This window comes from Archocentrus centrarchus, unplaced genomic scaffold (assembly GCF_007364275.1).
Source record: "Archocentrus centrarchus isolate MPI-CPG fArcCen1 unplaced genomic scaffold, fArcCen1 scaffold_33_ctg1, whole genome shotgun sequence".
NCBI classification, from domain to species: Eukaryota; Metazoa; Chordata; class Actinopteri; order Cichliformes; family Cichlidae; genus Archocentrus; species Archocentrus centrarchus.
In genome coordinates this window covers 3,314,545-3,386,633 of record NW_022060261.1, presented here as the reverse complement: position 1 = coordinate 3,386,633, position 72,089 = coordinate 3,314,545, and the positions used below count along the sequence as shown (strand labels likewise).

Genomic DNA, 72,089 nt, shown 5'->3' with positions numbered 1-72,089 from the left:
TGTTAGGTTTTACAGTGTACATGGCGTGCTTACATTAGTGGAGTAGAACGTGGCGACGGTTTGAAGTGTTCCTATGAGAGTAAACTGAGCCCATTTCCTAAAAAGGAAGTGAAACTGAACAGAAGGTGATGTAAAAGTTGTATGTTTTCTTATTTATAGTTATATGTAAATAGATGATTGTTTGCTCACATGCAAGGTTTTAATAACAGGACATAAAGTGTAGAGGTGTGTGTTGTCTGCTGTGTGTGTGGGGGTGGGGGGTGGCAGGTGATCACGAGGCTGGAATATGAACAGAAATGGAGATAACCCCTGACAGTCTTACAACAGAAGCAAATACACTCTCACCCTTTTTATGACTTTGTGTAACAGTAATAAAAGCTGGACCCAGGGGCAGAGAGGCCACCAGCCTTCATGAACTGATGTGGAGATTGTATTAGCGGTCAGGGACACGTAGTCTGGTCTGGAGCTCTGTATTTGACTTCTTCTTTACATGAATAATAAACAGAACTTGAGATTAACTGAGCACCTCCTGCATTCTTCATCAAACAAACGCACAAATTTTATTATTGGTAATTCAACACATGCTGACCCTGATGTGATGAAAAGGCTGGATTTTCTTTTTTTTTTTTTTTTTACATTTACATTTTTCTCATGAAGGTTTTGCTGATATCTCTTATGTACATCCATGTATAGCAAAATAAAACTTTATATGTTTTCGTATTCCATCTGCCTTGGTAGTCTTTAATGTCATTAATGCATGTGAACATTCACTGAACGTTTATAGCAGCTTTCATGGGATGTTGTCTGAATGTTCAATGCTAGCTGGGAAGCCACTGCACAGAAGAGGATGATGGTGTGACAGACTTTTAGTTACAGTGAATTAGACTCAAAACTGAGTTTGCTTTTCAATGAAAATAATGCTTGTAGTGTCACCAACATCAAGTTATAGCCTTTGTTTATCTCCCTCAGTCCACTAAAGTTCAGGGTTCACAAAAAACTCCATGACAAAGGCTCACAGACAGAAGCTCACAGACAGAAGCTCACAGACAGAAGCTCACAGCCTTATTGAAAAAAGGGACAAAAGCTGAAAACATCCAAAAGTATATTTCCAACTAGATAATTCAAATTTATAAAATAGAATGACTTCTTCTGAGTTTAGTCTTGTTTGAATGTTTCGCTGTATAATTTATGTGTAGTCACATTGTAATGGAAAAAGGCTTAAAAGATGATAATGTAAATTTGATTATATATATCTCAAAATATAAATATGTTGGTTACAACTGTTGGGAGGGGTAGACCTCTGGCGAGTACTTGATTTGCATTTGTATGACTCACAGAAACCTCCTTTACATATGAGAGCCTGCCCTAGACCTGAGGAGAGGGGGGAGCTGAGGGAGCACTGACACAAGCCTCTTTCCCACCAACAGGGTTCGGGAGCCGGAGCCGTGAATTGAACCGTTAGGCACGTTTTCCACCGCCGAAACACTCGGTGTTCAATTCCGGCCCCGCAAACTAGCTGGTCTGGAACCAGGAACACGTGCCAAAAGCGGCAGAAGGGCGTGACTCTGCCGTCTCAACATCAAGTTTTCTACCATATTACATGTGTGTTACATGAGAAAAGTGAAGCGATTTTCACGGCTGTGAATTAGGTTGGGCTCTAAGGCTGAACTTGCTGCTTTGTATCAGTTCATATCACAGATAAAAGGACACAAAGTGCGTACTTGTCGTCTTGCTCTAATGTCTGTGTTTCCCTCTGTGCTGCACACAGATGCTGCAGTAGTTTGGTTTGGACCCTAAAACGTATTTGCAGCACAGAAAGGGGAGCGTGTTCTCCCACGTTTGTGCGCTTCGGCTTCGTGTCCAGACGAGGACCCGCCCACGCTCATACGTAAAGGAGCAGTTCACAGAAACGCGGTGGGAACGCGGGCCCGTTCTTAAGCGTTTCGCCGGTTCATTGGGATCGGCACAGGAACTTGCTCCGGAACCTCGGCGGTGGGAAAGTAGCAACAGAGAGTCCACGGCATTTTCCCTACAGTTTATTGTTCTGGCCAAAGCCTCCTGCTGAGAGCCCTAAAGCTCAAGGCACGCAGCAATATTACATACAAGAAACTGTCGAAAAACCCACTTTTCATGCAGTGTGGGGTGACCATGCAAGATTGATGTAAGGGCAAGTCAAGTTTCACAGGTTGACTTGAAAGTGAACACTCAGATATTATAGGCATGTGATCAGAAAGATTTGGTTCACAGATTTCTATGTTATAAAGAGACAGGCCACTAGACAACACAAGGTCCAGAGTATGTCCATGTTTGTGAGTCGAGCCTTTAACTGATTGAGTGAGATTAAATGAGGGTATTAAATGAGTATTCCAAATTAAATAAAGAAAAATTAAAAAAATAATAATAACAAATTGGACTCCTGTCTATATCGTCCCCTTAGAATTATAAGGTTCTATCTGACATTTTTGACGAAATTGAGTTATTGTCATATTCTTATTCTCTGACCACTTCTCAACAATATGTAAGAGATTTTTTTCAATTATATATAATTTTGGGCATTTTATTCACAAAATAATAAGGTTATATCTGCAAAATCAAGCTTTAACGTGGTGCTATAAGGTTCTATCTGTGAACCAGTAGGAATTTGAAATGTTCACAAGAGAGCCAATCAGGTTGCTTCTTGTTTGTCATGTTGGTGCCCGGCACAATGAGAAGCAAAGGAGCAGAGGAGATGCAAGAGAAAATGTTTCATGGTAAGCTGGGGCTGTTTACAAGACATCTAAAGGTTGAGGATTTCAAAAATGAGTTGACAGCAGACAGAAATACTAATGACAGGAAAACTCTGAACTTTTTTTTTTTTTTTTTTAGATCGTACTGAGCTGTTTCTTTGCACTGTTAGCTACCAAGCTAGCGAGCTAATGCTAGTTTTGTATTGTTTGTCTGTGGTCAGTGCTAACATAAAGAAACAAACAATGTAGTTGGTAATATTGAGAATAGTCAGAGGTCATAATATAAGTTACTATATACTATATAGTTATAAAATATTATTGACTGAAGAATGACTTTAGATTTTAATATATTCTATGACTTAGCAGTGCTACCATGTGAGTGAGCTCTGTCTATTTTTATTTCTGTCATCAAACTCCAGAAGAGCAAATAAAAGCAAAAAACACCAGAAAAGGTACAGCAAAGAAATTATTTGATTTTTCCTGAATAAATACAACCGAAACAAAACGGTTCATTGTCAGTGACATTTTTTATAGCAGAATGATTTTAATTAAAGATCCAAGTTTAAAAAATCTACCTTTGAAGTGGAGTGAGTTTTTATTTGGATTTTTGTACTCAGTGGACATGGACTCAGAATCTAAATGTTTATTCAGTATTTTAAAGAATGCTTTTTCAGGTAGATTGCAGCTTGTAAAATTTAAAAATCTCTGGGCTAAATGGGGGAAAAAAACATTCTGGCAAATTATCCAGAATTTATTTGACTCTCTGTACAAATTTTTTATTGAAATTTGAATTTATTTATATGTCAAAATATAGCCCTCCTAAATTTATGTGTAATGTTTATTTTATTCTATTTATTTATTATAAATTTTATTTTTACTTGTTGGTTTTCATATTGGTTTTCACTTTGGAAAAATAAAGGATGGGAAAAAAAGAGTTATCAGTCTGCCAACATGAATTTAATGAAAAGTTTGGTTGTTTTTTTTTTAATTGTACAATTTTAAAATTGTGTACTAGATGTTGTGCAGCAAGGTAGCGTGGTGGTTAGCACTACAGCCTCACAGCTAGATTGACATCTAGGTCTGGGTTCGATTCCATCTTGGCCCCGGTCTCTCTCTTTCTCCCTCTCTGTGGAGTTTGCGTGTTTTCCCCGTGTCTGCGTGGGTTTCCTCCCACAGTCCAAAGACATGCACTTACTGGGGTTAGGTTAATTGGTCACTCACTTGCCTGTGAGTGTGAATGGTTGTCTTTCTGTGTTAGCCCTGCAATAGGCTGGCGTCCTATAGAGGGTGTACCGCGTTTCTCACCCTATGTCAGCTGTGATAGGTTCAGAAATGGTGAAGTTTTAAACGAAACGAAACTCCTTCAATAAAAATAAATAAATTGCAGGAACCAACCATGACATTATCATTTTCATTTCTCTTGGTTCTCAGTGTGTTTAATCTATGTTGAATTTTCAGAGCTGCTGTGAAAACATGTACACTTGCTAAGATATAATTTTACACGTTGAGTAAATATATATATATATATGTAATGTATATGTAATTATATATACATTTACAGCGTGTCTGCCCCATTTCTCCTCCCACTTTCCGGTCTGTTTCCAAAACTATGGAATAAAGCTGCATATATATGTATATTACATTACTGAAGCACAGAGACAGAGAAAAGGGAAATCTAAAGCCATTTAAGACATAACTTTTAACAGTGTGAGTTTCTCTAAACAGAACCATAAATGCATCAAGTGCTTGGAGATTTCATGGTGGTCATGGTGCAGTTTGTTAATGTTTAATGATCACTTTTAAAGCAGAACCTTGAACAGAGTGGAAAGTGATAACAGTGTGCACTAAGCTTATTACACTAAACTACTTCAGTATTTATTTAATATTTGGGGAAAATAACAAAGCTGTGCTTATTACTACTTTGTATCTAGCACAACATCAGGGCTTTTTAAAGCTTCAGGTACGAGCAGCCTGGCCTTGTTGTAGAGACAAAACACATTTGAATGAGTATTGTACAGTATTGTACAGTATTGTACAGTATACTTGAAGAATGTGGGCAGTTATTTTTACTGAAAGTGTCTAAACGTTAAGAAAAAATGAAATGCTGCTGAATAATTATTAGAAGTTTGGACACACGGTTGTTTTTCAGTGTGTGTGAAAAGTTTGATTTTATGACTCACTGCTGTAAACTGAACTACCCAACAGTACACTTCTTCAAAAACATCATAACAGAAATAATGAACAAATGTTTAACTTGTGATGCTTGAGCTTCACATTCATAAATCTGTACTTCATTTCACAGGGTGGTCCTGCTACTCATACATGCTGATCATCATATTTCTTGGAGCCTTAGTTTTTGCTCCATAGGAACAAAGTTAGTTATGCACTCACTTGTAGTCCGACGTGTCCCAGATGAACATGGTCATCAGACTCCCCAGACAGAGGAGAATGATCATGAACGAGAAGAAAAACTTCAGGAGCTGCCCCCTCATACCTCTCCCCTCCTGGTAGTCTCACCCTTTTCTCTCTCTCCCCCTCCTTGTCCTGCTTTTACTTTTCACAGCACTTTTTATTATCTGTCCTGTCCTGCTGCCTGTATTCTCAGGTTTCTCCACTCAGATTGCTCTGCCTCACTGCACCTCACACTACACTCAGTGATGACTGTTTCTTTTTGCTTCATGTCTGTTTGCTGTTCTGCATACCCATCACTCCCACCTCCCTCACTGTCTCTTGTAGTGATCATAAAATTGAAATCACGTGTTTGTTTAATGAAAGTGCAGGAGGCACTCAATTAACCTCCATTGCGTTTATTTTCCCTTCAAGAGAATCGTTTTGATGTGTTTCGACCTTGCGTTTACTGTCAGGGTGTTATCTGCTTTTTACAACCTCAGGTTTCAATCCAGCCTTTTGATCCTCCAACACCCTTTGCTTGTTTGCTGAGTTCCTGCTTCACATTTTAAGCCAACAAAGAAACAGACACCAAGCAGTTATGTCCCCTTATTAAAGTCTTGCATGTGAACAAACATTAATTTTTTACCTATATGTTATCCATCCATCCATTCTCTTCCGGTTATCCGGGGCCGGGTCGCGGGGGCAGGAGCCTAAGCAGAGAAGCCCAGGCTTCCCTCTCCCCAGCCACCTCCTCCAGCTCATCGGGAGGGACCCCGTGGCATTCCCAGGCCAGCCGAGAGATATAATCATCCCAGCATGTCCTGGGTCTACCACGGGGCCTCCTACACGTTACCCTAACCCTTTATTTCCCACAAGTTCTTTATTTGAGGGTAAGATGACAGCTTTAATTTAATAAGTTTTTCTTTCCCTCAGGCCTGGGCAGAGCCTCTGCTGCACTCACACAGCACCAAATTTATGCAGAATAACTGCTTAATTCATTTTGGCCGCGGCTTTGGTGCTCTCTGAAACGCAGGCAGTGTCCCTGAGGCCTTTGGTACTGACATCTCTTACCTCAAATCCTGTTCGTCTCATGCCAAAAATGTCGGTGACATTTTCTTAGGGTCTTCATGATTCTTTTGGCCGAAGATTCAAACCCAATTAAACCCAAAATATCCAAAAACTCAGTGGGACGAGCAGGTACCTGTGCAGGCTGTTTATTAGACATATTAGTTACACAGAACACAGACAAAAACCAAAACACAGACAGTAACATAGTTAAGCCTAAGATACAGACACAGAGGAGAGAAGAAGAAGAGAAGAAGGAAACAGAAAGAGAGACAGAGAAAGATGCAGAAACAGGAAAGAGAAGAGCACACAGAGAGAGGTGAGCTGAGACAAAGAGTGGAAAACATTTTATATCCGAAACATGATAACTGCCCACTTGCCTTTGACCCCTCCTAATTTACATAAAGTCTCAGCCCATGAAACTTGAGCCCCAATAATTGTCTTTTGGTTAAACCTTTGGTACCTTTTGGATTATGACAGTTCAGACAGGTGTCACAAATGATGAACATTTCTACTCAAACATCTGCTGGGATAACATCGTTAGTACCACTCCACTCAGCCAAGTCTTATCTCACCCCTCCTGGCCAGGAGAGGGTGGGGGCCTATGGAATGTACCTGTCATAAAACACTGCTGAAGTATAACATAGTGTTACAGGTGTCATGAGGAGCAGCGCTCACTCTGGCAACTCTCCAAAAGCCTCAAACACACACACCCAAGATCTAACAGGTCTCACCCTCACCCCAGTGACCCCGAGAACATAAAACACTCCATACATTGGTGTGTGTGTGTGTGTGTGTGTGTGTGTGTGTGTGTGTGTGTGTGTGTGTGTGTGTGTGTGTGTGTGTGTGTGTGTGTGTGTGTGTGTGCTTTCTCTTACTTTGCGCAAGCCACGCATGGTATCTAACACATGAGAATAATGACTCCATGCACCAGTATGAAGGCCATACAGAATATAAAATAGTCTCAGTATAAGTAATTAACATAAAAATAGTGACAATACAAATAACATAGGTGAACAATAAGAGTAGATATGTTCCCATATATGTAATGATAATAGATGAAAGTAACACTGACTCATCAGAGGCCCCTAGGAACAGGGCCAGTAATTAGCCATGGGGAAAGTAGAGTAAAATATTGAGATAATAAATGAGTCCCCTGGCAGTGGAAGAGTGGTCCTCACAGTACCTGGTATGGAATGATGGATGTCCTCCTGCTGTTGGCGGGGAAAGTCTCGTCCAGTATATGACGCAATGTATAAGGCTGCTACCAGTGGGAAAGACCCACCCAGCATACAGTACAAAATATTTAAAGGGCCTCTGATGGCAGTATGGGAAGCAGAGATGATAAATGGAAGTAGTAAAAATATCCCCACAACCTCCCCTTCTGCTCATCTGATAGCTCTAACCTGTGAAAGTTAATTGGCTAGAAGCCCGTCTGTATTTCCATGAAACTTTGATTAAATCCATAAACAGCACAGCTAGTACTACCCAGTCATATGTAAAGTACTAATGTTAATGTATGATGCATTAATTTATGTCAGAGTAATGAGTAATATCACAAACCAACCACCTCCTGTTACCAGTGTTAATTCACTTTTTATATAAATTAATACATTCATATAAAAATGTAACTATGCAAACTTCTGAGTAATTTCAAACTGAATTTCTGTTATTACTGCAGCCCTCCTGCAGTACCTTCACAGCCCACCACGGGGCCGCGGCCCACACTTTGGGAACCACTGTCTTCCAGTGTAAAGTGGCTGGAGGTGTCTGCTGTGGTGATTCAGGCCTTTCTAAGTCAAACTGAGCTGATGTGGATGAAATCATTTGGATGTAAAGGATCCATGTTTACCCACGAGCTTCCTCTGCATCCTGTTTCCTCAAAGGAGACTCAGGAAATACCTGAGAGCAGACTGAGCATGAACACCTCACAGCCTCTCACACTGGAGTCATAGCTGCACTCCTCAAACACTCCTCCATCCTGTCTGCAGGTCAAAGTGAAACTGCTGAGTTTAGCCGCCATCTTGTGTCTCCAGAACATGCAGATTCTTCTGTAAGGCACTCCAGCTGCCACAGCCACAGCCTTCAGATTATCCATAACAGCTGGGCTGGTGGGAAGTTCCTGAGAGTTTAATGGGAGTGTGTCTCTGAGTGGGTTTAAAACAAAAGAGTCTCTCATTTAAAAAATTAAAGTGCAATATAAGCATATGTTCTTTATGTCTCCACTTCATTACATATTCCATATGCATGGGTAACTCTTTGAGACACTCTGAGAGGAGAGGCTGCAGCCCAGTACCCACCCATCACAGCTTAAGTACACGAGCTGTGCACAAATGTACATGTTTACCTGCCAACCAGGTCCAAGACCAAGACCGTACCAGATGTGAAAGCCAAGCCTGAGATGCAGAGGGGCTGTTAGTCTGCAAAATGAGAGACTGGCACCAAGAAGAACCTGCAAAGATGCAGAGGGACAGCATAACTGTGCTGTAATTGGACCACAAGATGCTACATCGACTATAGAGACAATGCCCAGTTGGCTACCACTGAGATGCACCCAGCACCTGCTCTCCAAAAAAGGGAGTAGCTGCCACATCAAGATGGCAGAATCTGGAAAATATGGACTCACATGACCATGCTGCAGCAGGACAAACGGGCCTCCACACCTCCAAGAAGTGGCCACGCCTCAGGCTGAGTGGCACCGTACTCTGTTCTCTGTGTCGCATCCCAACTTCCTGGATCATATCACTCTAACAGTACTAACAGTGCCAACTAGATGTTCCACAGCATGTTTCAGTGTTCCTGCTCACCTGCTCAGGAATGCTGCTGTCAGTTCTGCAGCCCCTCAGCAAGGACAGCTGTGAACCAGTGAAGCTCCTCCTGCAGGTCTGCAGACACCGAGCAGACATCAGTGAGCTCTGCTGTCATCCTGGATCAGTCCTTCCTGCAGGGGGTCACAGGTGGACTGTGCCATCCAGCCCCCACTCTGTCTTTTCCTCAGCTGGCTTTGTGGAACAAAGAACAGCAAAGGTCCCTAGGAGGAGGGGAGGTGAAGGAGCACAGGGGCGCCTAATCAGCGCTGTGCCTCTGTTATTGATATCATATGCACAGCTGTTAAGTACAGAAAATGCTGACTAGAGAAATAATTTCAACGCATTGTTTTGGCGCCCCCCCTCTTGTGAGGCACTCCTATGCACTGCATATAGTGCACATCCACTTTTAGCGGCACTAAATACCACTGACAGTGTTGATATGTGGTAGCGATGTTCGATACCACAGATTTCCTTTCCGATCCAGTACTGAGTACAATTCTAGCTGGTATCGGCGATACGATCCAATACCGATACTTTGTGCGAAAACACCTAATGTGTCTGGTAAATCTAAAACAGTGGTGTAAATCAAATCTTGGCTTCATAACGAACAGAAGACATAAATCTGATTTATTTATTGTAAACTCAGACGCACACTGAGCTATCAGCTTCATTTATTACTCATTTCCTACAAACGTCACAAATCACCTCTTGGCTTTTGGTGGAGCTGAAATAGCTCCACGTGTGACTTCCTTTACATTTTGCTGTTGTGTCTGTGTTTGAGTGAGTGCTTAGGCATTACATCCTCACACATTCCACACTTTACAGGTGGAAGAAAACGTAGTTCCCATCATTTAGGCAAGATCTCAATTTAGTTACTTTCTAACATGTTCTTGTTAAGATACATTATCACAAATGACTGAAGTATTGGAAGTATTGATACTTGGATTTGAGAATCAATTTTAAAGCATAAAGGTATCAGAAGTATTGATATTTCAGTATCAATCTGCACATCATTAAAAAATGTGGCCACATCATGAGAGAGGAGCCTGAGGTGGGCTGTAGAGCACAGCAGTGTACATGATTATTAAGTACTGACATCTGTCTAGCCATTATATGAAGCGTATGACCACTATAGATGATGTAACTGCTAACAGGAAGACTTTAAGTGGATTATTGCTGTTGTGGAGTGCTGTAACAATCATATAATAGCCTGTGCACTGGTTAGGCTAGCTACCAAACTGCTGCTATAATGTACTGTTCTTTGTAGCGTGCTGTGGTTGAGCTGCCTGACCAGTAAATATCCTGTTCTTATCCAGATAATAAAGGAGCACATCTGAAAGAGCCTTCGTCTAACATTAACACAAAACGCAGAGTCAAAGAGGTTTATTTGGACCAGCCAGTTACAGTGTAACAGTTACAGTATAACAGTTAAAGTATAACAGTTACAGTGTAACAGTTACACTGTAACTGTTACACTGTAACTGTTACACTGTAACTGTTACACTGTAACAGTTACAGTGTAACTGAGCCTGTTACATTTCATTAAATTTCATTAAATGTGATGCAAATGATCAGAGGGAGAGAAATATATACATGAATCTTTGCCCTCATCACTCCCAGAATGCTCTGTAAGCTGTAGGATTTGATAGGCTGCTTTGATTTATTTGATAATAATGGTTACATAAAGTGAAAGTTGATAAGCTGCATTTATTTAAAACTTTGTGCCTGCCTGCTGACAAAAACAGTAACATTAACCAAAGAGAGGGCTGTATATAAACATTTTTCCACATCCAGCTCACAGCTCTGCTCTGAACACTGATGATGTTCATTCTCTTTACCAGCAGGATGATTGTTTGACAGCAGGAACATTTATTTTTTTCTGTTGACCAAGAAACCAGCAGCAGCACCAAAAAGCACAGCAACAACTACCAGAACTCCATCCTCTGTGGTTCCTCCTGATGGACCTGCAGGTAGAAACAGGTGTGAGGTGTCAGCTGTCAGGTAGGTGATGAGTGAAGAACAGAACAGAATCCATTTCCTCTTCAAAGTGCAGTAGATTAAACAAATAAATGAAAGAAAAACGTTCAAAATATGAATCAAGTGTGAAATTTTGCATACATACAGGTTTTTCTGTACTCTCATTTAAAAACAGGACTCACACAATCACCACCTGGTTTTTCAAAATATCTGGAGTTACTGATGATGAGATCATATTTATGCACAGTGAGAAGTGATATTGACAATCTGTCACCAAACAGCTGCGTTGACTGCAGTGTTGCACTTCTCCAGGAGAGGGCGCTGTAATCGAATCTCGGAGTAACGAACGTACTTTGGAACATTTGGCTCACAGTGGTTCACAAAAACATCCTTTGCCCTTAACTGCTGCGCTTTGAGCGAGAGCTTAGAGGAGAAAGGTGATATAAGAGAGCTGCTCCATTTACCATTTACTGAGAGGGCTTCCGGTTTGCAGCTTTTAGCTTTCAGACTTGGAGAAAGAAAGAACGGAAAGACCGGAACCCTCACGTCTTGCCTGCCGAGAAGCAGCGGGTAGACCACCTGTGGAAACGGCGCTGAGATGCACCAAAAACTCGGGGTCATGGGTGACGTGGGTGTTTTTGAACCACACCTGCGCTTCAGAAGCTCCACACAGCATCGAAAGGACAGCGCCGAGCATCCCTACAGCGGAGACGAGCTTTGATCGCAGTCAGAGACTCAAAGTCTGAACTTTAACCTCATCACTTTTTAGGCTCGGGATCTGTTATTCACTGACAATACAGCGGACTCACACATTTATAGAAACTCAGGGCTGGATCAGAAACAGATTCAAACTCATCTCTGCTGCACTGATGTAACCTGTAACTCTGACCATGAACACAGCCTCTGTGCACCAACACAGAGCTTTACTGTAAATACAGTACAGCACACTGACCTGTTTATTACGTACTAAACTGCAGTATTTTCATACAATCTTTGAATTACTCAAAGTCAGCATACTTCAGTTTGTTTTCCAGTCCTTACCTTTAATTCTAACCTCTCTTCTTCCTCTCCTGTCCTCTTTCTCCATCTCTGAGTGAACTTCTCTCTCTTTGCTCTCCCTGAAATACAGCAGCTCTTCTTTTAGCTCGCAGACACACTGTGAGACAAACTGCACACACTTTGTGTGTTTGCTGATATTTGTTGAGCATTTAGAAACGTTGCATTTACCTGCCACACGTTACTCCCTTTATGCTCGGTCCTCTTCAGTAGCGCTAGCTAAGCTGTTTATGTCCCACGAGCACAGCTTACAGACTCGGTCCGGCCCGCTGTAACCCCTGATTATAGCGCTATAAATGAGACATTATTTATATGGGTTTGCATATTTAATCCCTTTGTACCCGATAAGCCCCCGTGATGGAGGATACACCAGTATGATTGTCTCTTACATGTTATTATTCCTCCGTTTAGGCTCAGAGCACTTGATGTTCGACGGAAATACAAACTTTACTCAGACGTGTTAAACCTAAAGTAACGAGTCTGTTTGAAAATGTAAGAAGTAGAAAGTTCAGATACTTGTGTAAAAATGTAGGGTGTAAAAGTAAAAAGTACTCAGAAAAATAAATACTCAAGGAAAGTACAGATACCTGAAAAATCTACTTAAGTACAGTAACAAAATATTTGTACTTCGTTACTGATATTTGTATTCGTGTGATAAAAACGTTCACAGAACTGTGAAACGTAGTCCAAAACATTGGTTTTAACAGATTGCTCTGGTGACAGGAATTGTTCTTTTAGCAGCTTTAGAGGACCCCGCACTGAATGAGCAAAAACAAGTTCCGCCGGGCTAAAACCCAGAGATTCTTGTTTAGCTTCTCGTATTGCAAATACCATTAAGGGCACTCCCTCCTCCCATCCACAGTATTTCTGCAACATAGACTTTAGAGTCTGGTGCCACCTTTCCAGAGCTCCCTGTGATTCGGGGTGATAAGCACTAGAAACAATGTGCTGAACACCTAGCGTTTGCATGACCTGTTTAAAGAGTTTTGAGAGAAAATTGGAGCCTTGGTCTGTCTGGACTATTTTTGGAAGGCCAAAGGTGGTAAAAAACTTTGTCAAGGCCTTGACAACTAGAGGAGCTGTAATTTGTCTGAAAGGGATTGCTTCAGGCAAGCGGGTTGCAGTGCACATTACTGTTAGCAGGAATTGATTACCAGCTTTTGATTTTGGCAATGGGCCAACACAGTCCACGATCACATGCTCAAAGGGCTCACCAAGTGCTGGAATAGGATGGAGGGGCGCAGGAGGGACTACCTGGTTTGGCTTTCCTGAAATCTGGCAGATATCACAGGACCGGCAAAACTGCACCACATCCGCTTTCAACCTGGGCCAAAAAAAATGGCTGAGAACCTTGTTGTAAGTCTTTGTGACCCCAAGGTGACCAGACAATGGTTGATCGTGTGCAAGGGACAAAACATGCTGGCGATAGTCAATAGGAACCACAATCTGATACACTGCACACCAATCACACGCTGTATCTTCCAGACCCACGTTACCCTCAGACCTTATTTTTGCTGCGCGGGAGGTCCACTTGCGCATGAGGACCCCATCCTGCAAGAAATATGTGCATGAACGATTTTGGCCTCCTGTTTGAGACAGTGAAGTAAAACATTTAGTCAAAGAGGGGTCGGCTCTCTGGGCAGCAGTGAGGGCATCATGTGTTGCAGGCAATTTTAGCGAAGGTGCGCTGGGGGGTTTCAATTCTAAAACCTATCTCGACTCCACACACTCTCTAGTGTCAGACATGTTGCCATTTGAACCTGATAGGGTCTCTTCAGTCAATGTTGATGACAGAAATGAATCTGCTAAATCTTCCTCTGCCATGCGTCTAGTCTGAGCCCTGGTCAGAGCACTAGCAGAGAAGATAGAGGGATAGCATGTTGACAAATCATCCGAAGTGATTTCTGGTGTGTCTGAATATTCAGGTGCAGGATATACTTTCCCACCAGCAATGTCATTACCCATGATCAGCTCAATACCTTTGATAGAAAAAAAAAGGGCCTTACAGCAACATCAAAAAACCCACTAACCAACTTAGACCTTACATGCACCCGATGTTGAGCCACTGGCGCATAACCCATTTCCACGCCCTGTACCAGTGTAGAAGCATGACAAGAGGATGATTCACTCAAGGGCAACACATTAGCTAGAATCAATGACTGAGACCCACCAGTATCTCTCAAAATTCTTATAGGTCGCTCATCCTCGGGCTTACCCGTTAGTGACACAAATCCCTCACATATGAATGGATCAAAGCATGGATCAGGCATTTCATTCTGTCTCTCCTTACTGTCCTGGGTTTGAACAGTTTTGATTAACCCAACCCCTTTTGTTTGTTTGACCTCAGCTGATTGATGCTTCCGCTTTAAAGCTAAATAGTCAGCAACAACATGGCCCCACTTGTGACAATAATAACATTCCCTTTCAGTTTTTGAAGCAGGGGAAAACAGTTTACGCTTGAGGAACGGGGAATCTTTATTCTGAGGACCTTGTGTGGGAGTGTCACACTTGTTAGCAAACACACTTTTATGGGTTAAAACAAATTCATCAGCAGTTATTGCAGCAGCCTTCAAAGTTGATACCTTCTGTTCATTTAAGTGAACCACAACTCTTTCAGGAATACAGTTTTTAAAATCTTCCAGCAGTACCAACAGTGCATCCCAGTCAGAAACCTTACTCGCTGCACACCATCTATCAAAGAGAGTTGTCTTCTCTCTAGCAAACTCCACAAAAGTTTGATTTGTAGCCTTCTTATGGTTACGAAAACGCTGTCTATATGCTTCTGGCACCAGTTCGTAGGCAGCAAGGATAGTGGATTTGACAACATCATACTGCAAACTATCCTCAAGTGACAAAGCTGAGCACACGTCTTGGGCTTTTCCTACCAATTTACACTGAAGTAACAGAGGCCAAAACTCCTTGGGCCAGTACAATGAGGTAGCAACACGTTCAAACACAGTAAAATAGGTGTCAACCTCGGACTCATGAAATATTGGTACCAGCACAATCTGTTTACTTACATTGAATGAGCCTGGGCCAGCTGAAGAAGTCCTAGATCCTACGAAAGACCCCATGGTAGGTTCTGTGGAAGGGCCTGGATCATGCCTAATGGAGCCAGATATAACAGACGGAGGCTGAGCAGCAGGGTTGGAACTCTGTGCCTGTAGTTCTAGCTGACGCAACCTGATTTCCTTATCAACATGCAACTCCCCATCTGTTACGAGTACTGCAGGTTTCAATTGAGACACACTAGACCTATCAGGAGACCCCAAACAGGGTGAGCCAAGCGCAACAAGAAACCCCTCCTCCACCAATTTACTTGAAACCACACTTTTCAGGTCTTTCTTTAACATTTGCTTGCCTACATCTAATTTAAGATGCACTGCTAAAGACAACAGGTCATCTTTCCTACACTGATTCAACTCCTCCCAAGAAGTTTCTTCCAAGAACATACATCAAACGCACCAGCCGCCATGCTGACCAAACAATCACCAAAACCCAAAAACCTCAAGATGTTCAACATCCAGCAGTGGGATAAAGGATCCCGGATGAGCCCCCATTTATGTTACATCCCCATCAGAGGCCTAGGGGTGTGGGAAGTAACATAAGGCTGGATGGAAGAACATGGAGGCTTTTTTAAGGTGGATTAAAGCTTTATTGCCCAGATAACATAAGAGGAGCAAGATTATAACTTCAGGGAGAGCCAAAGCCAACATAACAAACAAGACAGCCCTGAACTAGGAAAAGAAAACCCCATCAACTACTTAACTAAATCAAACCAAACATACAAACCTACACCTCAGCTCCCTAACAAGTGACAAAAATAACAGGAGAAAAAGGTGGGTCGTCAAAAGAAATGGCAGCTCTCCCCTACCAGCTTCCACAGGGCACTAAAGCAGACAAGAATCAAAAAAAGATTAACAAACAAAACAAACAATTATCCACAAACATAAGCAAACAGATACATCTCCAAAGTGCCTGGTGCACTAATTACCACCCCATGGCCAAAGGCCCTGAGGCACACCTGCAGCCAGCTTATGTAGACCCTGCAGAGCAGCAATTGGCTGCAGGTCCCAGACTCCAGCCAATGGCAGCTGGACAGCAGGGGGAAGGGCTGGGGAAGGGCGGATCCCATGCAGCAGGTCCTGGAAGCAGCATAGCACTTATAGAAACGTCAACAAGGGAATGCAACAGTTACTTCCCACCTCTGGTGTCTGTGATCAGAGGTGAAGCTGCTTCCTGGTTGCTGATGTTTCTTTGTGTGTTGTGTGGATGTTGGAGGCAGACAGATGTTTAGCAGCTGTTGGCTTTTTGGCTGCTAGTCTAGAGTTCAGAGGTCATTGTTAGGGTTAGAGCAGAAAGAAAGACATTTCTGAATCAGTCTCTTTGTCTCTGCTCTCTAACTCATCTGCAAACATGTGGGCAAACTCAATGATAAAGCCTGTAGCTTGGGGGGGGGCTGAGGTTGGTGGTTGTGAGTCTGTCAAACTGAATCCTGCAGTAGCTCGTGGAAACACACTTAGTGCGCACACAAACCTCCATCAGTTTCAGAGTGTGTAACAGATGATGATGATGACATGATGATTTTTATTTATGGATTCAAGTTTAAATAATGTGTTTTCCAAAGTGTCAAAAATCTACCAGTGACCTCCAGCAGCTCTGTGACAACAGCTTTAGGGTCAGAGGTCAGTGTTTGGCTCAGCCAGCAGGAACAAAGACAGAAGGTCTCTGAGATCCAATCAAATCCAAGACTCAAGTTTCTTCACCATGAAACTCACCTGTACCTGTGAGCCGGTCACTGTGGTAACAGCACTCTGTGCCACCTAACCACACTACACTGTATACACACACAATACACATATACACACACGAGCTTCACACAAAGCACTTGAAACAACAGAAGCTGACAGACTTGATTTCAAACAGCTAAAAGATGCTGATCAGTCGACTGTAACGTGTGCTCAGCTGATCAATAATTTAGATAATTGTTGCATTAATTTCTGTAAATTTACAGTATTTAATCCAGTTGTTGCTCAGAAAAGCTGTTAATTATGGCTTTTATGAATTAAGAGAAGTCAAAAGGCTCACTGATGATTTTAGAATAAGAGTGTCACCGTGATCAGGACCCTCCAGAGTTCGGAGAACCCGGCACAGTCCAGGCAGCAGGTCTGGAATTTGGGAACTCCTTCACAGAACAGCATTCCTGCTCAGCTCAGGGATTAAAGGCTGAAGCAGGAGGACAGCCACCTCTGTAACACAGCAGCAAAGCTGCAGTATCATCATCATCATCAGACAGACCTGCTGAACTGGCAGTTATTTCTGTGGTTTTTCTTCTTCTTCTTGCTCTTCTTGGTTTTGTGATCTATAAAATCCCCCAAAACCTAAAAAACATAGTTTTCTGCTGTGAAGACTGAAGAGCTTCTTGAGTCTGCACAGATGATCTGAAAACAGAAACTGTCATGGCCGGGGAGGAAATGGACGTGGAATGGCTGACACGAAGGACTCCAGAAGTCAGCGTAACTTAAAAGGGATTTTTTTCAACGGGGAAAAAACAAATACAAAAACCTTGGAAGGGAGACGACGGGCAGACACAGGGAACACAACATCACATGCAGGCACAATAACGTCAACGACGCGACAACGAACACATAGAAACTGAGGGCTTAAATACACACTGGGTAATCAGGGGAAGAGGAAACAGCAGGGAACAACAGGTGAGGCAAATGAAACTAATTACACAGGGGAAGCAAAGCTAAACACAAAGCACAGGAAAACCAGACTGTCAAAATAAAGAGGAAGTGACTAACCAAGGAACATGCTGACTAAACACGGGGAACAGGCACAGACTCAGGACAGAGACGCAGACTAGTCACAACACTAGGAAACACAAGACAACATACCGGGAGGACACACTCAGGAAATGAACTATAACACAAAACGCTGGGCAAACGGCCCAGGACATGACAGAAACGAGCTCTCCTGAACATCCAGCAGACTCAAACTTCCAGAATTAGATTTTAATTTCTCATTTGAAACATAAATGAATTCATATCCTGTAATATCAGAATCAATGAGTGTTTTTGTTCTTTATCTTCAGCTCTTTGCTTGGTCTCATTGTAGATAAAGTTTTGTAGATTATAGATAATCAATAATCTGCTGTTCAGGATCCATTGATCAGCTACACCTGGATAACATCTGGCTCAATTTGGGATGTTTAAGGATTGTGTAAAATGCATTTAACCTAAAGTTTAGTAGATCTCTGTGATGTTGGTATAAAATATTTACTTTATAATGTTTCTGAGTTTTTTCCTTGTTAAGTCCAACACACTGGATAAAGTTTGTGTGACCTCCCTGTTTAGTTGATGTTAGTTAATCTTTGTGAGTCAACATATTTGCATAATCTTTTATTTAATCAGTTTATCAAAGCTTAAAAACTGTAACAAGATTCTAAAGGATCCTGTAGCTGCAGACTCTCCTGATCCTGAAGCTTCCAAACTGCCTTTAATGTAAATGATATAAAGTTCTTCTTCATGTGATCTTCTCTTGTCTTCAGCTTTTCTTTAATAAAGATTTACATGTAAACCTGCTGAATGGTTTTATTTTGTTTATTTCAGTGATTTTGCAACATACAGATGTTAAAGGTTTATTTATTTTTATTATTATTTTTATCAGAAACTGTGAATGTAAACCTTTCTGTATCTGTTCCTGTAATAACACACACTGAAATGCATCTACAGGGGTTGGACAATGAAACTGAAACACCTGGTTTTAGACCACAACATCCCTTTCAGACAGCTTCCTCTTGCATCCACAGTTAATCCTGTTGGATGTGGTTCATCATTCTTGGTGGTATGCTGACATTACCCTGGATACCGTGGCTCTTGATACATCACAAAGACTTGCTGTCTTGGTCACAGATGTGCCAGCAAGACGTGCACCAACAATCTGTCCTCTTTTGAACTCTGGTATGTCACCCATAATGTTGTGTGCATTGCAATATTTTGAGCAGAACTGTGCTCTTACCCTGCTAATTGGACCTTCACACTCTGCTCTTACTGGTGAAATGTGCAATTGATGAAGATTGGCCACCAGGCTGGTCCAATTTAGCCATGTATATCCATGAGGCCAGATGACACAGCATCTTAAAGAGTCAGTCATGCTGCTATAGGCCTAAACTGCTGGGGCAGAAAAACCAGAAAGATACACTGGGATAGGTAGGTTCAAAAAAATCATCTGGTACTGTGTTCATTATGAACACCTTATGAGGTTCCAAAAAACACCTCAGCAGAGCAGCAGCACATTTAAAGCCTGGAGAGCACTAGGGTGGGTAGGGGAGGGGCTGCCAGCAGGATACTGTGATGGTCACACAGCTTCCAGACCAGCAGTTCATGATAATGTTCATGATAAGATGGTACAGTCAGCCTTAGTTGCCAGGATACCAGTTCATACAGGTCACAGGGCGGGGGTGCAGAGCATCTGTTTACAAACATCTCCATGGAGATGATTTAGACAGACAGCATCCAAGGCCGTCTGGGAGCCAAACTCCAAATACTGCAATTGTTTTGGTTCAGGCCGTCATAACTATTTGCTGACAGACTTACAGTTTTCTGTTACCTCTCAGAAGTCCAATAATCCAAATTTGGTTCTACTCCTCCACACAGAACAGAGACTCCAACACTCCTCCAGATGTAATCCACTTTGATTCAGCTCTACTGAGTCTGATTGAGTTCGTACTGTTTCTGCATCCCTCATAGGCAGCCTTACTAGGGCCTGAACAGCTGCCCAGAAACCAGGTATCCCCAGGTCCAATTCGGGAAAAGAAATCCTGGTATCAATGTAAATGCCACGTCCACACAGTGCAGCCAGGAACGTTATCTTCCATCCCCACAGGAATCCATAACATAACCAGCCGGGTGTGTAGCCCGGCCAGAGGAAAGAGGGTTCCCCTTCTCCCAATCTCCTCAGTAGTGTTGAGAGACCAGCTCAAAAAAAAAAAACAGAGTTTTTCCTTCCCACTGTCACCAAGTGCTGCTCATAGGGGGTCGTTTTGGGTTTTCTCTGTATTATTGTAGGGTCTTTACCCACAATGCAAAGCACCTTGAGGCGACTGCTGTGATTTGGTGCTATATAAATAAAACTGAATTGAATTGAATTGAGATATATGACAGATGTGTCTGAAGAGCAGATGAAGGTTTGTGGATAGTCAGTCTGTCAGTGCTGCTGAATGACCTCTGACCCAGGTTTAGTAAAGCTGTTAGTGTGTACCTCTGTGCTCTGATACTGCATCACTGCTGCACAGAAACACAAAGCTGTGAGTCAGTCCTGGTTACATTAAAGAAACATAAAACACTCAGAAAATTCTGCAACGACATTCAGATTCATTTAATTTCATCCTGAATTTAAACAAAATAAAATCAGTTTAAAAATATTTTTTCCTATTATAATTTTTAAAATGAGGACATTTAAATGTTGGTTCTTATGGGCAAATGTGGCTCTCTGGGCTTTCTGTGGAAGTTGCCGGTTTATGATTCAAATTCACCCTGTGAATACACCAGACAGGTCTGTGTCACATCCCAGCTGCCTGGATCATATCACTCTAACAGGACTAACAGCACCAACTAGATGTGCCACAGCATGTTTCAGCGTTCCTGCTCACCTACTCAGGAATGCTGCTGTCAGGTTTCCAAATTTCTACAATTTCTACAGCACAGAATCACAACAAGCAGGTTTTAATACTGAGAGGTCACTGAAGGTCATCAGGGTCACTGTGAGGTCAAAGCTTTTATCAGGGATGATTTTCATGTTATTAAATCTGAACCAATAAACAGATGATGAAGCATCATCACAGGCTGAGATCATCAAACTTCATTTTCTTCTTTCAGAGGACAAACTTTAACTGTTTACTCGAGACCTTCACTCACTTTACATTCTGATTGATCATCAGATCAAACATGAAGATGATGTATTGATGCAGGAGGAGACCAGTTATCAGACATTATTGATCCTCAGATAGAAATTCACAAAACTCATCATTAAAATGTTTTCTCCTCCTTCCAGCTGTGTGTGTGTGTGTGTGTGTGTGTGTGTGCATCCGTGTGTGTTCAAAAAGATCCAGCAGGTGGCAGCAGAGGAGCTTCATTCTGCCCAGCAACCCACGACTGTTTTCATCTGACCTTTGACCTTCAACATAACAGGAGAGGAAACAGAAATTAAATATGAAAAATATGAAGTTTACAGGAGAAACAAACCTCTGAGAGGCAGAAGAAGAAATCTGTAAATGAATGACTTTAATTATTGATGTTAAAGTTCATCAGTGAACTAAAGTGTCTCAAATCTTCCAGAATAACCGAGTGCATTCAAACATTAATGTGACCTTTAGAGTCAGCTGCTCTCAGGCTGTTTGTACTGATGTGTGACAGCAGGACGCTCTGACCCCTCACAGGAACGGGGTCAGAGGTCACATTTGTCCTCCATCTTGTCTACAAGTGAAAGTGAAACTGCTGAGCTCATCCTCCATCTTGTGTCTCCGTGAAGGGAGAGACTGATCCCAGGTCAGTTACACATATACTTTTATAGGACAGCTGTAAAAATGAAAGAATCTGGAAGAACAAGTATGACCGCATGCTGCAGAGCAGAATTATCTGCTGACACCGGTCAGGGCTGCTGCTGCTCTCCTCTTATTCAAATGTTGGTGTCTTGGAGCCTCAAGGTACAAGGTACACAAATACAAGTTTTAATGTTTTATGAATCAAAAATACATGATTAAAATGTCACAAAGGGGAGAGAATCACACATATGCCACATACAATGATCAGTTTTTATAAAAATTACATATTTCACAGCATAAGAAAAAAAATGACAAATGCAAAAACTGAAGCATAAGACAAAAATCTTATTTTTGAAAATCATGTTTTCTTTTTACAAACAAGCAAAAAAGTTTTCACAAATTTTAAAAGCATAAAACGGTAAATAAAGTCTTTACAAAATCAGCCAGGCTTAGAGCAGGTACACACCTTTAATTTTCCCACAGTGCCTCTGTGTCTCCTCCTTTATGCTGTTCAGTCTCAGACACACTATCTCACGATCTTCTGTCCTCAGCTTCAGCTGCTTCTTGTCATTCAGAGATGTTTGCCTCCACTGCTCTGCTCCGCTGTGTTGGATCAGATCCAAATGGAGAGGTTTCTGTGCTCGGGTACAAAGGCCTCTGTGCCAGTTTATCAAAAAATATCTTAAAGAATTACATTTTTTCAAGCGGGAAATCATGTGAATGTAGTGACAGGGGGCCCAACAACATCGATCACTGCTGGTACAAAGTGCCTGTAAGGCAGTTATGGAGCATCTTCAGGATCTGCCGACTCTCGGTCGTCCATCTGTACAGCTGCTCAGCAGTCCTGTTGCTTTGCTGAGTCTACATAGCTGCTTTGCATACAGACATTGAAAGAGTACTGGATTATTTCAAAAGCTCTGTGCTGTTCACTCTGAAGGTAATAAAAATCCAGGTGTGTTTTTGATTGGCTCTCGATTCATTCCATGTGACTGACTTATGATTCGCTCTTTTCGCCCCCGGCGGAATACGCACACCTTACTGGTCCGTGTGCCCAGGTCTCGCAAGGCGGGGCTTCGCTCACTGAGGTCCGAGGTCTCCAGTGCGGTCAGTCATCTCCCGACCGTCTCCAGTGAAACTTCCGGCTCTCAGCGCAAATTCTGATTGGATTCAGAGTGCCAACAGTGGTACTTCTGCAAAAAATGCTTCTCAACTACAACGGCTTCGGTGCACCGACCCGCCGGCGTCAGCCTTTCAGACGGATTTTTATTTCTGTTATTTTGTTTAGACGGAATAAAACATAAACACATAAAATTAAATAGCGATTTCCACCACGGTAGGCCAGAGATCCCAGCCAAGAACAGTTCGTTCTGGGTATGTCTTTATCACTAACAGGATATTAATAACAGATGCCAGGACTCTGTCGGGTGGCGATGGCCAGCCTGAGGGAGACCAAACAAACGATAAAGAGAAACTCCGAGGTCACGTCAAGACGCAGCTGTGGAATCCTTTTTCTCTGTCTTGCACATTTCTTGTTTTGAATAATGATGCAACAAGACTGATGAACTGTGACTATATGAAACTGTAGGCTGAATTAGAATGTGCCAGTACTTCATGCCATCTCACACAGGCATGGCATGCAGTCTGGTCCAGATATCTGTAAACTGTTTGAAATGGCTTAGTTACATTTAATAATTGGACTCCTTATTCCGTTGAATTGTCTCATTCCTGTTTAATAAATGAACATGCAGGAACCTGGGGGGGATAAGCTGGTTTTTTAGGTTCCTTCACTGCATGTCTTTGGACTGTGGGAGGAAACCCATGCAGTCATGGGGAGAACATGCAAACTCCACACAGAAAGGCTCGAGCCAAGGTGGAATCAAACCTAGGACCTTCTAGCTGTGAGACAGCAGTGCTAATCACCACACCGCTGTGCTACCATAATAATATTTTTCTCTCTTTTGGTAAACATCAAAACTGGAAAAAGAAAAGAGTCCACACACCGGCAAAGCTCCTTAAAAATATTTATTCCAAACAAACCTTAATAGTGAGTGATGTTTCAGGCCACAGATTGCCCTTCTTCAGGCTTAACAGACAATGCAGGACTAATTGTATACATACCAATATCCATTATACCAATTCTTACAAAAAAAGATTAGAACCCAATAAATTGCCATTCCTATAAACAGTAATATCAAGAAAATTCATTTTGTTAGCATCATAATGCATGGTAAATCTCAAATAATAGTCATTATTATTGACAAAGTTATAAAAAATCTTTAATTAATGTCTCAGATCCAGACCAGATGAAAAAAATGTCATCTATGTACCTTTTCCAGTAGGAAATGTGAGGTAAAAATTGATTAAGAGACTGATTGAAAATTAAAATTTTCCCAAAGAAACCTATGTATAAAGATGGAAAGCTCGGAGCCATTTATGCACCCATGCTTGTACCTCGAATTTGTAGATAAAATTCTGACGCGAACATGAAAAAATTGGAAGTAAGGACAATTTCAATGAGATCTTTAATACAATCAGTACTGGGTATCAGTTCAGGGCAAGTACCAAGGAAAAATTTAAATGCCATTAAACCCCATTCAAAAGGTACATTAGTGTACAGAGATTTGATATCCATTGTGACCAAGAAATTCTGAGTTTCTGACCAGCTAATGGTCTGTATCATTTTGAGAAAATCCATGGAATCTTTTAAATAAGAAGGTAAACAAGTGACCAAAGGTTGTAGAAAATTTTTCCTTTTATAAATATTTTTCAGGAGCTTTGCCGCGTGCGGACCCTTTTCTCTTTTTCTTGCATATATATTTTTTGGCCCAGCACCCAGCCTTCATTTCCATTTGGATGTGTGTGTCCTTTCTTCTCTTTTTACTTCCAGTCATCAAAATTGGGCCACACAGTCCTGAACACAACACAAGGGTTAAGCTAATTAGCATAATGGATAACTTTTTGCTCTTTTTCCTGTCCTACTCTACAAACTTAGTTCAAACCTATAAACCAGACTAGCTGACTGTACTAGGCCTAACACAGGTGAGGTTACTACTTTCAGGAAAGATGTAAATATCAGGAACCCAGACCAAAAAAAAGCGAGGTGTTGAAGGGGACCCATCAGTAACTGCCACGGTGGATGCTAACACTGCTGATCATATTAACACTCCTCAAGAACGGCGGTCCCCAAGCTTTTTTGTATCACGGACCGGTTTCACGGACCACTTTTTAAGGTGTGGTGGATAAATACAACAAAATAAACCCTCTCTGGCCCCATCACCATGTGTAGCACGGCGGCAATTTCTTACGCTCGGAAGAGCTCTAAAATTTCCAAGACCACTGGGGGAAGAGATCCCTCCGAAATAATAACAAATTACTATAAATATTAAAAGGTTCACAAGTTCGAAATGCACCAGGCCAAAGAAAAGGGATCCCTCTTAATAATCCAATAAAATACTTAATTTAAAACAAAAGAAAAACACACAATGAGCAATAAAACCAACCAACTTAATAACACCAGAATACTCAGCTGAACAGAAACACTTTAAAACCCTCCCAGATTCGGCCACAACAACTCTACCAGGCCAAGGAAAAGAATTATAGAATACAGTAATAACAATTATATTGAGAGGTATAAATATATGGACTCACCAGTGGCTGGCCTGGATCCGGACCGAAACACACACGCACACACACACTACACACAACGTCACCCTGTGCACAACACTGCTACATGTCACACAAGACTTCCCTCCACCAGGGCGTGGACCCCTCCACCACTGGCTCGCCCACACTAAATCAAAAGAAAAGAACACAATTAAAAGAAACACACCAGATCAGCTGAGTTCAATTTAAAAAAAAGAACACACAGAGCTCACAGGCTCAGGCTATAAAGGCATCTCGGAGCTTTAAGCACCTGAAATAAAAACGTCCAATGAGTGAGACACTGCTGCAACTTCACACTTCTAGGTTAAATGTGCTGGTCCCTGAAGTAACCAGCTCAAACTCGTAGCAACATGCCATTCTCAGCAACAGCTTAGCAGTGGTCCTCATGCACTTTATTCTTGTAAGGCAAAACAATCCTTATTAGGCAAAACAGCAGACTGGTGGGGAAGAAATCCTACAATAGTGGTAGCCACCAATTGACTTGGCTTGAGAGCAGAGAAGACGCGCTCAACCCAGAGACACAAAACCTGTGGTTTCGGATTTTGGGTCAGAGTCGACCAATCAGAACGATTGGACAAGATTTGGGGGCATGTCCAGAAAAGTCACATGACACTGTCTGGTTATTATTGGCTCTGGAAAATCCATTTCATAACATGATTGGACAAATGAGGTGTCAATCCAATTCTGAGGGTCTATTCTGTCATATAAAAGCATCGTAAGGGCGAACTGCAGCGTTACTGTGACGGTATGAGGCTACAAATTCGGAAAGCGCTACAAACGGCCCGCGGGCGGGACACTGCCAGTTAACAGGTTAATTTGTACAGGTCAAGGAAGTCCCTTGAGATTAACATCATGGCAGACCTGGCCAAGAAGGCATAAAAGCTGTGTCCAAATTCAGGGGCCGCATCCTTCGAAGGAAGGACCCGACCTACGTAGACCGGGTCTTTCACAGCACATGAAAGACCGCAAAAGCCGGGAGTGGCATCTGATTCGCTTGCCTTCACCTCAACATCGCTCATGTTGCCTAGCAACTGTGACAATGCAAAGCACAGCTGTGGAAAAGAAGCTGTTATAATGGAGACTGAACTTTTGCTCCTTTTTTAAGCTGTTAAAACAAATATCACGTATTTCTACATCAAAGAATACAGATGATTGATGTTTGAGTGAATGATTGATTTCCAAATATATTAACAGCTCTCTAGTAATACATTAATGTTGAATAACACTATCCAGTCATGATGCTTAACTTTAATATCAGCCAAACCAATTTGCTCAGGAACAAATGAAACACAAATAAACCAAACATCAGCTGTTAAGAGATCATCTGAGTGAGTTATGTCTGTGTTTAACTTTCATTCAGTGGTGAAAGCCAGCGAGGGTTTGAAAAGGATGTGCCGGGAGTAGGGCTGCAACGATTCATCGACGTAATCGATGACGTCGACTACAAAAATTTGTCGACGTAGAATTTCATCGTCGAAGCGTCGTACTTTTAAACCCATCCATCTATTTTGTTCCGCTTATCGTGTGATTTTTTTAATTGCAATACACTACAGGAAGATATGGGGGCAGTGTTGCCTCCATTGTCTGCCAGCAACAACAATACCAACAAAGAAGAAAGTAACAGAACAGCATAACTCTAGTGGAACAGAGAGCAAGGTGGAGAAAATGAAATAAAATGGAGACTGTCAAAGGTGTGGGAGCATTTGACAGAAAACCAAAATAAAGCTGAATGCAGACTGTGCAGAGCAGAGCTGTCCTTCCACGGCAGCATCACTGCAGTGATGAGCGTTTAAAACGCCGGCACCTTGGAGCTGTGACATCAGCCTTGGATGGGTACTTTAGTGCGTCGCTGATACCTGTTAATGTTTGTACAGTAATGTTTCTGTTAGTTTACCTGTCAGAAACAAGCTCTCATGGATAATGTTTGCTAAGCACCACCATTTCAGTTATGGCAGAGGCAGAGGCAGACTGCAACAACTCGCTCCATAAGGAGGTGGACCCCAGAAATGGAAGATGTCCTCAGAGACTGCTACAACACTACGGACTGGGATGTGCTGCTAAGCCCTCATAGTGAAGATATAGAGGGGATGACACACTGTCTGACGGAATATCTCAACTTCTGTGCAGACATTGTATCCCCTACCAGGAATGTACGGTGTTACCCTAATAATAAACCATGGGTAACACAGGAAGTCAAAGCCATCCTCAACAAGAAGAAGGCCGCCTTCAGGAGCAGGGACAGGGAGGCAATGAAAGCAGCACAGCAGGAGGTGAAACAATGCGTGAGGGAAGCAAAGGACATCTACAGGAGAAAGATGGAGAAAAAGCTGAAAGAGAACAACATGATGGAGGTCTGGGAAGGTGTGAAAACCACCACAGGCCACAAAACAAAGACCAGAGCTCAGGGGGGGACAGTTGAGAGGGCAAATGAACTGAACAACTTTTTTAATCGGTTCAATCAGCCCGTATCCACCCCACACTCCTCCTCACTGCAGTCATCTCTCCTAATTCCCTCAAAACACCTCCCTCCAGACAACACAGCACCCCTGCCCTCCCCCTCCGACTCCTTCTCCCCCATTACAAGAAAGCAGCGGGCCCAGACAATGTGTGCCCCCGACTGCTGAAGACCTGCGCTGCTGAACTGGGTGACCCACTCCAACGCATCTTCAACCTCAGTCTGCAACTGGGGAGAGTGCCCACCCTGTGGAAGACATCCTGTATCACACCAGTCCCGAAGAAGAACCGGCCGAGCGAGCTGAATGACTTCCGACCGGTGGCACTCACCTCACATCTAATGAAGACGTTGGAGCGGCTCTTCCTCAGCCTCCTCAGACCCCAGGTGCAACATGCCCAGGACCAGCTGCAGTTTGCATACCAGGCAGGCGTCAATGTTGAGGACGCCATCCTCTACCTACTACATCGAGCACACTCTCACCTGGATAAGGGGAATGGCATGGTGAGGATCCTTTTCCTGGATTTCTCAAGAGCCTTTAACACCATCCAGCCCCTCATACGTCAGGATGAACTAAACAGGATGTAGAGTGGACCCCTGCCTGGTCAATTGGATCTCCAGCTACCTCACCGACAGGCCGCAGTATGTCAGGCTGAAAGACACCATGTCTGACACTGTGATCAGCAACACCGGAGCACCCCAGGGGACAGTGCTGGCCCCTCTTCTCTTCACCCTCTACACTGCAGACTTCTGCTACAACTCTGAGCTGTGTCACATCCAGAAGTTTGCTGATGACACAGCCATTGTGGGGTGTATCAGGGATGACAGAGAGGAGGAGTATAGGTACCTAGTGAGGGACTTTGCTGTCTGGTGCCACAGGAACCACCTGCAGCTCAACACCTCAAAGACCAAGGAGCTGGTCATTGACTTCAGGAAGTCCAGACCAAGGTCACGACCAGTTCAAATTGAGGGAGGTGAGGAAGAGACTGTAGATGCCTACAAGTACCTTGGACTGTGGCTGGACAGCAAGCTGGATTGGATGAGCAACAGAACATCTGTACAGGAAGGGGCAGAGCAGGCTGTACTTCCTGAGGAGGCTGCGTTCTTTTAACATCTGCAGGAAACTCCTGGAGATGTTTTATCAGACTGTTACAGCGAGTGTCCTGTTTTACACCATGGTGTGCTGGGGGGCAGCACAACCAGGAAGGACACATCCAGGCTGGACAAACTGATCAGGTGGGCCGGCTCTGTAGTCGGCATGAAGCTGGACTCTCTGGTGACAGTGGCAGAGAAGAGGACTACGGACAAACTACTGGGCATTGTGGATGATACCAGTCACCCTCTGCACACGGTCATCAGCAACCAGAGGAGTCTGTTCAGTGACAGACTGCTGCTTCCCAAGTGCAGGACCAACAGACTGAAAAACTCCTTTGTCCCTCACGCCATCAGATTGTACAACTCCTCTTTGGGGGGGAGGAGGGGCAACAGGAGGACAATGGGGGGGGCAGCCTGAGCCTGAGCCTGAGCCTGACCATGACCATGACCATGACCATGACCATGACCACAATGTAACGTAAAACAGTACTGGACAATGAATAATATCAATGTGCAAGTATTACCTCAGCTGTCTGAAATCTTATATCTTCTTTGTCTTGTTGTGTCTTTGCTTATTATTTATCTATTTATTCTTTGCTTGTATATTTCTGACTGTATATTCTTGTAGATTTCTGACTGTATATTTTCTGATTGTATATTCTTGTATATTCTGTATATTTCTGACTGTACATTCTTGTATGACTATATTTCCAACTATATCTCTGCTTGTTTGACTATAATGTAAAAAGCGCTACTGGAACTTTAATTTCCCTGACGGAACCCTCCCAAAGGGATTAATAAAGTTTAATCTAATCTAATCTAATGTTAGCTAACGAGTGAAGGACAATAGGAACAGCTACCCTGGCTCCTATTTTTTTTTTCTTCACATTAATATCAGCGTTCATTCTGAATAGTAAACCTCTGTATGAACTGAATTGTCTGTAAACTTTTCAGCTGTTTTGGACGGAAAAATCTTTTTGATTTAATTTGAAGCCTTATTTGAACTTTTGGACAGAGGCCATTTTTATTTATTTGCACATTATATTTTCATTTAAAAATAAAATTTGCATTTACTTTAATATGCATTTTTTATTTGATATTTATTGTGATGTTACATTAATGTTAAAAATACATTTGATTAGTTTCAAACTTGTATTTTTATGGGTCATTATTTTAATTTTGAAAAGACAACAAAGTGATGTTAATAGGTGAGTTAAGATTGAGATAATCGTTGAATAATCGACTAATCGATAACAAAAATGACAGATTATTCGACTACCAAAATAATCTTTAGTTGCAGCCCTAGCTGGGAGTCTCTCCGGGTATGGAGAGCCTCGATTGGCCAGTCAGCTGACAGTTAGCATGGTGAGTTTGTAAAGCAGCGGCAACGGACATCTCCAAAAACTGTGGAGCACTTTTTGCAATTGAGCGAAATCTTGATAAAATGAGCTGATATTTGAGGTTTACACATTTACATTCTCACCTAAAAACATCTTAAATGTTTATTTTGCGTCACAGAAAGAGTCATATTTCAAACTTTTCATGGGATATGGTAGAGCATGAAGGATACACCTGACCCATTCTTCAGATTCGGGAAAAGAAGGACACATTCTTTGACCAAATTTGGAGGAGCCTTTGTTGCCTCAATGTGGCGTAATCAGCCTACAAATGCAGCTTTCGAAGGATGCATCCCCTGAATTTGGACACAGCTAAAGTTTTACAAGTTAAAATCAAATAAAACAGCAAAACTCATAAACAAACATGTAAGAGTCAAAATATTACAAGGATCAGATTATGAAGAGCAGTTACGCTCTTTAGGAGAGCTCTAAGGTCTCATTCAGCTTTAATGTACTCTGAAGTTTATTCCATGACCAAAGTGAGAAATGAGAGACACTTCTCTACCAAGTTCAGAAAAAATCCTGGGTAGTCTAAAGAGAAGCCAAGTGGTGCCCAGCAAATCACAGCAGCTATTTGAAAGAGTTTACACAGGTAAGAAGGAATTTTATCTAAAACAACTTTGTCCATAAAATATACCATCACACTTGTCTCCATAAACTTAATCAAGGCCAAGAACTATGATAAACTGAGTCCAAACTACAAAGTGCTGAGGAGGCAGCATGTATATAGATAAAGTCACCATAATCAAGAATATTTAAGAATGTAGCCTGTACAAGTTCTTCCTAACTGATAATTTAAAACATGCTTTGGCTAGATCAACAAACATGGCAGCACAATGCTGCTTCCTGTCCAGTGCCTTAATATTATAATTTGGTATCAACTAGCAGCTGTTATAGTACTATGACTCAACCTAAAGCCAGACTGAGTTCCACACTGCCATAATAGAAGTATGTCTAAAGACAAATTGATTCCTTGAAGGGGCAGTAATAGACCCTTTTACGGCCTACGTCATCAAAGGATGCACGCACACCCTGGGAACAAAAGTGAACTGCTACTCCATTCAAATCAATAACTAGACTGCACAGCAGTAAAATGTGATTTAGAAGCAATATCAGCATCAAAAAGTCTGGTTTTTGTGTGTTTGGCTGTCAAAATTTCCAAAAGCAAACTGAAGTTGTACCGAATCCCACGGGATCACAGCCATTTGAGAGAAAACGGAGGCGTCTGTGGTTGCAAGCTATCAAATGTATTGATAAAAATTGGATTGAGGAGAACCACTAGGGGCGCGTAATGGAGTAGACGTGTAAACTACGAGGTCCCAACTTTCTTTGCTAAAATAGCTTATAAATCACCCAAAACAGCCCAACTCTTGGATATTCTGGGTTGCAACTGGAGAGTCGACGTTATTTCACGCACTTCTGCCTTGTCTTGAAGCAAAATGCCGTCTAAACCATCTGCTAAAGCAGCGCAAGCTAACAACTCAGAGGCTGCAAGCAAAGTTGGTATAGACCAGGCCATGCTGCTTACATTCCGCGATATTGTTAAAGAAGTAATTCGAGAGGAAAATGAAAACCTGCGAGGAGAAATTAAAGAGGAAATCGCCAGCCATTTCACCCATTCAAGCTGCTATTGACGAATTCACAAAGAAAATGGGAGATTATGAAGAAGGCCTGGAGAATTTGGACAAGCGCTTGGAAGTTGTGGAAACTTGCTGTGTGGACCTAAACAACCAATATAAAAAATTATTGGCAAAAACAGACGACTTGGAAAACAGGGGGAGACGTTGTAACCTTCGCATACTGGGAGTACCTGAAGGAATGGAGCAAGGAAACCCCACCAGATTCATTGCTGACCTGTTACTTGACGTACTGGGTGGTCCTGGCGGTCTGGAAAAGGCTCCACTCCTAGACAGAGCTCACTGAACGGCAGCGGCGGTACACCGGGAGGGACAGCGTCCGCGGGCATTTATCGTGCGCATCCATTACTATCAGGAGAAGGAGCGGATACAACAACTGGCTAGACGGAAAGGCAAGTTGGAGTTCCGAGGAGAGCTGATTTTCATCAGACACCCTCTCTATTTTTAAGATTAGGCTTAAAACTTTCCTTTATGATAAAGCTTATAGTTAGGGCTGGATCAGGTGACCCTGAACCATCCCTTAGTTATGCTGCTATAGGCCTAGGCTGCTGGGGGGTTCACATAATGCACTGTTTCTCATTCACCTTATTTACTTTGTTTATACTCCACTCTGCATTTAATCATTAATTGATATTAATCTCTGGCTCTCTTCCACAGCATGTCTTTCTCTCCCCTCAGCCCAACCGGTCGCGGCAGATGACCCCCCTCCCTGAGCCTGGTTCTGCTGGAGGTTTCTTCCTGTTAAAAGGGAGTTTTTCCTTTCCACTGTCGCCAAGTGCTGCTCATAGGGGGTCGTTTTGACTGTTGGGTTTTCTCTGTATTATTGTAGGGTCTTTACCCACAATACAAAGCGCCTTGAGGCGACAGTTTGTTGTGATTTGGCGCTATATAAATAAAATTGAATTGAATTTAATTGAATCTTTCCCGACTACAGCGCCGACCTGTCTAGGCGCCGGGCCGCCTTCAACGGGGTAAAGAAGCTGCTGCAGAAAAAAGACGGAGTTAGCTATGGTCTTCTTTATCCTGCCCGTTTTCTGATCTCCATCAACGGCGAAACAAAAGTGTTTGACTCCCCTGAGACGGCAAAAAACTTTGTGGAATCTAAGCTTGGTACCTCTCCTGAGTGATCAGTACAGGAAAGGCTGTGAGGGTACGAGACGGTACTGTTAATTTGTTTACACTATGTGGAACTTGGGACTTTTATGTTAAAACACTGCTAATTCTTTAAATGGGGGATTCTCTGTCTCTAGACTTTGGTTGTTGTTTCATTATTATTACTGTTATTATTATTACTTAGCTGATGGTTCTCCGGTTCGACTGAAAAACTTCAAGAGACACTCCCGCATCTACAGATTGATGTCCATGGATGGTACGTTTGTTTGTATTCCTGGGACAGCTGAGCAGACAGTGACATTGGTAGACTGTGTGTAAAACGATCTGCCCCACCCGCCTGAACCAGCATATGTTAGACTATAAACAAGCGCACCCTATGCTCCTATGTTGTTTTGGTTGTTTTAGGAGCTGGTTCTCATCTTTGGAAATGAAACGTACGCCCGATGTATGTTTTCTATTGCACTTTGGTGTTAATGGGTGATTTATAGTTTAGACACTTATTTCTTCTTATTGAGACACCTAGCCAACCTTTACATGGAGGAAGTGGAAAGTAAAGCTCTTGGTTCTTTCAAAGGGATGGCACCTAGCCACTGGTACAGATATGTAGATGACACCTGGGTCAAAATCAAAACCCAAGAAGTAGAAGCCTTCACTCGTCACATCAACTCAGTGGATAAATACATACGTTTTACCAGGGAGGACACCAGAGATAACAAGTTACCATTCCTGGACTGTGCGGTGCTTATCGAGGAAGATGGAAGCCTCAACATTGAAGTTTACCGGAAGCCCCCACACACAGACCAGTATCTCCTCTTTGACTCCCACCACCCTCTGGAACACAAACTTGGGGTGATCAGGACCCTACAACACCGTGCGGAAAGTGTTCCCTCTAAGGCAGAAGGGAAGCATAAGGAACACACACACATTAAGAAAGCCCTCAAAACATGTGGTTACCCCAACTGGGCCTTCATCAAATCAGCTAAGATGCACAGGAATGAAGGCCAAACACAAACTACAGAGAATAGGAAGGACAAGAGGAACAACATTGTCATCCCATATGTGTCAGGCTTGTCAGAGAAACTCAGAAGAATTTTCTCCAAGCATGACATCTCAGTATACTTCAAGCGGAGTCCTAAATTGGTTTCAACTGAAACCACTGATTAAATATGACCCACGCCCCCTTCACACCTGGGCACATGTGTTCACACACATGATCAATAGAGGGTCATAACCACCTCCAGGGGACTACGCCCACAGGGGTTTAAATACCTGGGTCTCTCCACCTTTTGGTTGAGAACTGAAGAAGCCTTTCGGATGAGAGGTGAAACGTCTTCAAGAAACAAAAAGAAGTCCAGTCGCCTTTTTCAAGCTCCAGAGACTACTATGACCTGGATGACTGAGAATCTACACAGACTTTATGAATCAGAATCTTTAAAAATGCCTGAACTGTTTGACACTTTTTTTGAAAAGATGGCGACTCCAACTTTAGACTCTACATTTAGGGAGCAATTGGAAGAACAGATTACCATAGAGGAAATTAAATTGGCAATTAACTCAATGTAGAATGCAAGATCTCCATGGCCAGATGGCTATCCAGTTGAATTTTTCAAGACCTTTAAAGATAGTTTGTGTCCGTTATTACAAGATATGTTCATTGAATCATTTAATTCACAATGTCTTCCCTTAACGCTTCGTCAAGCTACTATCTCTTTATTACTGAAACCAAATAAAGATCCACTTGAGTGCTCTTCATATCGTCCAATTTTGCTGTTAAATGTGGACCTAAAAATATTGTCTAAAATCCTGGCTCTCAGGCTAGAACAATGTTTACCTCATAATGTTTCTTCTGATCAAACAGGATTTATAAAGGGTAGACATGGCTTTTTCAATTTACGTAGATTTTTTAACATATTACACACGGAGTCAACTGCAACCCCTGAAGTCGCCATATCGCTTGACGCTGAAAAGGCTTTTGACCCGGTGGAGTGGGATTATCTATTTTACATATTAAATAAATTTGGATTTGGCTCTAAATTCATCTCTTGGGTTCAGGTACTTTATTCCTCGCCTATGGCGTGTGTTCGAACAAATTCATTATACTCCTGTTACTTCCCACTCCACCGCGGGACCAGGCAGGGGTGTCCTCTGTCACCTCTTTTATTTGCATTAGCAATTGAACCTCTGGCAATTAAGTTGCGAGCAGAAGATAATGTTAAAGGTATTTACAGAGCTGATCAGGAATACAAAATATCTTTATATGCTGATGACCTCCTGCTGTATTTTTCGGACCCTTTGTGCTCTCTTCCCCATGCTCTTGCTATATTTGAATGGTTCAGCACTGTTTCCGGTTACAAATTGAATTTACATAAAAGTGAATTACTTAGTATAAATTCTAAAGCCAGGAAGATTTCATACACAAACATTCCTTTCAGAGTTAAATTGGATTATGTGACTTACCTGGGGGTCAAGGTTACTTGCAAATATAAAGATCTCTTCAAAAAGAACTTTGTACCACTTCTTGAAAATACTAAATTAGACCTTCAAAGGTGGAATAACTTACCACTATCATTAATAGGCTGGGTTAATTCTATAAAAATGAACATATTGCCCAAGTTCCTTTATTTATTTCAGTGCATTCCATGTTATATCCCAAAAAAATTTTTTGTAACACTAGATAAACAGGTTTCTGCATTTGTTTGGAATGGTAAATATCCCAGAATACGTAAAGATCTCATGCAGAGACCTAGATCTGTGGGCGGACTGGCTTTGCCAAATTTCCAGTCTTATTACTGGGCAGCAAATATACGAAATATGCTATATTGGATCAGTCACTTTTCTACGGAAACTCCGTCTTGGCTTCAGATTGAGTCGTCTAATTGTGGCCAGACTAGCCTATCTGCTTTGTTGACCTCCGCTCTCCCTTTAGAAGTATGTACCTATAAATGTAATCCTCTGTTATATAATTCCCTGAGAATCTGGATGCAGTGTAGGAAAAGATTCAGGCTACATGTCATGTCAATTAAAACTCTTATCTGCTCAAACCAAATGTTCCCACCTTCTGTGTCTGATTCTGCTTTTAAAATTTGGAAAAGACACGGATTAAGTAATGTTAAACACCTTTTCATTGACAGGACATTTGCATCATTTATACAACTTATGGAACAGTTTAATATCCCATGTGCACATTTTTTCCGCTACTTGCAATTGCGGCACTTTGTTAAGAATGCATATCCCTCATTTCCTGAACTACCCGAGGAAACAGCTGTGGAAAAAATCATAGGTATAAACATTCATAAGAGAGGAGTAATTAAGGAGATCTACTCTATATTGTTAGACTTACAATCTCCCTCTCTTTCCATTATTAAGTCTCATTGGGAGAAAGATCTTGCAGTTACATTAACAGATGAGCTCTGGCAATCCATTCTTCATAGGGTACACTCCTCTTCTATATGTGCTAGACACGGGCTCCTTCAGTTTAAGGTCCTGCACCGGTTACATATCTCTAAAGAAAAGCTAGCTAGGTTTTATCCAGGGACTGATCCCTTGTGTAACCAATACAGATCAGAAGTAGGTTCCCTTATCCATACTTTCTGGGCGTGTTCAAAACGTCACACTTATTGGACATCTATATTCAATACACTCTCAGAAATATACTGTGAAATTGACCCCTCTGCTCTAACTGCAATTTTTGTAGTCATACCTCCAAATATTCTACTTTCCAAGAATAATACAAATACGGTAGCTTTTGCTACGTTGATTGCTAGACGTCTTATACTTTTGAGGTGGAAACAGGAGGCCCCTCCTACACATGAACAATGGCTTGCAGAGATTATGAGGTTTCTACATTTAGAAAAGATGAGATGCACACTGGCAGGTTCAACTGCTAGATTTGTTAAGGCATGGCAACCATTTGTACAATACATGGAAACTTTCAGGATGAGTACCCTATGATAGCTAAACTACTGATATATCCTTTTAGTTGGCTGTAAAGAGAACACATTTTTGCATTTTCATTTGTCTTTTTTGCTTTTTGAGTGTTTTTTTTTTTTTTGTTTTTTTTTTGTTTCATGTATGGGTTTTATATATTAGAGCGGACAGCGATGTATAAATCTTGAATGCTGTAAAGAATGCGCTGTGAAAATTGATAAATAAAGTTATTAAAAAAAAAAATTGGATTGAGGACACGATCAGAAATGCTCGCGTTTGGAGCGCCCATTTTATATCAGGTAAAGTTATTATCTACTCTGGTTATAGCGGAATGTCAGGTTTAGATAAATACTAATGTCTAAAGTAAACAGCATTAGCTGGTAGGCTAATTGGCTTTTAAACTGTAGTGTGGCTGGCTATTTACAGGTGAGGCATCGCTGCACTCAGAGAGTCCTGATTTTTAAATTCATAATTAATCACACTATACTATTACAATATGCAGTGCCAGTCAAATGTTTGAGCAGACTCACATATGAATGGCTGAGAGTGTCCAAACTTTTGACTGGAACAGTATATAACTCTTAGCAAGCTAGAAAAGCAATCTGAAAAGTACTCACGCTGCCATGCAGGTACAATCCGCTGTGAGGACGTAGCTCTCTGACTTGTTTACAATGACCCGAGCTTCATACACAGCGCTCCTGTTTCCTTGTCTTTGACTTGGAAGAACTTCTGCTTTCAAGACACAAAACTCCGAGTCTGTGTCAGGATATTTGATGTTCGGTACATGGCCGCAAACAACATAATTGTAAGCATCCAGTGACTTGTATGCCCTGCAACTTCTCAATGGCTCTAGGTTTTTCAGAGTTAATTATAGACTACTGAGACAGTGTTCGTTAAAATGCCCAATAATATCAGCTTGCCCACAAAGATCTGTGCTCCAGAGGTTCAAAGCTCTTTTGGAAGTGCAAGGGACCTAAATGATAGGCTGTTTTAACATTGTGACTGATTGGGGTGTTTCTGCATGACAAAAATCATTCAGAATTATTGTAGGCTGCATCAATTCAATAGGTAGTTCCATTTCTAGGGAGGTGCATGCCAGGTTCCTGCCTGAGTTATGGGATGGGTTTTAGAGCTGTTTGTGGTTATGTCATACCTACAGCGTAGAATTATCAAAGAAGCATAAGAAGCAAAAAAATCTCGTCACTCAACCAGCACATTTGTGTGATCAGGCACTATACATTCATCCCTGGCTGGTAAACTTATTTTCAAATTTTCAAAATAATCCTTCCATTCAGTGTTCATTTGAGTTTTTATTCTAAAAATGTGTCAGCATGAATGTTGTCATGTAACGAAGGTACTTCACAAGAAGTTGAGACCAATTTTTCAGAAGGCATTAGAATGCTGAGAACAACGGCCTTACAAAGGCATCCCACTTATACTGAAATACTTCCAGACTCCAGGTGGAACATTTAGGTAATAAACAGGGTTGAAGATCCAGTTTTTCAGTTAAAAATGTCTTGGCTGCTAGTAGGTATTTTCCATCTTTCCACTAGTCAAAAGTGATAGGTCATTTTATTCAAAAGCATATGAATTGATTTAAGTGATTGGTTTCATCTGAAGGCTACAGAGGTGACACTTTGCTTCGGTGGTGTTGTCTGTCCCTGGGAACTATTTTCCATCTGCTTTACAGTCTCCCAGGTGAAGCCTTATTACCCCTTGAGTGTGCAGCTGCAACAACTGGTCAAATTCAGCCGGCATTGAATGGATGACTTTATTAGCTGGTTTGTCATCATAGTAGTGGTTAGTCAGGGCGTAGAGGCCATATGGGTGACTACTGAAGGGCCAGAATCCATACAGGTGCACATTTTCACAAAATCCCAGGGCCATGCTAGCCATCATTAATCCGGTGCTGAGCCGTACTTCCTTCAGGCCCTGAGAGCGCCAGAACTGGGACAGATTCTGAAGGTACCGAGGGTTGAAGAAAACAGGCTGAAGAGGGCTTTCAAAGTCCTCTATTGCATAAACAGCTCGCTGACACACTGCAGTATTTCTACTAAAGGTGAACGGAGGAAGGAGCAGCAAAGAGCTGCCATACTGGCGAAGACTATCTATGAATGGACGGCGACGTCCTATCAGCGAGCCAAACCTGCACAAAAGAAACAGTTTATTTGAGCAACAATACATACACAATGTAGACTGACAAGGATTCATTTTCTTGCTCACTTCAGGAATAAGATGCTCGGATTTGCTGTCACAAGGTTAGTTTTGGTGCCAACATCTTTCTCATATCCATTGTCCAATGGAGGTAGGTTGCACCTGAACAACCAAACAAAGAGCAGTTAGGTGGAATTTCCGCTCTGATTTTGGTTTACGTTGGACACTTTTCTCACCTGACAACAAAGTCAGCCGAATCAATCATTTTTCCACAGCCGCTGTCAGACAGGATCCCACTATTCCCAACAACTGAACAGGTGTCCCATATTTTATTTGAGAAAGGATGTTTCTGGAATAGACAGCAACAGATAACCATTACAAAAACACCAAATTTACACTGTTGCTACTGTCGACTGTTCAAGAAGGAAAGAGAGATTTACTTTTTCAGATGTTTCCTCTTCACAAGTGTTTTCTATTTACTTTTTATGATACACAAGATCAATATTTGTTGCTTCTCTGGTTAAATAATGTTCTTTAATCATTCAGGAGATGAGAGAAATGTGTTTTATGTGACACACAGATTCACATCTTGGTGAGGTCAGTAGTTTATATGTTACTGGTTATGAATGTGGTGTATTTATTAAAGATTTACCAGTGGTGCCCTTTATAAGGCAAAGTGAGGCTGTGTTTCTTAATATTTGGAAAAACTTTTAAATGGAAAAGAAATAATCAAACTGTTTCTTTCTAGAAATATGGATTTCAGAGGTTGTTGACTGAGTTTAACCACTTTACTTCATACAGTAAACCATACAAGACCGTACATGACCAGACTTATTGAGGACAAAGAGAAATAACATGAAATAATCACTGTGATAAAATAAAACATTTGAGGAACAATCAGAGAAGCAGCACATACTGTATTAGTTTCCATGAATGAAAAATAGTCTACCTTAATAAACATGTTGAACAGGTCCTGATTCACCTCAATAGTCCTCTTCTGTTCCCCATCATAAACAAGCTTCGATCCCACCGGAGTGTTGCTCTGGGTAATGATGGCTTCATCAAACCCGTTGCACTTAAGTCTCAGTTCAGCTCTGGGGGAAACATGTACAAACACTTTGTTGAAACAAGGGCTGCGCGATATATATCGTCTACGATAATATCGTAATTGCCGTGTTAACAATGTACAGCCTGATGTTAACGAGTATGCCGATGACTGGGAAAAAATAATAGTCAAGCCCACCTAACCTGGGACCGAGACAAGACCAAGACCAGTGCCTGACGCTATATGACACGATAAAATGTTGAACATGATCAAAATCACTTCTCAAATTGATCTGACAGATCCACATTCCCATAAAATCACCTAGATATTAAACACTCACAGCTCAAATAAATGTAACCATCTTTATTTAATACTCCTGGGTGACTTCCATCATATATCACAGAATGTAAAACAATTATTCATAGTTCACCACAATAGTCTTTACGTTTCTCTGCCTTTCATAAACAATACATAAAGTTGTGTTGTTTTTAAACCAACAACAATCTTTGTAAATATGGGTGCTATTTCAAAACCACATAGCTAAATGTGTAAAACTGAAAAAATGGCAAGTAATCATCGACAGTAAGAACTAAAGCCACAAGTTTCTCTCTTATACAGATTAAAGCTGCAGTATGTAACTTTATAAAAATCTGTTTTTACATATTTGTTAAAACTGTCACCATGTCAGGACAGTATGAGACAGATAATCTGAAAAAAAATCAAGCTCCTCCACCTCCTCCCTGAACTGCTCCCAGTCAAAAACAACCAGACATGCTACTTTCCCACCGCCGAGGAACCGGTTCGCGTGTCAGTGCTCGTGCTGTTCCCAATGAACCGGCGAAACGCTTAAGAACGGGCCCGACTGCGTGTCTGTGAACTGCTCCTTTACATACAGTTGTGCTCAAAAGTTTACATACCTCAGCAGAATTCTTGCTTTCTTGGCCTTTTTTTAGAATATGAATGATAACACAAAAACATCTTTTCCACTCATGCTTAGTGGTTGGGTGAAAACATTTATTGATAAACAACTGTGTTTTCTATTTTTAAATCATAATGACAACAAAAAACATCCAAATAACCCTGATCAAAAGTTTACATACCCCAGTTCTTAATACCGTGTGTTGCCCCCTCTAACATCAATGACAGCCTGAAGTCTTTTGTGGTAGTTGTGGATGAGGCTCTTTATTTTCTCACATGGTAAAGCTGCCCATTCTTCTTGGCAAAAAGCCTCCAGTTCCTGTAAATTCCTGGGCTGTCTTGCATGAACTGCACGCTTGAGATCTCCCCAGAGTGGCTCAATGATATTGAGGTCAGGAGACTGAGATGGCCACTCCAGAACCTTCACTTTGTTCTGCTGTAACCAGTGACAGGTCGACTTGGCCTTGTGCTTTGGATTGTTGTCATGTTGGAACATCCAAGTACGTCCCATGCACAGCTTCCGGGCTGATGAGTGAAAATTTGCCTCCAGTATTTGATGATAACGTGCTGCATTCATCTTTCCTTCAACTTTGACCAAGTTTCCTGAAGCCTTTGTAGCTCACACATCCCCGAAACATCAGCGATCCGCCTCCGTGCTTTACAGTAGGAATGGTGTTCCTTTCATCATTGGCCTTGTTGACGCCTCTCCAAATATAACGTTTATGGTTGTGACCAAAAAGTTCAATTTTGGTCTCATCACTCCAAATTACCTTGTTCCAGAAGTTTTGAGGCTCGTCTCTGTGCTGTTTGGCATATTGCATGTGAGATACTTTGTGGCATTTGCGCAGTAATGGCTTTCTTCTGCGACTCGACCGTGCAGCCCATTTTTCTTCAAGTGCCTCCTTATTGTGCATCTTGAAACAGCCACACCGCCAGTTTTCAGAGAGTCCTGTACTTCAGCTGATGTTACTTGTGGGTTTTTCTTTGCATCCCAAACAATTTTCCTGGCAGTTGTGGCCGAAAATTTTGGTTTGGTTTTAACAGAGCCCCTGATTTTCCATTTGTTAATCACAGTTTGAACACTGCTGACTGGCATTATCAATTCCTTGGATATCTTTTTGTATCCCTTTCCTGTTTTATAGAGTTCAGCTACCTTTTCCCGTAGATCCGCTGACAATTCCTTTGCTTTCCCCATGACTCAGAATCCAGAAACGTCAGTGGCTGGATGACAGATGCAAGAGTCTGTCTGGATCCCAGAAACTCACTCAGCTTTTATGCACACACACTGATTACACGCAAATCGATCACAGGTGAGGATGTTACCTTTAGTAGCCATTCAAACTCATTTGTGTCAACGTCTGTGCATGTTATCAGGCCAAAATCACCAGGGTATGTAAACTTCTGATCAGGGTCATTTGGGTAGTTTCTGTTGTCATTATGATTTAAAAATAGAAAACACAGTTGTTTATCAATAAATGTTTTCACCCAACCGCTAAGCATGAGTGGAAAAGATGTTTTTGTGTTATCATTCACAGACCCGTCGCTATGGGCGGGCCCTGGGGGGCCGTGCCCGCCCACCAAGCCAGATCACTAATCAAGCTAATAATAGTGGTGCCCCCCCGTTGGATTTCATAAGCCCCCCTTAAGACTGAGATCTGGTGACAGGACTTATCATTCATATTCTCTGAAAAAAGGCCAAGAAAGCAAAATCTCTGCTGGGGTATTTAAACTTTTGAGCACAACTGTATGAGTGTGGGCGGGTCCTCGTCTGGACACGGAAGCTGAAGCGCACAAACGTGGGAGAACACGCTCCCCTTTCTGTGCTGCAAATACGTTTTAGGGTCCAAACCAAACTACTGCAGCATCTGTGTGCAGCACAGAGGGAAACACAGACAGCGATTAGAGCAAGACGACAAGTACACACTTTGTGTCCTTTTATCTGTGATATGAACTGATACAAAGCAGCAAGTTCAGCCTTAGAGCCCAACCTAATTCACAGCCGTGAAAATCGCTTCGCTTTTCTCATGTAATACACATGTAATATGGTAGAAAACGTGATGTTGAGACGGCAGAGTCACGCCCTTCTGCCGCTTTCGGCACGCGTTCTTGGTTCGAGACCAGCTAGTTTGCAGGGCTGGAGTTGAACCCGTTTTTCGGCCAAGCGCCTAACGGTTCAAATTAAGGCACCGGCACCGGAACCCTGTTGGTGGGAAAGAGGCTTCAGAGCCAGGAGGAGGGTACTCCTTCTGGCATACTCCTCATGTATGTGCTGCAAAATAAAAGTTATTGTTCAGAAACATATATCTATGTCTGGATTTTTTTTCATAAAGGAAGTGTGCCAAATCATCACTCAAGAACAAATACAAACTTTTTTTTCCCAGGTAGTGTTCAGAATGTATAACATGTCTGAGTCCATGACAAGACCGAGTACAAATGGGGTCGAGTCCATCACAAGACTGAGAAAATCAAAAAGCAGTCTCGAGACCAAGACCAATCAAAATTACAGAAAATCTAATTTTTATTAATATTGCACAACCCTAATTGACACTGGCTGGCTATTTACCATACAAGATGATTAACAGCTATTAACTGGCAACAGTTTTATTGCTTTTTCAAATTACAAGACAGCTGGACTAGCACATTTCTTGTTATGCCTTTAAATTTGCCCATTAAAAACATGACAAAAAAATACATTATTAAAATGGAGCATTAGCCACTTGTTCATATAAAAGCAAGCAAATTACACAACATTTTTAAAAAATTTTTTAAAGCACGTGTCAGTTTCATTTCTTGTGAAAATTGTAAACCAGCCAAGCTTCTATGAACATTTCCTCACAGGTGGATAGAGCTGAGCTACAGCAAATCTGCATAAATCTTTGGTATTTTTTACTTGTATTTTGCATTCTTCTTGGGAAAAAATAAAATGCTTTGAAAATTTGTCTGTACCTGATTTTCATGTTTTTCTCCTCCTGCTTCGTCCAGGTTTGATTGTAACGTTGTTTTATTTTGTCAATGATTTTCCTGTGACACACACATCCAGACAATCAGTACCATCATACCTGCATGGCTGACATGACTTTTTGATGATGGCATAAACAAAGAGGTTGCACAGGGAAAAACTATGACATTATGTTTTCTCACTTGCAGCCTTTACAAAGCTCAGAGGGCTTTGGTGCACGTTTCATTGCAGGGGCCGGATGGTAAGTTTTCACATGACTGGAAAAAGAAAAACAGGTGAGAAATGTCAGAAAAATGCAGATAAAAGAGATTAAATATTACAACAGCATTTCATTACTGTTGTTGGCTGTTAACACTTCCTAGGTGGATGATGAAAAGTAGCAAATTTTTCAGGTAAAAACTGTAATGTGAATTTCTGCGCTTCACAGTCGGAAAAACGCTGCATAAACTGCGCAGTGTGTCCAGTTTATCACCAAAAAGCGCAGCTGCAAACCAGGGGCGGTTCTAGGGGTGGGGCCACAGGGGCATTGGCCCCATCTGAAATCTGATTGGCCCCCTGAAGTCCCCCTGTCCTTTGAGAGCGAGGATCAAATTATACGTGGATGCAATTCCATGCCAAAACACCAGTAGCGCTAATGAGCCAAATAGGAATGTCCAGTGTGAATAAAGCTTACAGAAGAAAAAGAAGATTTGAACAATCTCGCAGAGAAAGTTTTTTAACAATCGATGCCAGTCTACATTTTGAGGAGTTTGTTGGTAATTATTAGCCATAAATCCCTTTTTACTCACAGCTGTCACACAGTGTAAGTCTGATAAACATTAAATTAAGAAGCAAAGTTAGTTAAGAGTAATGTTAACTGAGGCCCTACTTGTGTTTGGACATGAATGTTAGCGTTTCACTAATCAGGGTTATTATTAGGGCTGCATAAAACGATTATTTTAGTAATCGAGTATTCTATCGATTATTCCATCGATTAATCGAGTAATCAGATAAGAAATACTTTTTTTATTAACAGTTTATCTGCATATTTTAACTTCCGTACTGCAGTTTTTCGCCGTGTGAACAAACAGCGGTGGATGGAGCAGCTACAAAGTTCTCTTTTCTTCACCTTAACACTTGCTGATCAGGTGCTTGATGAAGGACCTCCAGCTGTTCTATGCAGCAGTATGTTGGAGCAGCAGCTTGTCTACAGCTGAGAGGAAGAGGATAGACAAGCTCATCAGGAAAGCCAGCTCTGTCCTAGGATGTCCTCTCGACTCAGTGCAGGTGGTGGGAGACAGAAGGACTCTGACCAAAATAACATCACTGATGGACAAAGTCTTCCACCCCATGCATAAAGCTGTTGATGAGCTGGAGAGCTCCTTCAGTGACAGACTGCTGCATCCTAAATGCACAAAGGAGCGTTACCGCAGATCCTTCCTCCCAGCAGCTGTAAGACTTTATAATCATCACTGCTCCCAACAAAAACCACAATAGCCTACACAATGTAGGATAATATATAATATACTGTAAATAGTCCGGCCTGTTAAGGTTCAACACACAGGCACATCATGTACATTGTATATAGTGTTATTATTAGTAGTATTAAGGTTAATATTGTTTGTTGATTTTATATATATTCTTTTCTTAATAGTGTAAATTATCATATCTTTATTTATATTTATAATAACTGCGGCTGCTGTTACACCCAAATTTCCCCTCTGTGGGACAATAAAGGCTGTTTCTTCTTCTTCTTCTTCTTCTGTTTCCCAGTAAAGATTTTAATGGTGGTTACTAAAAGAAAAAGCTGCTGTTTTGGACGCTGGAAAAATGTTTCCTTTTGCACTACTTGAGCTCACCGTCTCTTTGCGCTTGCGCAGTTAAAACCGCTGCCTGCTATGAGTCTTTTGAAAAACTAGTGGCTGTGGGAGCCATGGCGCATGTGTGAGTAATGTTGTAATGCTTTGTATTCACAAGCATTCTCAAAAATACGTTTCTACTGCAGGTCTATATTTAGTCACTAATAAGGGATTAAAAAAAAAAATTTTGACGAAGCCTCCCGGTCCTGGGGGGGTGGGCCTTCCGGTACCGAACCATCGCTAGTGCTAATGGCCCGCGCTCTAGCAAACCAGTTCTGGTAGCTACAGCTGAAGTAAAGACAAAAATAACAGCTGAAATTGTCAGCAAGCACAACACACACAGACACACAGAGAGCAGTGGAGGCGTGGAAATGCATGTCAGCGACAGTTGCCACCCGTCCCGTAAAGTACGGAACCCCGCATGTTACGGAGCCGTATTCCACGGAGTCCCGTAACATACGGGGTTCTGTATTTTACGAGACAGGTGGCAACTCTAGTGATGATCCACTCTGTGTTAAATGAACTCCATCGCAGCGACGGAGAGCTTTTTAGAATCTCTGTGTGTGTGTGCGCGTGATTCACACTCCAGTCCAGTAGGTGGCGGTAATGCAGTTCTATGTTGGTTTGCCAGCCCCCAATAAACCCACAAAAAGACGACGGAGCACTAATGCTGCTAATGCTAGTGAGGAGCGCCGCTTACACCGAGACAGCTGAGCGCTGCAGAGTTTAAACGAAGCATCGACAGTAAATTTGTGTCGATAATTTTTTAGAATCGATTTAATCGAGTTATATTTCCTATATATTATATATATAAGAAAGATATAATATATATTTTTTGTTGAGTTTTTATTACACAATAATCACTTTTGTGCATTGAATCTTGCACCTGACAAAGTATGAAAATACTAAAACTAATACTGAAACTAACGAAACTAGAAGAAGAAGAAGAAGAAGAAGAAGAAGAAGAAGAAACAGCCTTTATTGTCCCACAGAGGGGAAATTTGGGTGTAACAGCAGCCGCAGTTATTATAAATATAAATAAAGATATAATAATTCACACTATTAAGAAAAGAATATATATAAAATCAACAAACAATATTAACCTTAATACTACTAATAATAACACTATATACAACGTACATGATGTGCCTGTGTGTTGAACCTTAACAGGCCGGACTATTTACAGTATATTATATATTATCCTACATTGTGTAGGCTATTGTGGTTTTTGTTGGGAGCAGTGATGGTTATAAAGTCTTACAGCTGCTGGGAGGAAGGATCTGCGGTAACGCTCCTTTGTGCATTTAGGATGCAGCAGTCTGTCACTGAAGGAGCTCTCCAGCTCAGCAACAGTTTCATGCATGGGATGGGAGACCTTGTCCATCAGTGATGTTATTTTGGTCAGAGTCCTTCTGTCTCCCACCACCTGCACTGAGTCGAGAGGACATCCTAGGACAGAGCTGGCTTTCCTGATGAGCTTGTCTATCCTCTTCCTCTCAGCTGTAGACAAGCTGCTGCTCCAACATACTGCTGCATAGAAGATGGCTGATGCCACCACAGAGTCATAGAAGGTCTTCAGGAGTGTCCCCTGCACTCCAAAAGACCTCAGCCTTCTCAGCAGGTAGAGTCTGCTCTGACCCTTCCTGTAGAGCGCATCAGTGTTATGAGTCCAGTCCAGTTTATTGTTTAGGTGAACACCCAGGTACTTATAAGAGTCCACTATCTCAATGTCCACTCCCTGGATGTTCACCGGTGTCCGTGTGGTGGGTCTGCGCCTGCGGAAATCCACCACCAGCTCCTTGGTTTTAGCGGCGTTGATCAGGAGGTGGTTCCGCTGGCACCAGTCCACAAAGTCCTGAGTCCACTGTCTGTACTCTGAGTCATCCTCACCTGTGATGAGGCCAACTATGGCAGAGTCGTCAGAGAACTTCTGCAGATGGCAGCGTGGGGAGTTGATGGAGAAGTCTGCAGTGTAGAGGGTGAAGAGGAACGGTGCCAGCACAGTTCCCTGTGGGGCCCCCGTACTGCAGACCAGCCTGTCAGAGACACAGCCCTGTGTCCTCACGTACTGTGGGCGGTCAGTGAGGTAGTCCAGTATCCACTCGGAGATGTGGTGGTCCACTCCTGACAGTTCCAGCTTGTCTCTCAGAAGTCCTGGCTGGATGGTGTTAAAAGCACTGGAGAAATCAAAGAACATGATCCTCACAGTGCTTCCAGGCTTCTCCAGGTGGGTCAGAGCTCGGTGCAGGAGGTAGATGATGGCGTCATCCACCCCGATGCCAGGCCGGTAGGCGAACTGCAGCGGGTCCAACGAAGACGACACCATGAGGCGTAGATGGTTGAGGACCAGCCTCTCGAGGGTCTTCATTAGATGCGATGTCAGGGCTACCGGCCTGTAGCTGCTAAGATCCTTTGGATGTTTGGTCTTTGGTACCGGTACCACACAGGAGGTCTTCCACAGTTGTGGTACTTTCCCCAGCTTCAAGCTCAGGTTGAACATGTATCCCATGATGCCACACAGCTGATCTGCGCAGCACCTCAGGAGCCTGGAGCTGATGCCGTCTGGACCAGCAGCCTTTTGCACCTTGATCTTACGTAGCTCCTTCCTCACATGATGAGTTGAGAGGGACAAGATGGAGGTGGGGGATGGGGGTTGTGAGATGGAGTCCTCAGAAGTGAAGGGGGTGGGTGATGGCTGAGAGCTGAGAGGTGTGAGGTCCCAAGAAGAAGAAAGGTTGGCAGTCATTAAAGATGGTGGGGCTGACAGCAGGGGGGACTGGGCTGGGGGAGGGGTGGGTGGCTGGTCAAACCTGTTAAAGAACTGGTTCAGGTTGTTAACCCACTCTAAGTCTCCCACAACCCTAGGGCTTGGTTTGTGGCCTGAAATTGAGTTCAAACTCCTCCAAACCCCACTGATGTTGCTCTGCTGTAGCTGGTCCTCCATCTTCTTCCTGTAGATGTTTTTTCCATCCCTGATTTTCCTTCTCAGATCCTTCTGCACGGCTCTCAGCTCCTCCTTATTTCCTGATCTAAAGGCTCTCTTCTTCTCCTTCAGGAGAGCCTTTATTTCGGAGTTGATCCAGGGTTTGTTGTTTGAAAAACACCGTACCCTCCTGGTGGGCACAGTGTTTTCCACGCAGAAATTGATGTAATCAGTGATGCAGTCCGTGATGCTGTCGATGTCCTCCCCATGAGGGGCACAAAGCTCTTCCCACACAGTGGAGCTAAAGCAGTCTCTCAGAGCTTCTTCAGTCTCCTCAGACCATTTCTTCACTGTGTGTGTCACAACTGGTTCTCTGTGTACCAAGGGTTTGTACACAGGCTGGAGATGAACCAGGTTGTGATCTGAGCCCCCCAGGGGAGGCAGAGGTGATGAGCTGTATGCCTCCTTGATGTTGGCATACAGTAGATCCAGTGTGTTGGTATTCCTGGTGTGGCAGGTGACATACTGGGTGAAGGTGGGGAGAGTGGAGGACAGGGAGACGTGGTTAAAGTCCCCTGAGATCAGAAAGAGGGCCTGTGGGTGCTGTGTTTGGAGTCTGCTGGTAGTAGCATGGAGGACATCGCAGGCTGCAGCAGCGTTAGCAGAGGGCGGCACATACACAGTTATCACAATAACATGTGAAAACTCCCGAGGAAGATAGTACGGCCTCATGCTAACAGCGAGCAGTTCAATGTCCTTACTGCAGAGCGTCTCTTTGATGGTTAGATGTCTGGAGTTGCACCATCTATCGTTCACAAACACAGCCAGACCCCCGCCCCTCTTCTTACCACTCTCCTTGGTTCTGTCGGCACGGATCAAATGAAAGCCGTCCATGTTTATGTGTGAGTCCGGGGTTAGCTCGGTTAGCCACGTCTCCGTCAGGCACATGAGGCTGCTCTCCCGGTAGCTCCTTTGATGTCGCGTTAGCGCCGCCAGCTCGTCCACTTTGTTGGGAAGAGATCTCACGTTTCCCATGATGATGGACGGGATGACGGGCCTGTACCTTCTCCCCTGGCAACGACGACCTATGCCCGCACGTCTCCCGCGTCTCTTCCTTCTCAGTTCGCGGGGAATATCGAGTCGTTCTGCAGGAGTAGGCACAGCGGAGCGCCCGATGGAGATCAGCTGGTCCCGAGAGTAAACAATAGGAGCGTGGCCACTCTCGCAGTCTCCAAACATAAACACCATAAAAAGGGTAAATAAAAACAAAGTTTTCCAGAAAAAAGTCTGCTCCATCATGAGGAAACTAAACTAAAACTAAGCATTAAACCTAAAATAAAAACTAATAAAAACGAGAAAAACCGCTCTGAAAACTAATTAAAACGAACTGAATTAGAGAAACAAAAGTAAAAACTAACTAAAACTAAACTATAATGTAAAATCCAAAACTATTATAACCCTGTCACTAATTCATGCAACACTAATTCATGTACTTCTTTGTAATTTGCATTTGTGTGTTAACATTAGCTATAATGGTTGGCAGTGACAGAGAAGAATATGAAAAGAAAGGGTCAGTAAAAAGGAGAGGGTTGTGTTGTCTCCTAATGTTTCTGGTTTAGAGTGGCAAGATATGTGGGGTGCGTTCAAGAACCCTTTAACATTCCTAGGGTTCATTTTCCCATGTATTTGGGCCCGTATCAGGGCCCTAGGATTGTTAAAGGGTTTTAAAGAACGGCAGATGCAGATTCCAGCTTGAATTGTTTATTGGAGTTCACAGAAAATTTGTGAATGAAGGGATATTTCTATTTCATTTTTGTATTATACTTTCTGAACACTCTACCTGAAAAAAGTTTCAGTTTGTTCTTGCTTCATCATTTTGTACATTAAAAAAAACATAATAATACAGACATCATCATGTATGAGGAAAATTATTTTGTTACTGTTCGAATGTTTCAGAACAAAAACTTTTATTTTGATAAGGTTTTTTCTAATAACCTATAAACTTTGTCCAATTCTATCCTGGGTTTTAACTAATTAATGATGGAAAGGAGCTACTTGGAAATAAATTACCAATACTTAAAATACTCAACAAATTAAAGTGCCCTCAAAACAACTGAGTTAGAACTTCAACAATTCATTTTTAACTCTATTTAATTTATGGGAATGAGTGGCTCCAACCTTTCTGGCAGATTAAGTTAATGAACTTGCTTCTTTTATTAAAACATACTGCTGGGTTTTACAGTGTACATGGTGTGCTTACATTAGTGGAGTAGAATGTGGTGACAGTTGGAAGTGTTGCTCAGAGAGTAAACTGCACCCAGTTCCTTATAGTAGACTTGCAGATACAGAAGTGAAACTGAACAGAAGGTGATGTAAAGGTTGTATGGTTATCTTATATATAGTAACATGTAAATAGATCATTGTTTGCTCACACGCAAGGTTTTAATAACAGGACATAAAGGGTAGAGGTGTGTGTTGTCTGCTGTTTTTGGTTATCACTCAAAGCAGAGACCCAGGAAGCAGGCAGCAGAGGGGGGTCTAGTGATCACAAGGCTGGAATGAGGCCAGAGGTCAGAAAACAGAAGCAAATGCCCTCTCACCCTCTTTATGACTTTGTGTAACTGTGATAAAAGCCGGACCCAGGCACAGAGAGGCCACCAGACTTCGTGAACTGATGTGGAGATTGTATTAGCGGTCAGGGAGGCGCAGTCTGGTCTGTAGCTCTGTATTTGACTTCTTCTTTATTTGAATAATAAACACAGTTGGAGATTAATTGAGCACCTCCTGCATTCTTCATCAAACATATGTGCAAATTCTGTTTTTGGGAATTCAACACATGGTGACGGCGACCTGATGAAAAGACTGGATTAAAGGATAAAAGAAGAGTGTTAGAGCCATAAGTAAGGAACATTTACATTATATATTTTGTCCAATGTTTTTTGTCTTTAATTTTGGTCACTTTCAGTAAGTACAGTTAATATCAGGTTAGGTTAGTGTAGCAGAATGGATTCTAATTGGTTGGCTGCTATGACTGGGCGGTCATGGTATAAAAGGGCGGCGTGTAACACCATATTGTGATCTTGCTCTCGGTGATGCACACGCTTCCGGGTTTTCATTCACGTTTCTCCTGGCTGTAGCAGAGTATGCTGGTGGTAACCTTGTAGCCCTCCCTCCATAAGCTTCGGGTATGGTATGACTCCCTTTTTTTTATTGTAATGCAATTTTAATCCTGTAGCTTATTTGCCTTTTAATTTGTAGGTAGTAGCTGGGGAAGCCCCATACCGGCCAATTTGGTCCCTGAAGGCATTGATTGACTGGTATGTAATTCCGCGGGTTTCTGTTTACATTCAATATTTTCGCCAGTCATTTTAATATTTATTGTGTTATAGGGTGTTTGGGCCTGGGTCGGCGGCGTGTTGATTTCCACGGCGCCGCCATCGCTTCCTCGGGATAAAGCTACAGTGTGCTGCTGTTTTGCCTTTCCCCTTTTTTTATATACAAGTGTTTTATGCCCGCTGCCTTGCTTTAATATTGGTGCGATCCCTTCGATGTGCCGGCAGGAAGACGGCGCAAAGGAGTTTTAGCACTATTGTTATGCATGGGCGTGCTTTTACTTTGTTTTATTGCACGCCTGCCGGTTTTTAAGGTCAGCGGGTTGTGGGGATTTTATTTGAGAACCGGGGTTTTATTAATGTGCGTGTGTGGTGAGTAATTTCTCACCCACACTGTTTTTATTATTTCAAGACTTGTTTTTATTTTGCTGATGAGTGTTTTTTTTTTTTAATAAAGTTGATTAAAATTGTTATTTGTTTTATTTCTTTTATTTAGGAGCTGACGGCTGCCGTGATCATATCAGATCTATTTTTGTGTGCCGTGACTGTCTAAGACTTCGTGTGGCACTTAGGTTTTGTGTGTGCGTGTGCTGGTGACGGGTATTAAGTATTCACGTGTGCGGTGGTGATCTTCAGCCCTTCCTCAAGCACCTCATTCTACACGGGTAAGCCGCAGCTCCCAGTTCATTTTTTTAATATTTTTTTATGCAATCGTTGTTTTATTGTTTCTTATGAACAAAATATATTATTTTGTTTTATATCTTACAACGTCTCTGTCGTAAGTGAAACGAACCTGAGTGTCCTTCTTGTGCTGGTGAATTGGCGTCTGCTGAAGGAATATTTCCCTGGGTGGAATTCCCAGGGTGGCGTTGTTGGTTTCTTTTTGTTTTATAAGCAGATTCGCTGTTAGTGTCCTTTGAATATTTTGAAATACAGATCGATCCACCTTACCATCGCCACATTAGCTTTATTGTGAAATTCGGTTTTTTATTTTGAAAAGGCTTACTTCCGGTAGAGCAGCATGTTACGCTAGAGAAACACAGAGACGATAGAAGGATCGCATAAGCATGGAGCAACGCAGTTTTTGACCGTGTATGCCGTGTTTTGTTGAACGGAAAAAAAGGAAATTGTAACAAGTGATATTGGATCAAAACCTTTTGTATTTGCCTTTTTTCTTGATAAAGATTTTTCGGTTAAAATCACGGTTGCACGCGTCCTTTACTTTTCCAAGAGTGCTTAAGGAATGACACAGATACTGGATCTGCTGCCATAACATTAGTCAAAAACTTCTCCGAACGTAAAGAAAGGACATTCAGCTGAATGAAGGAAACGGACAAGAGGAAAGGTTCTGAGCCATTCTCAAGACTGTCAGCGTGCTGTAAGTAGCTGTCCTGCTAATATGTTTATCACGAAGCTAGCTATGCTAATGGAGGAAGCTCCCATTCAGATTGCATAAAAGTGGTCGACAAGTTCAGAAGCTATTAAGCAAAGCTGCTGAAGAAAATTTTTCAAGTTTATGGAGCACAGAAGCTTTGTGTGGATTTTGGAAAGTTTGTTTGGAATAATTGTGGGGCATTGTTAAGCTTAAGCATGGAAGATGAGCGATTGCCCGATGCAGCAGCAGACGCACCACAGGTGGGTGACCACAAGAGGGAGCCAAAGTACACACAAAAGGCACTTGAAGAGAAACTTCACAGGCTTATCGGCCAAAGAAGAGCGAAAATGGCGCAGATTACAGCTAAGATGAAGGAAATAGACAGCATGAAAAATAATGATGAGCATGTTGATAAATTGGAATCAGAAACACTGCAAAGTTTTTGTAAGCTGCACGAAGAGTTCATACTGCTGAATAGCGATGTACTGCAGATGTTACCAGAAGGTGAAGCTAATGCAGATCAGTGTAACTGGTATGAGCCAAAGGTGGCGGTGATTGAACAATTTTTGCTTGGGACTAAAAGGTGGATTGAAGAACATAAAAGAAGTGGCCAGAATGAAGATGAGGTTACCCCTCATGACAGTGTTTCTGTGGTAGCCGGTCTTGGTCGCCAAAGAAATAAGAGCAAGTCTGGTTACAGCACTGGGAGTTCTTCAGTTGTGTCAAGCACTAGTTCAGTGGCACGCATGAAAGAGGAGGCAAAAATAGCAGCTCTTCTGGCACAAGCAGAATCGCTGAAAAAGAAGAAAGCGATACAGCTCCAGGAAGCAAAATTAAGAGCTGAGTTGGAGGAGCTAGAGATAGAAGCTGCAGTAGCAGCCTCTACAGCCAAACTCAAGGTGTTTCAGAGCTATGGAAATTCCCGTGATACAATCAATGAACATGTGAAACCCATGCTGGCGACCGCAAATACACCCTGTGATGCTGAAACCTTGTCAAGTGTCATAGGAGCCCAACCTGTACATACAGTCTATAATCCAGTGACTGCTGATGAAGAGAAGGAAGATCCTCAGATTCCTGATATGTCTGCCAGTAACGTAAAGCGTTCGCCTCATGCATATTCGTGTCACCAGGATCATGAAGATGGAGCCTCATCTGCAAATCCTCAGGGGCCCGCATCAACAGGTGACAGGATTTTCGAAGTGATGCATCAGCAAAACCTGATTACTGAAATGTTGGTTAAGCAGCAAAGCCTGTCTCTGCTGCCCAAAAGAGACATTCCTGTGTTCTCAGGTGATCCCCTCACATATCGATCTTTTCTCAGAGCCTTTGACAATGCTATTGACAGTAAGACACAAAATGAGAAAGACAAACTCTTTTTTCTGGAGCAGTACACACGTGGAGAGCCACAAGATCTGGCGAGAAGCTGCGAACACATGCCTGCAGAGAAAGGTTACAGGGAAGCCAGGCAACTGCTTCATAAGCAATATGGCGATAATTTGAAAATAGCAATGGCTTACATTGAAAAGGCTTTAAAATGGCCACAGATAAAGACAGATGATGTTAAGGGCTTAAACGCTTATGCTCTTTTCCTGATTGGCTGCAGAAACACGATGCAAGACGTTGACTATATGGAGGAGATGGATAATCCAACGAATATGAGAGCCATTCTGTCCAAATTGCCGTATAAGATGAGGGAGAGATGGCGTAGTGTGGCTTTTGAAATGCAAGAGAGCAAAGGAAGAAGAGCAAGGTTTGCAGACTTGGTAGATTACATTGAAAGACAAGCAAAGATCATCTTAGATCCTTTGTTTGGTGACGTCCAGGAAGTCAGTCCATCTATGAGACAAAGAGAAAAGTGCAGTTTTGTAAGGAAGTCAAGGGAAGTCACCACAAGAAGCAACAGTTTTGCTATAAGTGTTGACACAGGCAAACAGAGATCTTTGCAGTCAAACCAAATCACCAAGAGTGACAATGGCAAGGTGTCACAGAATAACTGTCTGTACTGTGACAAGAATCACACTTTTGACAACTGTGAAAGGTTCCAGAAGCAAGCACACAAGGATAAGATTGAATATTTGAAATCCCAAGGTTTGTGTTTTGGATGCCTTGTTCAAGGTCATTTGAGTAAAGACTGACAGAAGACTGACATGTCAGCTGTGCTCAAGAAAACATCCAAGCATCCTACATGTGCAAAGGGATGAAAAGGCATCACCCAAAGATGACCAAGGGAGAACATCTGAAACTCCGCTGGTGCTGTAGGAGAGGAGATATGTGGGTTCACTGGGGCCAGAAGCAAAGAGGGAGTATTGGCCATTGTTCCTGCAAAGATCAAGTCCAAGAAAGGTATGCAGATTATGAAGACATATGCCTTCATTGACCCTGGCAGTTCGGCAACCTTTTGCACCGAGAAGGTCATGAGAACATTGAACTTAAGAGGCAGAAGGACGGAGATATTACTCCGCACTATGGGACAGGAGAAGCTTGTCCATAGTCACATCTTGTCAGACCTGGAAGTCAAGTCAAGTCAAGTCAAGTTTATTTATAAAGCACATTTAAAACAACGACGTTGACCAAAGTGCTGTACAAGATCTGTAACCCCAAGGACTATACTAAATAAAAATAAAAATATATAAATAAATAAATAAAATAATAAAATAAAAATAAATAAATAAAAACATTAAGAACAATAAATAACATAAGAAAATTAAAAATTAAAACGTTTAAAACAAGTACCATAAAATACCATAAAACAATCATCTAAAAGGAGGTAGCACTGCAGCCAAATGCCAAGGAAAAGAAATGTGTTTTTAATAGAGATTTAAATGTGTGTATCGTCTGAGCTGTGCGAATATGGAGAGGTAGATCGTTCCATAGCTTTGGTGCTGCTGCTGCAAAAGCTCGATCACCTCTCTGTTTTAGTCTGGTTTTAGGCCTCTGTAAGAGCAGCTGGTTCGATGACCTCAGAGCTCTTACAGGGGTGTGACAGTGAAGCAGCTCAGACAGATACAAAGGTGCCAGTCCGTTTAACCACTTAACTGGCAGCAAATAAAATCACCTGAAAAAACTACATAACACCCTCTGGTTATTATTGGCTCTGAACAACCCATTTCATAGCCTATTAATCGGCTGCGTCTGGTCCGCGGGCCGAATGAAGTGCATTTATATGGCAGGCTAGACCCGCCCATTTTGACTGACACCTCATTCGGCCAATCATGTTAAGAAATGGGTTTCCCAGAGCCAATAATACTCAGAGGGCGTCACGTAGCTTTGTCAGGTGATTTGGTGCAGCCAGTTACATGATTGGCCGAATGACGTGTCAATAAAAATGGGAGGGTCTAGCCTGCCATATAAAAGGGACTACAAACGGCCCGTCACCGGGCCCTTGCCAGTTAAGGGGTTAAGGCTTTAAAAGTAAGCAATAAAATCTTAAAATCGATTCTAAAACGGACAGGGAGCCAGTGAAGGGATGACAGGACTGGGGTAATGTGTTCATGCTTTTTTAAACCGGTTAAAAGACGAGCTGCCGCATTCTGGACTACCTGCAGGCGGCGCACAGATGATTGATCTATGCCAAAGTACAGAGAATTACAGTAGTCCAGGCGGGAAGTAATAAAAGCATGAATAACTTTTTCCAGGTCCTGCTGTGGGAGATAAGGTTTTACCTTGGCAATAACTCTGAGTTGGTAAAAACTGATTTTGGTAACAGCACTTACTTGCTTCTCCATTTTAAAACTACTATCTAAAATGACACCCAGATTTTTCACAGCATCACGACAGTGAGGAGCCAAATGACTCGGAGTGCCAGAGGAGTAGCTTGAGGGGTCAAATTTACCAAAGCATATGACCTCGGTTTTGCTTTCATTAAGTTTTAGGAAATTGTTTCTCATCCAGGACTTGATGTCACTTAGACAGTTCAGCAGGGGTTCCCATGGATCTCTGCTGTTCAGTTTGATGGGCATATATACCTGGATGTCGTCAGCAAAACAGTGGAAACAAATATTATGTTTCCTAAAAATCGACCCTAGAGGCAACATATACAATGAGAAAAGAATTGGGCCCAGAATGGACCCCTGAGGCACTCCACAAGAAAGCTTTGCTGTGGTAGAAAAACAGTTTCCTAGATGGACAGAGAAACTTCTATCAGTAAGATAAGATCTGAACCAAGTCAGAACCGTGCCTTTAATGCCAATTTCATGTTCTAGGCGGGATAGAAGGATCTCGTGGTCCACAGTGTCAAAGGCAGCTGACAGATCTAGAAGTACTAAAACTGCAGGACTACCAGAGTCCACAGTTAAAAGCAGATCGTTAAAAACTCTTAAAAGAGCCGTCTCTGTGCTGTGACGCATTCTAAAACCTGACTGAAACTTTTCCCACATTCCATGTTCACTTAAAAATGCTTGAAGTTGCTTAAAAACAACTTTTTCAAGAACCTTGGATAAAAATGGTAATTTAGAAATTGGTCTGTAATTTGAAAGAACATCAGGGTCAAGGTTCTTCTTCTTGATTAGAGGCTGTACAACTGCATGTTTAAAGGCAGCTGGAACACAACCAGATGCAAGCGCACTGTGAATCAGAGCAAGGATAGTTGGTCCCACTGAATCAAAAGCCTCTTTAAAAAGGCGAGACGGAACACAGTCTGTGGGAGAGTTTACAGGTCTCATATTTTGAATCACCTCCTTTAGTGTGGAGAGTGTGACAGGCTCAAACTGCTCAAAGACAGCTCTGCTGGGAGGAGGTGCAGATGAGTCTGTTTCAGCCTGAGGTGATGAAGGCCTGAGGGCAGAAATTTTTTCCACAAAAAATTTCTTAAAGTTTTCGCACAGTGCAGGACAGACCTTCGCTTGGTTCACATTACAGCGAGGATCAGCGAGTGAATTAAAAACACTAAAAAGAAAATGAGGCCTGTGACTGTTACTTGAAACAATGTTAGAGAAATAAGCAGACTTTGCATATTTTACTGCTTTCTGGTATTTCAATAAACAGTTACGCAGGATCTCTAAGGAGACATGGAAGTCAGTGGCTTTGAGGAGGAAAGATACATTGGCTTATCTTCAATGTTCACACAGCCTGAAATTCCTGTAAGAAGGGAGAATATTCCTGATCAGGCAGACCTTCAGAGGTGGATGTATCTGGACGAGGTGTACATTCCAAGTATCAATGCAGAGATTGGCCTGTTGATCGGTGCTAATGCTCACAAGGTGATAGAACCGTGGAAAGTCATCAACAGTCAAGGAGATGGTCCATACGCAGTAAAAACAGCAATTGGATGGATTGTCAATGGTCCCGTAAAGGGGGAAGATGGCATGCAGCACAGTGCGAAAGAGTTACTGAGTCTGACAGCCAATAGGATATCAGTGGCAAGTATTGAGGAATTGCTGACACAGCAATATAATTCTGACTTTACGGAGCGTAGCTGTGAAGACAAGTCAGAGATGTCACAAGACGATCTGCAGTTCATGAAAGAGGTGGAACAGTCTTGTCAGTTTATTGATGGACATTACTGTATAGGTCTCCCATTTAAGAGCAAGAAGCTGAAGATGCCCAATAATCGCAGTTTAGCAGAGCAGAGAGCCCTCAATCTCAAGAAGAAGCTCATGAAGAATCCTGAGTTTCATGCGGACTACAAGTCTTTCATGCAGGACGCTGCGGACGCTCAGTGCAGCGAAGGAGAAATGTGGTACATCCCGCATCACGGGGTGTATCATCCAAAAAAGAAGAAAATACGAGTTGTTTTTGATTGTGCTGCAACATATCAGAGAGTTTCACTGAACAACCAGTTACTCCAGGGCCCAGACCTCACAAATACCTTGGTTGGAGTGTTGACAAGGTTTAGAGAAGAGAAGGTTGCATTGATGGCTGATATAGAGGCAATGTTTTACCAGGTCAGGGTACCCTCAAGAGATTCTGATTTCCTGCGTTTTCTATGGTGGCCAGATGGAGACTTAAATGGACAACTGGAGGAGTACAGAATGACTGTACACATTTTTGGAGCCACTTCATCTCCAAGCTGCGCTTGTTTGGCCTTGAGAAAGACAGCGGAGGATAAAGTGGATGAGACAACAGCTGAAGCAGCGAAAACAATCATGAGAAAGTTTTACATGGATGACTGTTTGATGTCTGTGGCGTCAGAGGAGCAGGCCATAGCACTTTCTCAGACTCTGAAGGTCTTGTGCTGGCAAGGTGGATTCAACCTGACAAAATGGGTCAGTAACAGCAGAAAAGTCCTATCATGTATTCCTGAGAACGAAAGAGCTGCAGAGACGAAGGACTTAGACTTGAACAAAGACACTCTGCCTATGGAAAGAGCGCTAGGAGTACACTGGTGCACAGAGTCTGATACTTTCCAGTTTGAAGTGAACGTGCCAAGAAAACCTGCCACAAGGAGAGGAATACTCTCAGTTGTTAACTCCATCTACGATCCTCTGGGCACCATGTATTCTTCCAGCCAAGTTACTTTTGAGAGAGCTGTGTCAAAGACGATTGAGCTGGGATGAGGATGTTGAAGAAAGGGATTTGCAAAGATGGATGCAATGGGTTTCTAAAACTTCAAGAACTGTCCAGCTTCCAAATAAAGAGATGTATCAAACCAGATGATTTTTGTCCCACAGCCAAAGCGGAGATACATAATTTCTCGGATGCGAGTGATGTTGGCTATGGCACCGCTTCATACATTTTGCTGATCAATGAAGATGGACGGAAGAGCTGCGCATTGCTCATGGCTAAATCCAGAGTTGCCCCTCTGAAGAAAATAACAGTTCCCAGGATGGAGCTGACTGCTGCAGTCATAGCAGTGAAGGTGGATAGACTGTTAAAACGGGAGTTGGAGACCCCCCCTTGGAGAGTCTGTGTTTTGGACAGACAGCCTGACTGTACTTAGGTACATAGAGAATGACGCCTCCCGATTCAAGACCTTTGTGGCCAACCGGATTGCATTCATCAGGGAAGCTACTTCACCATCTCAGTGGAGATATGTGAACAGTTCCTTTATGAAGAGGAGTCTGAGTGGCCCAAAAGACCTGACATACCAAGTATCATGGAGGGGGATAGTGAGATCAGAAAAATAGCTATAGTCAGGCTCATGAACCTGACTGAAGTTACACCCATGAGAAAGCTGGTGGAATACTATTCTGACTGGCATAGATTGAAGAAAGCTGTGGCATGGATGCTACGTATGAAAGACAGGACCATTAAAACAGAGCCTGAAAGTGCAAGAAGAAATGAGGAGCCTGAAAGAGTCAGTAAAGGGGAAACCTTTGTCTGTGCAGGATTTGGAAGATGCAGAAGTTGTGTTACTATGCCACAGTCAAGGAGTGATGTATCCAGAGGAGCTGGCTTCACTCCAAGGGAAAGATTCCCAATTAAAAAGATCCAATCCACTTTGCAGATTAGATCCTTTTTTGCAAGATGGAATCATCAAGGTAGGAGGGCGATTGAACAAATCAGCCATGCCGGAGGAAGCCAGGTGTCCAACTTTGCTGCACAAAGAACATCACATTGCCAGACTGATTCTGCAACAGGCTTATCATCAGAATGGTCACTGTGGAAGAAACCAGTTGATTGCAAAAGTCAGGGAACGATACTGGATACCAGGATTGAACAGAGCTGCCCGCACAGTGATATCAAAATGCATCACCTGCAGGAAATTACATGCAAAGCCTGCAGTCCAAAAAAATGGCAGACCTATTGGAAGAGCGTGTACTCCCAGACAAGCCTCCATTCACCCATGTGGGAGTAGACTATTTCGGACCATTCAATGTGAAAAGGGGGCGTGGCTTAGCGAAGCGCTATGGCGTGCTGTTTACATGCCTTGCACTGAGAGCAGTCCACATAGAGGTGGCACACTCTTTGGATACCTCGTCATGCATAAATGCCATCAGAAGGTTTATATGTAGAAGAGGTCAAGTTTCTACTTTGCGCTCAGACAATGGCACTAATTTCATTGGTGCTGAAAAGGAGCTCAGAGAAGCCCTGTCAGAGCTTGACCACACCAAAATAAAGAGAAGATCTGATGCAAAGGAGTATCACATGGATCTTTAACACGCCAACTGCCTCCCATCAAGGTGGAATATGGGAAAGGCAGATTCGTACTGTCAGGAAGGTGTTGAACTCAGTTTTGAGGCAGCAGATATTAGATGATGATGGCCTTCACACACTGTTATGCGAAGTTGAAGCAATCATAAATGATCGTCCTTTGACTGCTGCATCAGATGATCCAAATGACCTGGAGGTTTTGACCCCAAATCATCTTCTGTTATTAAAGAAGCAGTCAATCCTTCCCCCAGGTGTGTTTGACAGCAATGATGTGTACTCACGTCGAAGATGGAGACAGACACAATACATGGCTGACTTGTTTTGGTCAAGGTGGACACAGGAATACCTTCCGTTGCTACAAGAGCGGCAGAGATGGCAGACTCAAAAGAGAAACTTTGTGCCTGGAGATCTTGTGCTCATTGTTGACAATTCTGCCCCAAGAAATTCTTGGGTGACTGGAAGAATCCAAAGGACTTTCCCAGACTCTAGAGGAGTTCTGTGACGAGTTCAAGTTCACACCAAGTCTAGTCTGTTAGATAGACCTACTAAAAAACTTTGTTTGTTACAGGAAGCAGAATGAGTCAAGAAGAGGCTGCTGATGGACTCAAGGTCAAAGATCATGATAGATTTGATTTAAGTTGAATCATTTATGTTAAGTGATAGTTATATGGCTTTTTTTGAGTTGTAATTGTTATGCATCCTGCCTATACAATTAGGGGCCGGAATGTTAGAGCCAAAGCGCCTTGAGGCGACTGTTTGTTGTGATTTGGCGCTATATAAATAAAATTGAATTGAATTGAATTGAATTGAATAAGTAAGGAACGTTTAGATTATATATTTTGTCCAATGTTTTTTGTCTTTAATTTTGGTCACTTTCAGTAAGTAAATATCAGGTTAGGCTAGCTTTATTGTGAAATTCGTTTTTTTTATTTTGAAAAGGCTTACTTCCGGTAGAGCAGCATGTTACGCTAGAGAAACACAGAGACGATAGAAGGATCGCATAAGCACGGAGCAACACAGTTTTTGACCGTGTATGCCGTGGTTTGTTGAAAGAAAGAAAAGGAAATTGTAACAAGTGATATTGGATCGAAACCTTTTGTATTTGCCTTTTTTCTTGATAAAGATTTTTCGGTTAAATTCACGGTTGCACGCGTCCTTTACTTTTCCAAGAGTGCTTAAGGAATGACACAGATACTGGATCTGCTGCCATAACAAAAAGGATTTTTTTTTTTTACGGACAATACAATACATTCCTTCCAACAGGGTTGGAGGGACTGAGTTGAATAAAATAAAAAGTCATAGTGGTTAAGGATAAAACTGGTAAAAATTGAATAAAATAAGTGCTAAAATTAGATGGATAAAAGAGATTAGACATGTTCGTGAAATGAGGTTAAAAAGACTTGTGGAAACTTGAGGATAGTGGTGGATTAAATAAAATAATTATATAGTAAAAATAATAGTAACATGACAATGTCTCACTGGGAAGTGTCTCAGGTGTCTGAGCTGTAACCACAGGGTGATTAACCCATTGTAGGAACAGTTTATTGGCTCGGTTGCTCAGGTGAAGTCCGTACAAACTGACTGGCTGTCGTTTAGTAGTGAGTATTAATAAAAACTTTTAATAAAAAGGTAAAAAAAAGTGGTGGCCAATGAAAGTCAGGGTGGAAGTGAGGGAAGTGGAGGTCAGAAATGATGAAGTTGTAAACGATGAGTGGAGAAGTAGCTCAGGAAAACGAGATAATTAGAAAGTGATGTCATAAGTTGTGGGAGGAATTAAAATAGTCAGGTAAGGTGAGAACGAGGTAGGAGAGAGAGCGTTGTGCAGGAATTTGTTTTTTTGCATAAGAGCAGGGGTGAAAGTAAGCCGGTACGGTCCGGTACTGCGTACCACTAAAAGATTCTGCGTCGGTACACAGTACCGGCAAGAGTTGTTTCGGCTGACTGCTGTAAAGCCGTCATTCAGAACCGGTTATGAGTGCACTTTGGGTCAGAATAGATCGGCTAGCAATAAGCAGTCTAAAACAGGACTTAATCAATTAATAAACTGCTTTTTTTTCTCATTTCAAATTGTTTCTGAACTGTTCGTGCTATGCTGGAGCCTCAAATCTCTACCTTCTCTTCCCTCAGAGATCGAGGATTTCGGCAACAGCCACGTCCTGTAAGCAGCACGGATGTAGTGCATTTTATATGGCAGGCTAGACCCTCCTATTTTGATTGACACCTCATTTGGCCAATCATGTAACTGGCTGCGCCAAAATCAACCGAAAAGCTAGGTGACGCCCCCTGGTTATTATTGGCTCTGGACAACCCATTTCTTAATATGATTGGCCGAATGAGGTGTCAATCAAAATGGGAGGGTCTAGCTTTTCATATAAAATGCGCTACATACCGGAGGACAGGACACGGCCAGTTAACGGGCAACAACAGGGGTTTCTAGAGCCAACAATAACCAGAGGGTGTAGGTTTTTCAGGTGATTTTGGTTCGGCTAGTTAACAGGTTAAAACGTTCATCACTACATTTAATGTTGGCCTGCTTGTTACAAAATATCTCAATTAAAAACAAAGAGAGATGAACTAATTGTGTTTCATGTTATTCTGCTCAATTTAAACAACAGCACAGCTCAAAAACACTGCTTATGACCAGAGATTTTATTTACACTACATGAGAGCGCATTAAGCTCCAAAACACAGTGGATGCCAAGAGGACTGAGGTTTGAGAAAGTTTGGTGGTTATTTCTGTCCAGAAGTTTTGTATTGGTGGACAGAGCCAGAATGCACGGAGGTGGTCATCAGTTGTGTTAAGTGTGCATTGTGTGCAAACATCTCAGTTCCTTAACAACAAAAATATATTCCACATTGTCAACTGATTCTAATTTCTGCCTTACCCAGGCAGGCAATAACTATATATATATATATATATATATATATATATATATATATATATATATATATATATATATATCAGAATCAGAATCAGGTTTATTTTGGCCAAGTATGTTTACACACACAAGGAATTTGGTTCCGGTTGATGGTGTCTCTCTAGTATTATACAGTGTCCTATAATTTAAATTTTATATATATATATATATATATATATATATATATATATATATATATATATATATATATATATATATATATGTGTGTGTATGTGTGTGTGCGTGCGTGCGTGTGTTTGTCATAGTACCGGCAAGAATTTAAAACTACTTTCACCCCTGCATAAGAGGCGTGTTTTGACCCCTATACCACAAAAACTGCAACGGCCGTACCCTCCACTGCAGGTCACCAGTGAAGAAGAAAAAAACTCCTTCAATAAAAATAAATAAATTGCAGGAACCAGCCATGACATTATCATTTTTATTTCTCTTGGTTCTCAGTCAGAGCTGCTGTGAAAACATGTACACTTGCTAAGATATAATTTTACAGTTTGAGAATTTATATATTACTGGGTGCCACGGTGGCTCAGCGGGCGACCACATACGCCAGATGACACGTTTACAGCGTGTCTGCCCCATTTCTCCTCCCACTTTCCCGTCTCTCTCCAAACTATCGAATAAAGCTGCATATATATGTATATTACATCATTGAAGCACCGAGACAGAGAAAAGGGAAATCTAAAGCCATTTAAGACATAACTTTTAACATTGTCAAGATGATGTAAGTTTCTCTAAAGTTTATTACACTAAACTACTTCAGTATTTATTTAATATTTGGGGGAAAAAAACAAAGCTGTTCTTATTACTAGCACAACATCCAGGACTTTTTAAAGCTTCAGGTACGAGCAGCCTGGCCTTGTTGCAGAGACAAAACACATTTGAATGAGTATTGTACAGTATTGTACAGTATTGTACAGTATTGTACAGTATACTTGAAGAATGTGGGCAGTTATTTTTACTGAAAGTGTCTAAACGTTAAGAAAAAATGAAATGCTGCTGAATAATTATTAGAAGTTTGGACACACGGTTGTTTTTCAGTGTGTGTGAAAAGTTTGATTTTATGACTCACTGCTGTAAACTGAACTACCCAACAGTACACTTCTTCAAAAACATCATAACAGAAATAATGAACAAATGTTTAACTTGTGATGCTTGAGCTTCACGTTCATAAATCTGTACTTCATTTCACAGGGTGGTCCTGCTACTCATACATGCTGATCATCATATTTCTTGGAGCCTTAGTTTTTGCTCCATAGGAACAAAGTTAGTTATGCACTCACTTGTAGTCCGACGTGTCCCAGATGAACATGGTCATCAGACTCCCCAGACAGAGGAGAATGATCATGAACGAGAAGAAAAACTTCAGGAGCTGCCCCCTCATACCTCTCCCCTCCTGGTAGTCTCACCCTTTTCTCTCTCTCCCCCTCCTTGTCCTGCTTTTACTTTTCACAGCACTTTTTTTATCTGTCCTGTCCTGCTGCCTGTATTCTCAGGTTTCTCCACTCAGATTGCTCTGCCTCACTGCACCTCACACTACACTCAGTGATGACTGTTTCTTTTTGCTTCATGTCTGTTTGCTGTTCTGCACACCCATCACTTCCACCTCCCTCACTGTCTCTTGTAATAATCATAATATTAAAATCACATGCAGGAGGCGCTCAATTAACCTCCATTGCATTTATTTTCCCTTCAAGAGAATGAAGCCAAAATACAAAGCTCCGGACCAGACATGTCCACCTGACCTTAAAATCAGTTCATCAAGTCTGGTGGTCTCTGTGGCCCCATTTACATGACACCGTTTCAAAATGAAAACAGTGTCATTTTGATGCGTTTTGGCCTCCCGTTTACACGGCAACAGAGTGAAAACGATGTGTTTTGGAAACGGGGTCCAGAGTGGAGCGTTTCAGAAACGCACCGGCCTGCGTTCTCGTGTAAACGCTTGAAACCGGGGTGATTTGAAAACGGGTGACTCGCACATGCGCACTGTGGTTGCGACGGCCACAGTTTTCCATGCATGTGCAAATTGATAAACAGTACTCGCGGATTCACGAGTGCTTCTTGTGCTTTTCTTGTGTTTTTACCATTTTGTAATTCAGCGTTGTGTGCAGCAGCGATCCAACCTCATCGTCAGGCCACACAAAACCTCTCACACTGGCCGTTTTGTAAGTAATGAACAATTTGCCGCACTACCTACTGTCACTCCACGCGTACATGTCTTGCATTAACAAGCTTTGCAAAGAGAAAACCAACGCCAACTTGTGGCCTGGCATGGGAACTACATCGTTTTCATCCTTTCACGTGTCATTGTGTAAACGCAGATTGTTTCTGAAAGGCTATCGTGTAAACGGGGCCTCTGTCCTTGAGCCCAGTTTTTATTACAGTTACAGAAAGTCATAAAAACGGTGAGGGTGCATCTTGTGTCTTTTACAGCTGTCAGGGTGTTATCTGCTTCACATCATAAACCAACAAAGCAACAGACACCAAGCAGTTCTACCCTTTTATGTCCCCTTATTAAAGTCTTGCATTAAAGTCTTGCATGTGAACAAACATTCATTACCTACATGTTTTATATATATATATATATATATATATATATATATATATATATATATATATATATATATATATATATATATATATATATATATATATATATATATATAAAAAAAATGATAGAGCATATACATCATTATTTGTAAATCTACCACTAATTTAATTGACAATAAAAGGTCAGACATCAGTAGGGATTCAGCATTGAACACAGAACCCACACAAATATGAGATACTCTTAAAAATCTGTATCTGTTGTTAAGGTCAGCAGCACAGTGTAAGGAATGGATTTCACTTCCACTGTGTGTAATCCTTGGGTATTTGCTCGGTACCTGCTGTTAGAAGCATTTAAAGAAAATTGTTGTATTGGACTGAATCAGAACTCTGTTGCCCATAAATCTGTCATAATAAACCATCATCCAGAGCTTTCACCTGGTATGATTATGGACTAGTTTGTCCATCAAACCTATATTTTTATGTCATGTAACATGCATTAAAATGCATAACTCCTCTGCTCCTTTTGGAAGAAGATTATCCAGGTGCAATCCAGCTCTGTCTGGAATGTCAGAAGGCTGCCAGGACCTTTAAACACTACAGCTGCATCAGGTAAAGCATGATCAGATTAACAGAGTGATATGTTGCTGTAGATGTGATGTGATACGTGTTTTTTTTTATGTCCCCTTGTTTTTTCTCATTGTTATTGCCCGGTGGCTGTTCTTTTGCATTAGCTATGACGTCAACGTCATTTTAAATGTTTTAACCCTCTGCAGACCTTGTCAGTGTGCTGTTAGCTTGGTAAAAAATCTGAATCTCAGTCTGCACCAGGATGTTTTCAGCGAGTGTCATCTCTCTGCAATCACAGTTTGCTTTGGCATTTTTGGCATACGTTTCCTTTTGGAAACGCTTTCATTGTAAAGTAATCATATTGGAAAACATAAGCTTGCCAATTACAGGGAGGAAGCTGGAAGGTTGTGTACAGATGTTTAGATTTGAAGAACATATCACACAAGGTGACAAATGTAAAGCACATGAAAACAGCTGAGGAATAAGTAACCTCTTTACTGTCATACTCCTCTCTCTCTCTTTTTTTTTTAAACCCCAAAGGAATTAAATACGAGTGAGATCTGGAATGCTCTAAGGTGTATCGATGATTAATGTAGAGAATGTATATGTAAGATGGCACACAGCAAACAGGGAAATACAGTGAATACCAGACAACCAAAGTGCCTTTGCTCTGTTTGTATTAGTATGTGGGTGTTCCAGCCTTTTTATGTATTGATGACAGATCGATCACAGCTGGCAGGGAGATAAATAATGATCATCTTCACCTTTATGTTTGCCCGTTTCACCTGCATTTGGATCCATCTTTTTCTTCTCTGTCCTTATCCTATACTTTGTGTTCAGTTCCCTGACAGTGAGTGCCAATAAATGTGTATGTTGTTGTGTATGTTTTCCTCTCATTTTGGTCATATGCAAAAGTCTTGAGCCTCCACTCATTTCTTTATATTTTCCTTTCAAGGACCCAGACTTAATTTTTTAAAGTGGTCTTGAGCAATAGTTCTCCAGAGTTTCTGAAGGACTTTCAAAGTTTTTCTTTGGACATTGGCTGCTTTTTCAGTCATTTTCAGTCCACTTCTTGTACCTGACAATTTTCAGAGGAATGTTTTTTTTAAACACTGACCAATAAAAAGCATACCTGGATAGAAAAAAAAAAACACACACACACACACACACACACACACACACACACACAACTGAAAACTAGCACTATTGGATTGGCCTCTCTAGAGCCCAGACCTCAACATTATTGAAGCAAACACTGTTAATAGCTCCTGAAGTAGTTCCACAGTAAAATATTCCCATTGCCTTTGCATTAAAACATGATTATGAAGCACAAGCAGACAACATTATTTTATATCAACATTTGCTCACCATAATGTCTTAATACAGTGGAGCAGAAAACAAAGGCAGGCTTGTGCTAGTTGAGTGACAACATGACTGCTGGGAAATGATCGATACGGCAGTGTTGTGCACAAAGGATTGTAGTGGTGTGGAAAAATCCTCCCACTGTCCCCTCCCACCTGCAGCTGCTGCCTATACATGTAGATATCACTTCTGCTTTCACAGTCATTAATTTATCATCATTGCAGTTTCATGTCCATTGTGAGGCTCATTAAATGTGCTCGGCAGTGGGTGTGTGGATTAGACCTTGCACCATTTGCCACCAGTGTCAACACCCACCACAAGAAGCCTGTCAATGTAGTAACGCATTTGTGATCATCATAAGAGAAACCACTAACTTGCTGTATTAACCTGCAGCTCTGATAATTAAGCACACATGCAAATTTCCCTTCAGTCCTCCTTTTGATCTCAGATCTTTCACCTTCACACTACTGATGTTGTGTGATCTTCATCATAGTCACCGTCGTCTTCCTCCGTATAACCCAACAGAGACATTTGGTATGGTTCTGGAGCTCCCAATTTCCTTTAACAACAGTGGAGATAAACTGTACTCACACAAAACATATATATGGTATACAACAACATCCACACACTATTAAATTCCTCTCACAATAATCAGAGAAGAGTATGGAAGCAAACGTGTGTCATCAGGATCTGAATTTTAAATTCCATTGAATTTCTGGCACTGAATTTTTTTAATGCCGAAAAAAAGTGTTTGAATTTTTTGCCTCTGAATTTAAGTCTCTGAAATTTCACTATCTCATTTTCAGTTTATTTTTCAATGTTCAAAATTTCAAGATAAAAAATTCACCCTTTAAAAATTCGATGCAAATATTTTCGAGTACTCAAATGCGATAGGCCAAATTCAGTGTCTAAAATTCAGTGTCTATATCTCTGTGTTTATTCCTGGCTTCCCTCAGCTTTTGGTTTAGTTCTTTTTGCACCGTCTTCAGCCCTGTACCGTCTCGTTTCTTAAAAGCAATTTTTTTACTGTTAATACAGTTTTTGATTTCTTTACTTATGTAAGGTTTGTTGTTTGGATATACCTTGACCACCTTTTGAGGAACCACACAGTCAATACAGAATTTTATATAGTCTGTTATTGTGTCAACAGCAAGATCAATTTCCAATTTATGGAAAATGTCCCAGTTTGTGCATAAGAAGGAGCCTTTTAAAGTCTCAATAATGTCTTCAGACCACACAGGTACTGTCTTAAACTGTGGTTTGCTCCTTTTAAGCACAGTTTTTTATGTAGGGATTAGGTGCACTGTGTTGTGGTCAGAATTAGAAAGGGGTGGTTTTGGTTTAGCGCTGTATGCGTTCTTTTTATTTCCATAACATTTGTCCAAAATCCTGCTATCGCACAGTTTACACATTGTTCATATCCAGGGAGGAACAGCTCTAGTTTGCAATTGTTGAAATCCCCCATTATGAAAACGGGGGCTCCAGGTGAGCGAATCAGTTGATGCTGGACACAGTCTGCAATTTGAGCTGCTGCCCGTGCAGCGTTGCCGCTCGGAGGGACGTAAACAGCGCAGATTAAAATACTGCCGAACTCTCTCGGAAGATAATGTGGTCTCAAGGAGAGACACAGTAGTTCGACATCTGAGTTACATACAGTTTCCCTCACTGAGTAGTTGTTATACCAGGATTCACTGATATACACGCAGATGCCTCCTCCTTGTTTTTTTCTTGAGTTCATATTGCGGGCTGCCCGAACAGCAGAGAACCCATCCAGCTCAATAGCAGAATCAGGAATGTCAGAATTAAGCCAAGTCTCTGTGATCACCAGCATGCGAGACTCTCGGTATTCAAAACATACCTTGGTGTTGATACGGAGCTCGTCCATTTTACGCCGTAGAGACCATGTGTTGCAGAGCAAGATGCTGGGCAGGGGTGGCCGACTACCTCGTCGGCGGAGCCGTTGCCGTACTCCTCCCTTCCTACCTCTTTTCCTTTGAAGCCGTCCTGATGGTTGCACTTTCACCGATTCAGGCAGGTCCGCAGGCGGTGTAGTTGAAGCAGGACAAAGGGAAAGTAGTGCCTCTCTGGAATAAGTGAGTGGAAACTCACCCTCCGCATGTGAAAAAGTTTGGCACGTGTGCAGGAGGTTTAAGATGAGTGCCAAAAGCACTCTTTTTGCGAGTGATGCCATACTATTCCAACATAAGCATATGCAGTCTAAAAAACAAAGTGCCGTAGAGCAAAATAGATAAATAACCAATTAAAAAAAAAAGAGATAAGACCATAAAATAGCAGCAGCAGCAGTAGTGCACGAGTCCGAGTCGCCAGCCGAGCAGCGCCACCGGATGATTGGTGTGACTTGCGATGACTGTTTTATTGAGGATTGTTAAGCCACGATTGGTAATGGCGGTAGAGCTGAGCTTTTTTGGTTGCCACCTTTAATTCAAAATAAGCTGTTAAAACAAATATTACATATTTCTACATCAAAGAATACAGATGATTGATGTTTGAGCGAATGATTGATTTCCAAATATATTAACAGCTCTCTAGTAATACATTAATGTAGAATAAAAATATCCAGTCATGATGCTTAACTTTAATATCAGCCAAACCGATTTGCTCAGGAACAAATGAAACACAAATAAACCAAACATCAGCTGTTAAGAGATCATCTGAGTGAGTTATGTTTGTGTTTAACTTTCACTCAGCGGTGAAAGCCAGCGAGGGTTTGAAAAGGATGTGCCGGGAGTCTCTCCGGGTATGGCGAGCCTTGATTGGCCAGTCAGCTGACAGTTAGCATGGTGAGCTTGTAAAGCAGCGGCAACGGTCATCTCCAAAAACAGTGGAGCACTTTTTGCAGTTCAGCGATATCTTGATAAAATGAGCTGATATTTGAGGTTTACACATTTACATTCTCACCTAAAAACATCTTAAATGTTTATTTTGCATCACAGACACAGTCATATTTCAAACTTTTCGGCTGCTCATTGTTGAGTTTGAGTTTTGATGCGCAGTGACTCATGGGATATGGTAGACCGTGAAGGATACACCCGACCCATTCTTCAGATTCGGGAAAAGAAGGACACATTCGTTGACCACATTTGGAGGAGCCTTTGTCACCTCGCTGTGACGTAAGTGGCCTACAAATGCAACTTTCGAAGGATGCAGCCCCTGAATTTGGACACAGCTAAAGTTTTAAAAGTTAAAATCAATTAAAACAGCAAAACTCATAAACAAACATGT

At 41.9% G+C, this 72,089-nt stretch overlaps 2 protein-coding genes across 2 annotated transcripts in view; both read right to left on the bottom strand.

The window, feature by feature from the left end:
• Window positions 1-5,218, bottom strand: part of LOC115776572 (alpha-2,8-sialyltransferase 8F-like) — an 18,974-nt gene extending 13,756 nt beyond the window's left edge. The window contains exon 1 of the mRNA XM_030724296.1: window positions 5,118-5,218. Within this exon, the coding sequence (XP_030580156.1) occupies window positions 5,118-5,218 (101 nt within the window). The remainder of the gene's footprint in view (window positions 1-5,117) is intronic.
• Window positions 5,219-38,524: 33,306 nt separating this feature from the next.
• On the bottom strand, window positions 38,525-65,751 carry LOC115776571 (alpha-2,8-sialyltransferase 8F-like). Its single transcript, XM_030724295.1, has 7 exons — window positions 65,651-65,751; window positions 44,115-44,189; window positions 43,920-43,994; window positions 39,960-40,104; window positions 39,247-39,359; window positions 39,080-39,172; window positions 38,525-39,002 (listed from the first exon to the last, which is right to left on the bottom strand). Exons 1-7 carry the CDS (start codon window positions 65,749-65,751, stop codon window positions 38,525-38,527), a joined length of 1,080 nt encoding a protein of 359 aa, XP_030580155.1.
• Window positions 65,752-72,089: the final 6,338 nt, after the last annotated feature.

What these genes read in the sequence shown, in the direction of transcription:
- LOC115776571 (XM_030724295.1), bottom strand. Translation starts at nt 65,751, where the DNA reads ATGAGGGGGCAGCTCCTGAAGTTTTTCTTCTCGTTCATGATCATTCTC. An exon ending in GAGCTTTGTAAAGGCTGCAA is followed by an intron (nt 43,995 to 44,114) that starts GTGAGAAAACAT and finishes TGTGTGTCACAG; the next exon opens with GAAAATCATTGACAAAATAA. An exon ending in TCGGCTGACTTTGTTGTCAG is followed by an intron (nt 39,173 to 39,246) that starts GTGAGAAAAGTG and finishes TTGGTTGTTCAG; the next exon opens with GTGCAACCTACCTCCATTGG.